This window comes from Bufo gargarizans, chromosome 10, assembly GCF_014858855.1.
Source record: "Bufo gargarizans isolate SCDJY-AF-19 chromosome 10, ASM1485885v1, whole genome shotgun sequence".
Taxonomy (NCBI): Eukaryota; Metazoa; Chordata; class Amphibia; order Anura; family Bufonidae; genus Bufo; species Bufo gargarizans.
In genome coordinates, this window is record NC_058089.1 from 83,875,197 (window position 1) to 83,947,285 (window position 72,089).

A 72,089-nucleotide genomic window follows, 5' to 3' on the forward strand; every position below is an offset into this window, starting at 1 on the left:
ACAAAAAAAAACACCAGTAAGCAAACACGTTAATGTTTAGTTCAAAAAGTTAAAGTTTACATGTTCTGTTCCAAAGTTAATAAAATTATTGCGTTGTGGCCTGGTTTTTTCTTTTTTTTACCTTTCAGGTGGACCAACCGATCTACTAGCTGCAGCACCGATGTGCATTCTGACAGAAGCATTGCGCTGCTGTCAGATTACACGCAAGTTGGTGTATGCGGCGCTGCAAGACGGGATTTTCTCCTCTGCAGTGACAGATACGTTTGCCAAGGCATACAAGCTGAGGAGGAGGCGGCGTTCCTATGCTTTGGCAAACACTTTGTATATATATAAAAAAAAAATAAAAAAAATCCCGGCAATGATTTATTCATCCACATCGATTGATGCGAATGGAGAAATCTGGTTTGCCAGGGCATACGAGCTAAGTGGGTATGGATGTAGTGCGGAGCTCCTATGTCCTGGCAGACGCCTTTCCCCTCCATTTTTTTTTTTTGGGCAGAGATTTTTTCATCCACATTGATCGATGCGAATGAAGAAATCTGTGCCGTTCATTTTTTTCTTTCAGCCCAGAGGCTGAACGGAAAAAAAAATCTCATTACCTGTATGCTCAATATAAGGAGAATAGCAGAAACTCCTAATGCTGACCATACATGTAATGATTGCGGAGACCCTTAAATGCCAGGGCAGTACAAACACCCCACAACTGACCCCATTTTGGAAAGAAGACACCCCAAGGTATTTGCTGAGGGGCATATTGAGTCCATGAAAGATTAAAATTTTTGTCCCAAGTTAGCGGAAAGTGAGACTTTGTGAGAAAAAACAAAAAAAAATCAATTTCCGCTAACTTATGCGGAAAAAAAAAAAATTCGATGAACTTGCCAGGCCCCTCATTGGATACCTTGGGGTGTCTTCTTTCCAAAGTGGAGTCACATGTGGGGTATTTATACTGCCCTGGCTTTTTAGGGGCCCTAAAGCGTGAGAAGAAGTCTGGGATCCAAATGTCTAAAAATGCCCTCCTAAAAGGAATTTGGGCACCTTTGCGCATCTAGGCTGCAAAAAAGTGTGACACATCTGGTATCGCCGTACTCAGGAGAAGTTGGGGAATGTGTTTTGGGGTGTCATTTTACATATACCCATGCTGGGTGAGAAAAATATCTTGGTCAAATGCCAACTTTGTATAAAAAAATGGGAAAAGTTGTCTTTTGCCAAGATATTTCTCTCACCCAGCATGGGTATATGTAAAATGACACCCCAAAACACATTCCCCAACTTCTCCTGAGTACGGCGATACCAGATGTGTGATACTTTTTTGATGCCAAGGTGGGCAAAGGGGCGCATATTCCAAAGTGCACCTTTCGGATTTCACCGGTTATTTTTTACAGATTTTGATCGCAAAGTACTTCTCACACATATGGGCCCCTAAATTGCCAGGGCAGTATAACTACGCCACAAGTGACCCCATTTTGGAAAGAAGACACCCCAAGGTATTCTGTGAGGGGCATGGCGAGTTCCTAGAATTTTTAATTTTTTGTCGCAAGTTAGTGGAATATGAGACTTTGTAAGGAAAAAAGAGAAAAAAAACAAAATCATTATTTTCCGCTAACTTGTGACAAAAAAAATTCTAGGAACTCGCAGTGCCCCTCACGGAATACCTTGGGGTGTCTTCTTTCCAAAATGGGGTCACTTGTGGCGTAGTTATACTGCCCTGGCAATTTAGGGGCCCATATGTGTGAGAAGAACCCCAAGGTATTCTGTGAGGGGCATGGTGAGTTCCTAGAATTTTTTATTTTTTGTCGCAAGTTAGTGGAATATGAGACTTTGTAAGAAAAAATAAAAAAATAAAAAATCATCATCATTTTCCGCTAACTTGTGACAAAAAATAAAAAGTTCTATGAACTCCCTATGCCCATCAGCGAATACCTTAGGGTGTCTACTTTCCGAAATGGGGTCATTTGTGGGGTTTTTCTACTGTTTGGGCATTGTAGAACCTCAGGAATCATGACAGGTGCTCAGAAAATCAGAGCTGTTTCAAAAAGCGGAAATTCACATTTTTGTACCATAGTTTGTAAACGCTATAACTTTTACCCAAACCATTTTTTTTTTTGCCCAAACATTTTTTTTTTTATCAAAGACATGTAGAACAATAAATTTGGTGAAAAATGTATATATGGATGTCGTTTTTTTTTGCAAAATTTTACAGCTGAAAGTGAAAAATGTCATTTTTTTGCAAAAAAATCGTTACATTTTGATTAATAACAAAAAAAGTTAAAATGTCAGCAGCAATAAAATACCACCAAATGAAAGCTCCATTAGTGAGAAGAAAAGGAGGTAAAATTCATTTGGGTGGTAAGTTGCATGACCGAGCGATAAACGGTGAAAGTAGTGTAGTGCCGAAGTGTAAAAAGTGCTCTGGTCATGAAGGGGGTTTCAGCTAGCGGGGCTGAAGTGGTTAAAGGGGTATTCCCATCACAAAAAATAGGAGCAATTGTCTGATAGGTGTGGGTCCCACCTCTGGGACTCGCATCTACAACGAGAACGGAGCGGGGGAGTTGTTGCTGGGGGACCCCCTGTTTCTCGGGGTCCAGCCACCACCAAGCGCTGCTCTTATACAAGTGAATGGGAGTGCACCGCGCATGCGTGGCCCCTGCTCCCATTCATTTCTATGGGGCAGACCGAAATAGCCGAGAAATGAATGGAGGGGGGCTGCTCATGCGCAGTGCGTCCTCCACTACTTTCACCGCTCCGTTCTCCGTGTAGGTGCAGATCCCAGAGGTGGTAACCGCACCTATCAGAAAATGGGGGCATATCCCAGCGATATGCCCCCATTGTCTGTTATGGCAAAACCCCTTTAACTGTGTGTAAAAGTTACAGTAAGATTTGTAGTTTTCATTGATACTATTTTTTATTGTATTATATTCTGTTTTTTAGTAGGAGAGATGAACAGAAAACAGCAATTGTTTTAAAATTTGTGTGTGCTTTCTGTGACCCATAAATAACGCATTATGTTTTAAGTTCAAGCCTCCTGTTAGCAGGTCCATTACTGTTTCCCCACCCAACCTTCCTTCATATTGGATGAGACCAATGCCAGCTGGAGGGGGACTGCTTTAACCTGAAATATCTCAGGCTACAACTGAGCTAGAGCCACCTTGGTCTTGTTTTAAAGCTGACAATATAAGTTTTAAAAGAAAACCAGGATTGCAGTGCTAGCTGCCATACAAACAGAGATACAGCCTTTAAAAAATGGGTCATGAGTGAGAGCTGCAGGTTTATATAGGTCTAATTGAGATATGTTTCTAACAACACATGTCAGTGCCGGCATAGTGTTCCTTCCCTGTGCTGGCACCAGCCTCAGGGAACGAATTGCGCATGCGCTAGCTTCGAGATTACGGTGCTCTAACTTTGTGACGTCAGGGAGCAAGGAGGAGATTCGGAGGATGCAGGCAGGATGGGCTCCTTCACGGTGGGCGTGGCTGGGCACCAGAAACGTTAGTAACAGCCCCTTGAGCACCTTACTTGCCTCATTTACATATATTTAAAATAGTTTTTTGACACAATAAAAGCACTGAGAGCTATGGGGAATGTATTTTGCGGACGTGCTAGCGGCGATCTAGCAGCGCATGTCCGCAGCTCTATAGGTAAAATCGCTTTAAGAATTTGAGAAGAGGGTTGGGAGGAGCTGGAGAAGTGAAGAGCAAAAACACCTGGGCAACAATCTCTGCTGAGAGGAACCGTGACCAGGAGGAGTCATCATGGTAGTCTGGGTCAGATGGAGAGAAAAAGGAAAAAAAAAAACTATAATCAGAGGGGACCTGTGAGACACTAAATAATGTAGCTGTACTGTATTCATCGCACTGGTTCATTGGTCTTTGTGGTACAGTCATTATATGTGGTCATACGGACAGTATCTGTATTTTGTCGTTTAGTGGTTGGAGGAGGATACGGTTGTGTGTATGAGGCTTAACTCACAGGTTCTAATGGAAGATATGGCTGGAGGCAGTTAAAAGATGGAACTGAGCATGTGTGACCACCTCATCTAGGTGTTATAAAGCGGTCATCACAAGCAAATCTAAATGAACCTGGTGCTCCCCATTTGCAAAAAGCATTGTATGTTTACAAACCACAGCACACACGAAGAAACGGAGCACAAACCATAATTGTGTTAATGTAATGATATATGATAATGTGCCTCCAAATATATGCAAATGAGCCTCTAGGAGCAGCGGGGACGTCGCCGTTACACCTAGAGGTTCTGCTCTGCTTGCAACTGCCTTGCCATCTGCACTTTGATTGACAGGGCCACACAGTGAAAACGTCATCCCACCTGGGCCTGTCAAAGAGGAGAGGGCATGGCTGTTACAGAGAAAACAAAGTCTAGGTGTAATGGAAACGCCCCTGTTGCTCCTAAAAGCTCATTTGCATATATTAAACCATCATTTTTCTCAGCAATGTGCACATATATGAGCATGGGACCAACACAGATGCCTACCTCCCAACTTTGAAAAAGCCCAAGGAGGGACATTATAAGGCGTGTACATAGTGCGCTGCCGCAAATGTTTTGGATACTAAGCCTCGCACTTGGAAGGAATGACGTCAGGGCAAGTGCAGTGAATAAATTAACTGGTAGGCGGTGCTGGGCTCCGGAACGATGGGCGCGGCCGGGCTCTAACGGATCGTGGGACAACCCCTTGGGCTCCTTATCAAGGTAATTTACATAGCAATAAAGTCACTTTTTTGACGAATAAAAGACACACAGAGCAGTAGGAGTGGGATCATTTAATACAAAACAAGGAGACAGATGGGCACATATGAATATCTCTGTAGGGTAAATCCTGGTGACAGAATCCCTTTAACAGATAAGTGGTGATTTTACAGGGTGTTATAGGGAGGTCACCCCACTGTATGTTCGGTGACTGCTGCGCTGTCATCTCTCTGCCCCTGCACCGCACACAGGTCACTGAGCCTGAGCACAGCGCGGTCCGGCGCACATAGTGCCGACCCCAGCCCTGTACGGAGAGCACTGCTGCTGTGAAGGAGAACAGGAGCGTATCATCTAGTGAAGAAAACATTCATTCAATTGCTCAGCGTGACGTGCTGACGCCAGCTGCAATGCACAGTGACCGGGCGTGTGGCCAAGCAGGACAAGGCTCAGCACATAGCGGACATTCAGCAGACTGCCCGGGACAGCGGGACACAGCCTGAAAGTTGGGACTCTCCCGCTGGATCCGGGACAGTTGGGAGCTATGCAGATGCCTTCAGCTGCCAAGCGCACAGATAACAGATCAGCCATTTTTATAAGTACAAATCTGCTAAAATACACAGAATTCATGAGCACCGTCAACTGATAAACCACAGCCCAAGCCCCTGATAAGGCAAAAATCAATATTTGAGGCTAAAGAATGAGTCAATAAAGCAGTAATACTGACAAAGTGCCTAATGTGTTTGTGTGGTTTCCTCTAGGTTCTCCGGTTTCCTCCCACACTCCAAGGACATACTGATGGGGACCTTAGATTGTGAGCTCCATTGGTGACAGCACGTGATGCTAATGTCTGTTAAGAATATGTCAGCGCTATATAAATGCATTAAATAATAATATTAAAATAGTGCAATATGTGCTGTCAAAACCGGATAATAATGTAACATCCTATGTCTTAGCTATACCTTTGGCGACTGCCTATCTCTGGGCCTTCCTGTAATTATACATGCTGATCAATCGGGCTTTATGCTTAGAAATGGTACCAGATATTAACATTGGCAGGCTCTATGCCAGTCTCTCCCTTTGGCACGTGCACTTTATTTTTTATGGATCTTTTGATTCGGTGGAGTGGCAGTATCCATGGGCAGTGATGAGTCATTTTGGGTTTGGCCAGACATTTCTTACAGGCATTCTCCGGGTTCAGAGCTGAACCCGGACATGTCCTCTTCTTCTCCCACCCAGCCCCACTGACATGAGCATCAGAACATTTCATGCTCCGATGCTCCCCCTTGTCCTGCGGTGTATCGCGCAATACAGGGGCTGTTTTGTTTATATATTTACACTGCTAGGCTGAGGCTTCCACCTAGCAGCGTTCCCAGTGACATCACCGGCACTGATGGGTGGGCTTTAGCCATTTACAGGCTTGGGCAGCGCTAAAGCCCGCCCATTAGTGCCGGTGATGTCACCAGGCGCACTGCTAGGTGGAAGCCTCAGCCTAGGTTAGGCTACTTTCACACTAGCGTTTTTACTGGATCTGGCAGGGTTCAGCAAAAACGCTTCCGTTACTGATCACCGCGCAACAATGATTTTTGTGGATTTAAGTGATTTATACTAAAATGAGCGTGCTGATTCTAAATATGAACTCGGTATATGCCTGACACGTCTAGATTTTAACCCCTTAAGGACCCTGGGATTTTCCATTTTTGCGTTTTCATTTTTCACTCCCCGACTTCCCATAGTCCTAACATTTTATTTTTCCATTCACATAGCCTTATGAGGGCTTAATTTTTACGGGTCAAGTTGTACTTTCTAATGGCACCATTTACGGTTGCATACCATGTAGTAGGGAGCGGTAAAAAAATTGTAAATGGGGTAGAATTGGGAAAAAACGCAATTCTGATAAAGGTTTTTATTTTTTAACAATGTACACTATGCGGTAAAATTGACCTGCTATCTTCATTCTCTAGGTCAGTACGGTTACAACGACACCACACTTGTATAATTTTTCTTGCGTTTTAATACTGAATTTTTTTATTTTGAACCTTTAAGCAAATTTTTTTTATTTTATAACCATATTCTGACCCCTATAACTTTTTTTTTTGTTATGTGTACGGGGCTGTGTGAGGGCTCATTTTTTGCGGGACGATCTGTTCTGTTCAGTGATACCAATTTGAAGTGTGTGCGACTTTTTGATCACTTTTTATAAAAAAAAATATTGGGTAGTTGAAGTGACTAAAAATAGCAAATTGTCTGTTTTTATTTTTTCCCGTTAAACCATTTCCCGTATGCCATTAATATTGTTATATTTTAATAGTATGGGCATTTTCGCACACGGCGATGCCCATGATGTTTATTTTGTTATTGTTTAAGTATTCTTATTTTTAGGAAAGGGGGGTGATTTGAACTTTTTATTTTCTCATATTTGCAAAAACTTTTATTTTATTTTTAAGTCACCTTGGGTGACAATAACTGGCAATCATTAGATTGCCTATTGTGTTTATTGATGTCTATATAGACACCATTGAACACTTAATTTGCACTATACCAATACAATGCTGCCACCTAGTGGCCTGTATTGGTATAGTCATCTAATAGGCACCGAAGCCTGCTTGAGGCTTCAGCCTATTAGATCAATGTAACAGGTTCCCTGATCTCAGCCGGGGAACGCTGTTACTGGAGCCGAAGTGCGCGACTTCCACTTCCTGACTGCGCAGATGCAGTGGTCAAATTTGACCACAGCATCTGAAAGGGAAAATGTATGCGATCAGCCTTATGGGCCGCGGGTCTGGAGGCTATGGCACCTGCTACACGTGTGAGCGGGCGCCATGTTTGGGGACGGCGGAGATCCTTAAAGGGTTAAGTTATACATGCAAATCCTATTCAGTTATAATATTAATGCATTATATTGGAAATATGGTAATGGACATGTCCAGACCTGTTCGGACGCACTCAGGCTGATGTCAGCAGTAAGTGTATAAGGCAAGCTGGACAGATTATGATAAAGTGATCTGTTATAGTGCTATCAGTTTTGAAACTTAAGATGAATAAATGTGTTAACGGTCCAGACAATTTCTGCTACATATGTGGCAAATACACTACTTATGAATCTGACAAAGCGAGTGCGTCTTGCAGCTTGGGATGCATTTGTGCTAGTAGTGCAGAACTTCCTTGGAAACAGACGAGCTGCAAAAACATGGAGACCGGTTCCATAAAGATATTTCTACAATAGAGAACAGGTATCAAGGCCGCTGGAATCCCAACATGATGGGGGACCACTGCTGGCTTTTGCAACAGGAAAATATGACCGTTCACAAACGCTAAAGCAGATGCCTGAGGCACTTAACAGTACTGGGCCTTGCTCAAGTAAGACTTTTAAACTGAAAAACTAGACTTTTTTGAAATTTTGTTATTCCATTACATTTTCATACTCTGTTTACTATGGAAACTTTGATGTAGATCAGGTAATTGTTGGAGTAAAACTCATTCTGTTCAAAATTATTCAATGCTTTCCAAGTGCTTAATTCATTTAGGTATAATTATGCATTGCAAAAGTTCGTCACATCACACTAGAGGCACACCCCCATACATCGCATTGCTAATGATTCTTTCCTTCCACCTTTCATGCGTGCCGCTTTGAACTTGGCAGATGAACGAGAGGTGCGACGTCATCAGAGTGCCCCTTCCTTTCCACCAATAAGACGCACTGCCTCGATTGTAGTGCGTCTTATTGGTGGAAAGGAAGGGGCACTCTGATGACGTCGCACCTCTCGTTCATCTGCCAAGTTCAAAGCGGCACGCATGAAAGGTGGAAGGAAAGAATCATTAGCAATGCGATGTATGGGGGTGTGCCTCTAGTGGGATGTGCCTCATTTGTGGAGAGGAAGCGGCATCCGAATGACGTTGCACCTTTCGTCCACCTGTCAATTTTTGTGCGGCTTACATAATAGGTGGATATATTTGTCAATCTTAGAGGCACATTTTCACTGGTGGAACCAATGAACTGGGAGGGGATAGATAGTTTATTTAGCTAGGCGATTCATAGCGTGTCACGCTATTCCCCCAACTCCCCTGACGAAGCCGCCTCGCGGAGAAACATGTCGGGTGGGGTAGTGATAGTTCATGCATTTTAGGCAGGTTACAGTATAGGGCTGAAATTATAGCTACTAGGGTCGCAAGTTCTGTCCAGCTTTATAGATACTGAGTGCATGTCCGGAGGCATAGGTGTCAGATGGTGTGAATGAATGATGGATAAACCTTATCCACGTACAACAGGAGCCCCTACATAAAGGGCCCTTAGGGACAGGAGCACACCACAGTGTATCACACCTATTAGGCCTCTTTCAGACGGGCGTTGCGGGAAAATGTGCGGGTGCGTTGCGGGAACACCCAGGATTTTTCCGCATGAGTGCAAAACATTGTAATGCGTTTTGCACTCGCGTGAGAAAAATCGTGCATGTTTGGTACCCAAACCCGAACTGTCTGGGATCGGTGTTCTGTAGATTGTATTATTTTCCCTTATAACATGGTTTAAGGGAAAATAATAACATTCTGAATACAGAATGCATAGTAAAATAGCGCTGGAGGGGTTAAAAAAAAATATCTAAAAAACTCACCTTTAACTCACCTTAGTCCACTTGCTCGCGTAGCCGGCATCTACTTCTGATTTCATCTTAGCTTTGTGTAGCAACAGGACCTGTGGTGACGTCACTCCGGTCATCACATGATCCATCGCCATGGTAAAAGATCATGTGATGACCGGAGTGATGTCACCACAGGTCCTTTTCCAGCACACAGCACAGAAGACAGACAGAAGAGATGCCGGCTGCACGAGCAAGTGGATTAAGGTGAGTTAAATTATTATTATTTTTAACCCCTCCAGCGCTATGTTACTATGCATTCTGTATTCAGAATGCTATTATTTTCCCTTATAACCATGTTATAAGGGAAAATAATAACGATCGGGTCTCCATCCCGATCGTCTCCTAGCAATCGTGCGTGAAAATCGCACCGCATCCGCACTTGCTTGTGATTTTCACGCAACCCTATTCACTTCTATGGGGCCTGCGTTACGTGAAAAATGCAGAATATAGAGCATGCTGCGATTTTCACCCATTGCACAAGTGATGCGTGAAAATCACTGCTCATGTGAACAGACCCATAGAAATGAATGGGTCGGTATTCAGTGCGGATGCAATGCGTTCAACTCACGCATCGCACTCGCCCGTGTGAAAGGGGCCTTACACTTCCATCACTCTCTCAGTGGAGTCACAGTATCATGCACTTGATATTCAACAGAGTGCTAGCAATGGCTACAGAGTATTTGTGAGGTAATTGACCTCCCAAATAGAGTGCACAGCGAGTGACAGCGACCACATTATAACATATATATAGCATCTCACTCAAGTCTGGTAGTTTTAAATCGCCTTTCAGTAATGTCCTCTCTGAGTAAAAATTTTAAAAAGTAAACAATAAAGTTTTAACACACATATAGGACCCCTAAAAGGACTGTTTGGTCAGCTGACCGTGTTTTGATTTTGCTATAGTATCCTGAGGGCCCTATAGGGACAAAACCTGGTGTTTGCATTACTGCAGAGACACATATTATAGATAGGGGTTCTCTCTGCTCTTTCCAATACTTTAGAATTATTACCAGCTGAAGAACGCTTTTAAAGAACGATTTGGAGGCTCAGCTCTTTTTTTAAACCCCCGCTTATTAAGGGCATGGTGCAAAATAGGAGCCTCATCAAGCCACTCTTTTACAGGTACACGACTTGGAGCTTCGCTCCGTTGCGAGATATAGTATGTACGAAGTGGTGTGGGGGGGGGCATTCCCGACTTGGATGACGATGACTGTAACAATCTTTTAGGTCCTTCAGGTCCCCCCTTTAATTAGTGCTAGAGACAAGCTAGTGCAGGTCAAATTTATTCCTGGAAAAACGTGACATCAATGACGAAGATGCTAGAGAAACCCAAATCTAATATATAATCCTGTAATATAAGAACATCACCGTGATGAGCAAAGCACGCTTCAGATCCAAGGTCCAAAGTCGATTTGTTCAAAACTGAATGCATTAATATGGACAGCAGCTGTGGTTCAATAGTTAAAATCAATCAGTGGCGCTACAAAAAGTCGCCCTGGCGTTAGTTTTGCTATAATTTACTTCTGGTGAGGTGGTGACCCCATATCCAGGGGCAGACTGAGAGCTTATAGGCATCTGTCTGCAGATCTGTACCTATGACACCGGCTGACTTGTTACATGTGCGCTCGGCAGCTAAAGGCATCTGTGTGGGGGCTCATTCATACCTGAGCTATGGACCGCTGTTTGAGAGGGCACCGGCTGTGTGAATCCCGTATTGCGGTGCAGACCCGCTGACACTTGAATGGGTCCACAGTCCGCAAAATAATTCAAAAGATAGGACATGTTTTACCTCATGTGGAGGCACGGACACGGAAGTTCTTCCGAGTTTTTCTGTGGGCTTCCGATCCATGTCTCCGCACCACAAGAGATATCCATTGAAGGCAATGGGTTACTATCCACAGCACTGAGTTCACACGGCCGATGCCTGTGTTTTATGGACCGCTATTGGTAATGCCGGTTTCAGGTTCTGATCCCCAGTTCGTGACTGTCGGGATCAGAACCCTGTACAATGTAAGAATGGTAGCCCCCCCCCCCATGCCTCCTATGTGGACCATGCTTGATCAGATCCCCAATAAACTTCAGGATGGCCAAGTCGCAGCACATAATGTCAGCTGTAACATATCTAGCTGACAATCTGCTGTTACGGCCGACATTGGTGCTGGTACCAATGGCAACCGTTTAACTCGTTCCACTGTACGTTGGCAGCAGCCTGATTGTAACCATGGCAACCAAACACACAGGCACCCAGGCTTGCCATGGTATCTAAGCCTGACAGGTCCTGCCTGAGGCAGGAGCCTGATCACGCTTAGTGTAAGTGACAACACACTGCAATACACTGTACAGTGTATTGTACAGCCATCAGACCCACTGGATCTTCAAGAACCAAGTGAGTCTGGGTACAAAAAGGGTAAAAAAAAAAAAATATATATAACTTTATAATTGGTTAAAAATGAAAAAAATAAAATAAATACACTACACATGTATAGTATCACGGCGTCCGTAAAGACCTAATCTATAAAAGGATCATTTTACTTTTCCTGCAAAAATAAATAAATGAAAAACTATGATGGAATTGCAATTTTGCCCACCTCACTTCCCCCCAAAAAAGGTATAAAAAGTGATCAACAAAGTCGGCTGTACCCCAAAATAGTAACCAAAATCAAACCGCTGCCTTATCCTGCAAAAAATGAGCCTCTACATGAGACAATCGGCCAAAAAATAAAAAAAATATGGCTTTCAGAAAATGGAGACACAAAAACATGATTTTGTTTTTTCAAAAATGCTTTTATTGTGTAAAACCAAAATAAATAAAAAGTAGCTATAATAGGAATCGCTGCGTCTGTAACGACCCGCTCTATAAAATATCACATGAGCCACCCCTAAGGTGAACGCCATAAAAAAAATGTATACAATTTTATACAATTTATGATGTAAGGTGACAAAAAATTGCTATTTTTTGTCACCTTACATCAGAAATTGTATAAAAATCAAGCGATCAAAAAGTCCAATATAGTACCAATCAGTCACCTCATCCTGCAAAAAAAATCTGACCCTACATAAGACAATTGCAAAAATTAAAAAAATATGGCTTGCAGAAAATAAAGACAAAAACATGACTTTGTTTTAAAAAAATGCTTTATTATGTAAACTGAAAAAAAAGGTAAGTAGACATATTTGAAATTGTTGTTTCTGTAACAACCTGCTCTATAAAAATAGCACATGATCTAACCTGTCAGATAAACATTGTAAAAAGCATAAAATAAAAAAGGTGCCAAAACCCGGTGTAAGCCAAAATAATAGCAAAAAGACAGGCACTTTATCCCATGGTTTCCAAAATGGGGTAACTTTTTGATTGTTTCTACTGTAGGGTGCCATCAGGGGGGCTTCAACTGGAACATGGTGTCTAAAAACCAGTCCTGCAAAATCTGCCTTCCAAAAACCATACGGCGCTCCTTTTCTTCTGCGCCCTGCCGTGTGCCCGTACAGTAGTGTACGACCACATATGGGGTGTTTCTGTAGACCGCAGAATCAGGGTAATAGATATTGTTTTTTTTTAAATTAAAATGGAAAATCTGCCCAAAAAATAAAATTATGAAATTTCAAGGCACATTTAGCAAACTGGTGTAAAGTAGAACTGGCTTAATGACTGATCCTCCGGCCACCGTCTTCCCCGCTCCGTTCTCGGTGTAGGTGCGGATCCCAGAGGTGGGACCCGCACCTATCCTAGCAATATGCCCCCATTGTCTCAGATGGAAATACCCCTTTAAGGTGAAAAATTGCAATGATCTTAACCACCTCCGGACCGCCTAACGCAGATGTGCGGTCCGGAGGTGGCGGCCCTGCGCAGAGTCACGCATATACGCGTCATCTCGCGAGGGCCGGGATTTCCTGTGAACGCGCGCACACAGGCGCGCGCGCTCACAGGAACGGAAGGTAAGCGAGTGGATCTCCAGCCTGCCAGCAGCGATCGCTCGCTGGCAGGCTGGAGATCCGAATTTTTTAACCCCTAACAGGTATATTAGACGCTGTTTTCATAACAGCGTCTAATATACCTCCTACCTGGTCCTCTGGTGGTCCCTTTTGTTAGGATCGACCACCAGAGGACTCAGGTAGGTCAGTACAGTCCCACCAAACACCACACTACACTACACCCCCCCCCCCCGTCACTTATTAACCCCTTATAAACCCCTGATCACCCCATATAAACTCCCTGATCACCCCCCTGTCATTGATCACCGCCCTGTCATTGATCACCCCCCTGTCATTGATCACCCCCCTGTCAGGCTCCGTTCAGACGTCTGCATGATTTTTACGGATCCGATCCATGTATCCATGGATCCGTAAAAATCATGCGGACGTCTGAATGGAGCCTTACAGGGGGGTGATCAATGACAGGCGGGTGATCACCCATATACACTCCCTGATCACCCCCTGTCATTGATCACCCCCCTGTCAGGCTCCGTTCAGACGTCTGCATGATTTTTACGGATCCGATCCATGTATCCATGGATCCGTAAAAATCATGCGGACGTCTGAATGGAGCCTTACAGGGGGGGTGATCAGTGACAGGGGGGTGATCACCCTGATTACCCCCTGTCATTGATAACCCCCCTGTAAGGCTCCATTCAGACGTCCGCATGCGTTCTGTGGATCCGATCCATGTATCCATGGATCCGTAAAAAATCATGCGGATGTCTGAATGGAGCCTTACAGGGGGGGTGATCAGTGACAGGGGGGTGATCACCCTGATCACCCCCTGTCATTGATAACCCCCCTGTAAGGCTCCATTCAGACGTCCGCATGCGTTCTGTGGATCCGATCCATGGATCCGTAAAAAATCATGCGGACGTCTGAATGGAGCCTTACAGGGGGGGTGATCAGTGACAGGGGGGTGATCACCCTGATTACCCTGATCACCCCCTGTCATTGATAACCCCCCTGTAAGGCTCCATTCAGACGTCCGCATGCGTTCTGTGGATCCGATCCATGTATCCATGGATCCGTAAAAAATCATGCGGACGTCTGAATGGAGCCTTACAGGGGGGGTGATCAGTGACAGGGGGGTGATCACCCTGATTACCCTGATCACCCCCTGTCATTGATAACCCCTTTGTAAGGCTCCATTCAGACGTCCGCATGCGTTCTGTGGATCCGATCCATGTATCCATGGATCCGTAAAAAATCATGCGGATGTCTGAATGGAGCCTTACAGGGGGGGTGATCAGTGACAGGGGGGTGATCACCCTGATCACCCCCTGTCATTGATAACCCCCCTGTAAGGCTCCATTCAGACGTCCGCATGCGTTCTGTGGATCCGATCCATGTATCCATGGATCCGTAAAAAATCATGCGGACGTCTGAATGGAGCCTTACAGGGGGGGTGATCAGTGACAGGGGGGTGATCACCCTGATCACCCCCTGTCATTGATAACCCCCCTGTAAGGCTCCATTCAGACGTCCGCATGCGTTCTGTGGATCCGATCCATGGATCCGTAAAAAATCATGCGGACGTCTGAATGGAGCCTTACAGGGGGGGTGATCACCCTGATTACCCCCTGTCATTGATAACCCCCCTGTAAGGCTCCATTCAGACGTCCGCATGCGTTCTGTGGATCCGATCCATGTATCCATGGATCCGTAAAAAATCATGCGGATGTCTGAATGGAGCCTTACAGGGGGGGTGATCAGTGACAGGGGGGTGATCACCCTGATTACCCTGATCACCCCCTGTCATTGATAACCCCCCTGTAAGGCTCCATTCAGACGTCCGCATGCGTTCTGTGGATCCGATCCATGTATCCATGGATCCGTAAAAAATCATGCGGACGTCTGAATGGAGCCTTACAGGGGGGGTGATCAGTGACAGGGGGTGATCACCCTGATTACCCTGATCACCCCCTGTCATTGATAACCCCCCTGTAAGGCTCCATTCAGACGTCCGCATGCGTTCTGTGGATCCGATCCATGGATCCGTAAAAATCATGCGGACGTCTGAATGGAGCCTTACAGGGGGGGTGATCAATGACAGGGGGGTGATCAGGGAGTCTATATGGGTGATCACCCCCCTGTCATTGATCACTCCCCTGTCATTGATCACCCCCCTGTCATTGATCACCCCCCTGTCATTGATCACCCCCCTGTCATTGATCACCCCCCTGTCATTGATCACTCCCCCCCTGGTAAGGCTCCATTCAGCCATTTTTTTGGGCACAAGTTAGCGGACATTTTTTGTTTGTTTTTGTTTTTTCTTACAAAGTCTCATATTCCACTAACTTGTGTCAAAAAATAAAATCTCACATGGACGCACCATACCCCTCACGGAATCCAAATGCGTAAAATTTTTTAGACATTTATATTCCAGACTTCTTCTCACGCTTTAGGGCCCCTAAAAAGCCAGGGCAGTATAAATACCCCACATGTGACCCCATTTCGGAAAGAAGACACCCCAAGGTATTCCGTGAGGGGCATATTGAGTCCATGAAAGATTGAAATTTTTGTCCTAAGTTAGCGGAAAGTGAGACTTTGTGAGAAAAAAAAAATAAAAAATCAATATCCGCTAACTTATGCAAAAAAAAAAAAAAATTCTAGGAACTCGCCATGCCCCTCATTGAATACCTCGGGGTGTCTTCTTTCCAAAGTGGGGTCACATGTGGGGTATTTATACTGCCCTGGCTTTTTAGGGGCCCGAAAGTGTGAGAAGAAGTCTGGGATCCAAATGTCTAAAAATGCCCTCCTAAAAGGAATTTGGGGCCCTTTGCGCATCTAGGCTGCAAAAAAGTGTCACACATGTGGTATCGCCGTACTCAGGAGAAGTTGGGGAATGTGTTTTGGGGTGTCTTTCTACATATACCCATGCTGGGTGAGAGAAATATCTTGGTCAAATGCCAACTTTGTATAAAAAAATGGGAAAAGTTGTCTTTTGCCAAGATATTTCTCTCACCCAGCATGGGTATATGTAAAATGACACCCCAAAACACATTGCCCAACTTCTCCTGAGTACGGCGATACCAGATGTGTGACACTTTTTTGCAGCCAAGGTGGGCAAAGGGGCACCTTTCGGATTTCGCAGGCCATTTTTTACACATTTTGATTTCAAGGTACTTCTTACACATTTGGGCCCCTAAATTGCCAGGGCAGTATAACTACGCCACAAGTGACCCCATTTTGGAAAGAAGACACCCCAAGGTATTCCGTGGGGGGCACGGCGAGTTCCTAGAATTTTTTATTTTTTGTCACAATTTAGCGGAAAATGATGATTTTTCTTTTTTTTTCTTTTTTCCTTACAAAGTCTCATATTCCACTAACTTGCGACAAAAAATAAAAAATTCTAGGAACTCGCCATGCCCCTCACGGAATACCTTGGGGTGTCTTCTTTCCAAAATGGGGTCACTTGTGGCGTAGTTATACTGCCCTGGCAATTTAGGGGCCCAAATGTGTAAGAAGTACCTTGAAATCAAAATGTGTAAAAAATGGCCTGCGAAATCCGAAAGGTGCACTTTGGAATATGTGCCCCTTTGCCCACCTTGGCAGCAAAAAAGTGTGACACATCTGGTATCGCCGTACTCAGGAGAAGTTGGGCAATGTGTTTTGGGGTGTCATTTTACATATACCCATGCTGGGTGAGAAAAATATCTTGGTCAAATGCCAACTTTGTATAAAAAAATTGGAAAAGTTGTCTTTTGCCAAGATATTTCTCTCACCCAGCATGGGTATATGTAAAATGACAGCCCAAAACACATTCCCCAACTTCTCCTGAGTACGGCGATACCAGATGTGTCACACTTTTTTGATGCCAAGGTGGGCAAAGGGGCACATATTCCAAAGTGCACCTTTCGGATTTCACCGGTCATTTTTTACAGATTTTGATTGCAAAGTACTTCTCACACATTTGGGCCCCTAAATTGCCAGGGCAGTATAACTACGCCACAAGTGACCCCATTTTGGAAAGAAGACACCCCAAGGTATTCCGTGAGGGGCATGGCGAGTTCCTAGAATTTTTTATTTTTTGTCGCAAGTTAGTGGAATATGAGACTTTGTAAGGAAAAAAGAGAAAAAAAAAAAAATCATCATTTTCCGCTAACTTGTGACAAAAAATAAAAAATTCTAGGAACTCGCAGTGCCCCTCACGGAATACCTTAGGGTGTCTTCTTTCCAAAATGGGGTCACTTGTGGCGTAGTTATACTGCCCTGGCAATTTAGGGGCCCAAATGTGTGAGAAGAACTTTGCAATCAAAATGTGTAAAAAATGCCCTGCAAAATCCGAAAGGTGCACTTTGGAATATGTGCCCCTTTGCCCACCTTGGCTGCAAAAGTGTCACACATCTGGTATCGCCGTACTCAGGAGAAGTTGGGGAATGTGTTTTGGGGTGTCATTTTACATATACCCATGCTGGGTGAGAGAAATATCTTGGCAAAAGACAACTTTTCCCATTTTTTTATACAAAGTTGGCATTTGACCAAGATATTTTTCTCACCCAGCATGGGTATATGTAAAATGACACCCCAAAACACATTCCCCAACTTCTCCTGAGTACGGCGATACCAGATGTGTGACACTTTTTTGCTGCCAAGGTGGGCAAAGGGGCGCATATTCCAAAGTGCACCTTTCGGATTTCACCGGTCATTTCTTACACATTTTGATTGCAAAGTTCTTCTCACACATTTGGGCCCCTAAATTGCCAGGGCAGTATAACTACGCCACAAGTGACCCCATTTTGGAAAGAAGACACCCCAAGGTATTCTGTGAGGGGCATGGTGAGTTCCTAGAATTTTTTATTTTTTGTCGCAAGTTAGTGGAATATGAGACTTTGTAAGAAAAAAAAAAAAAAGAAAAAAACATCATCATTTTCCGCTAACTTGTGACAAAAAATAAAAAGTTCTATGAACTCACTATGCCCATCAGCGAATACCTTAGGGTGTCTACTTTCCGAAATGGGGTCATTTGTGGGGTTTTCTACTGTTTGGGCATTGTAGAACCTCAGGAAACATGACAGGTGCTCAGAAAATCAGAGCCGTTTCAAAAAGCGGAAATTCACATTTTTGTACCATAGTTTGTAAATGCTATAACTTTTACCAAACCATTTTTTTTTTTGCCCAAACATTTTTTTTTTATCAAAGACATGTAGAACAATAAATTTAGCGAAAAATTTATATATGGATGTCGTTTTTTTTGCAAAATTTCACAGCTGAAAGTGAAAAATGTCATTTTTTTGCAAAAAAATCGTTACATTTTGATTAATAACAAAAAAAGTAAAAATGTCAGCAGCAATAAAATACCACCAAATGAAAGCTCTATTAGTGAGAAGAAAAGGAGGTAAAATTCATTTGGGTGGTAAGTTGCATGACCGAGCGATAAACGGTGAAAGGAGTGTAGTGCCGAAGTGTAAAAAGTGGCCTGGTCATGAAGGGGGTTTCACCTAGCGGGGCTGAAGTGGTTAAAGGGGCTGTCTCATGTATCACTAGGATATGCCCCCATTGTCTTATAGGTGAGGGTCCCACCGCAAGTGCCCTCCATTCATTTTCTATGGGGCCGGTGAAAATAGTTGAGCCCTTAGAAGTGAATGGGAGTGGTGGCCGGTCATGCGCGATGCGCTCCCATTCACTTCTATGGGGAGACGGCTTGGTGGCCTCTGAGGAACCAAATACCACAGTGCAGCACAAAATACCACCCCCTTGTTGCAGTAGTCCACTGGATCACTGTCCTGAGGATGGCGATGCAGCCAGATCTGTAGCTGGCAGTGAGGAAATACCCCTGTAGGCTCTATGCTCAATTGTAATAAAATAAAGGGATGCGGTCCTGCCCCTCTGGCCATCACTGTGAGGTCAGCAGATGGGCCGCGTCCTCTCACAACAGCAACACGAGCGACGAAAACAACTCGTGACCGCTCACTGCCGTCTTCCAGAGTCCAGGGCCTAGGTACAGGCATGACTAATCGTGCGCCTGGCGGGCTTCAAAAAGGATGCGGCCGGCGATCGATTGCTTCTGCCTGCAGCCTGGAGCGAGGGTTATATGACAGGCGGCGGGCAGTAGGTTCAGGAGACTGACAGTGCGGACTCCTAGAAGGAAGCGGCTCCTCCGCCGGCACACAGCACGCTTCTCCGTTACCGGGCACTATGCGGAGGCCGACATGTCTGTTGGAGTAGGGTTGTCGAGCCTCGCTGTTGTCTTCTTGCTATGGTTACCTGCCGCTTCCAGCGCTCCATCCTGCTCCAGCCATGGGTGCACCCCGGGGCCACCTGTGGTGCTCGGTAAGTACGTCGTGCGGCGACCTACCGGCAACTCTGCTAGGGCCCCTTGTTTATGCCAGGACATGTGTATTTTTGTGTGTTTTAGGAGTAAAGATAGTATAAAAGGGGCGGGCATTGCCCATAGGGTGCAATATGAAAGGTGCGGGCATTGCCCATAGGGTGCAGTATGAAAGGGGCGGGCATTGCCCATAGGGTGAAATACAAGAGTACAGATAGTATAAAAGGGGCGGGCATTGCCCATAGGGTGCAATATAAGAGTACAGATGGTATAAAAGGGGCGGGCATTGCCCATAGGGTGCAATATAAGAGTACAGATGGTATAAAAGGGGCGGGCATTGCCCATAGGGTGCAATATAAGAGTACAGATGGTATAAAAGGGGCGGGCATTGCCCATAGGGTGCAATATAAGAGTACAGATGGTATAAAAGGGGCGGGCATTGCCCATAGGGTGCAATACAAGAGTACAGATGGTATAAAAGGGGCGGGCATTGCCCATAGGGTGCAATACAAGAGGAAAGATGGTATAAAAGGGGCGGGCATTGCCCATAGGGTGCAATATAAGAGTACAGATGGTATAAAAGGGGCGGGCATTGCCCATAGGGTGCAATACAAGAGGAAAGATGGTATAAAAGGGGCGGGCATTGCCCATAGGGTGCAATACAAGAGGAAAGATGGTATAAAAGGGGCGGGCATTGCCCATAGGGTGCAATACAAGAGGAAAGATGGTATAAAAGGTGCAGGCATTGCCCATAGGGTGCAATACAAGAGGAAAGATGGTATAAAAGGTGCAGGCATTGCCCATAGTGTGCAATACAAGAGGAAAGATGGTATAAAAGGTGCAGGCATTGCCCATAGGGTGCAATACAAGAGGAAAGATGGTATAAAAGGTGCAGGCATTGCCCATAGGGTGCAATACAAGAGGAAAGATGGTATAAAAGGTGCAGGCATTACCCATAGGGTGCAATACAAGAGTAAAGATAGTATAAAAGGGGCGGGCATTGCCCATAGGGTGCAGTATAAAAGGGGCGGGCATTGCCCATAGGGTGCAATATACAGTCCCGGTAAGCCTGCTCCCCATATGACATGAAGGTCCAGTTTATGGAAATTTCTAGAAAAGAACACAACCTTCCTCTTCAGTCCTCAAAACCTGTCATTGGTCTGTGGACTGAGGTCCTATTTTTCTATGAACACTTCTCCCTGATAATTGTGGACCACCCTGCGGTGCGGTGGGTACGGTGTAGAGGTCGCGGCAGGCTGTGATTAAACTAATAGGGATCGCCCTGTTTAGTAGATTTGCCGCATGGTATTGCCGATGCCGCGTGGCCATTATAATACCGACTGCTCGGTCCTAATTGGTTTAATTAGACCCTTTGCGGCCGTGTGGTCCTCGCCACAGCATGGGCGCAGTACAGCTCTGCGCGGTTGTGTCACAGATAATTGGCAGCTGCCCACTTGTTGGCTGATTTCTATATATTTCATCTAGAAGATGCCCGATTATTGGCAGCACATCTTCCTGTGTAATCGGCAGAACTGAACACTGTGGAAATGATTCCTCCTCCATTCAGTTTGCATTGGCCTGTGTGATAGACCAAGGCAAACGAGCACTGATCAGCGCATGATCGGGGGCCCCAGAGATGACTAGAATGGGGTCTTGTGTCCCCCCCCCCCCCCCCCCCCCCCCCCCTTGAACGGCGCAGCTCACACACAGCCTTGTCCTCCGCTCCATCTCCATTCAGCTCCATAGGATGCCGGAGACGGCTGAGCGCTTGTGGTCACCCCTGTACAGCCACCACGTCTGATGGACACTATGGGCCCCCCTTCTAGTGATCAGCTGTGGCCCCAGTGGTTGGACCTCCGCTGCACAACAGCTCCTGCAGACCGCTGATCAGATATTGATGACCTGTGTTAATAGGGTATCCGTATGACACCAAGAAAACCCCTTTAAATCTACCTAAAAAGTTTCTTTCGATTTCATCCTGTACTCTGGCTGTTCAGACTGCTGGATTCCAGAGAGCAGTGCATTGTGGGAACTGATGTCACATGGGTCACTGTAGGTCACATGTCAGAGGCTGAATAGAGCTCAACCCCGTCTGTTCCTAGAGAGACCGGCAGAACTGGGAGCTCTTGTGTTAGTAGAGGACATCAGCCGGAAATACAGTAAAGCACGATACTTAAAGGGGTTGTCTCACTTCAGTAAGTTGCATTTATCATGTAGAGAAAGTGAATACAAGGCACTTACTTGTGATTGTCCATATTGTCTCCTTTGCTGGCTGGATTCATTTTTTCCATCACATTATACACTGCTCGTTTCCATGGTTACAGACCACCCTGCAATCTATCAGTGGTGGTTGTGCTTGCACAGTATAGGAAAACGCATCAGCCTCTCTGGCCGGAACCATGGGAGCGCACATAGGCTAGTGCTTTTTTCCATATTGTACAAGCACGACCACCACCGATGGATTGCAGGGTGGTCTGAAACCATGGAAACGAGCAATGTATAATATGATAAAAAAGAATCCAGCCAGCAAAGGAAGCAATATAGACAATCACAATACATTAGTAAGTGCCTTGTATTAACTTTCTCTACATGATAAATGCCACTTACTGAAGTGACACAACCCTTTTAAGAAGCCCGGCGTTTGTGAACGTAGAATCTGACGTCTATAGTCTCTCCTGGCGTGTGCCGCATGGTGCTCGTATAAAGCAGAGGAGGCCAAAGCCCATGCTGTCTGCTGTATACCGAGGGGGGGGGGATTTATCATAGTCCAGTGTTTTATGCCGGTCTGTGATACCCGACAAGGCGCATCCTCCGGCAGTCCATGCGCCTGAACAGGAATGTATGCCAGCTCAGAGTTGCCGTAGATTTGTGTCTTTGACGCCAGAAAAAGGGCATACATGAGATAAGTGCCTGGCCTGACCGCACTTTTCCGGAGATTTAAGCGCAATAACCTTTTAAAAGTTGCAAACGCCAGTCTCACTAGCGCCACCTTCTGGAAGTGCCTGCCTGTGAGTCAAAGTCCAGTTTGCCTTGTAGATGACGAGGGTCATTGGGGCAGGCCCTGACTTTCTGGTCAGTGAGACTCCACTGCAGGGGCTGCCGCAGTGATTCAGCTCTCTGCCACCTTCCATGCACAACACTGCCGGGCCGCCTGCTGTGGCACCGTTCCTTTCTGTGCCAAGTGACAGCAGTTTATGTGAGTGGAGTAGCCCTCTAAATGTATCACAGCTGTGACTCGCAGATGGTGAACACAACATTAAAGGGATAGTTCCATCTAGGACATTTATCACATCAGTAGGATATGTCCCCTCTGGGACCTGCTCCTATCTCAAGGACAAGGTCCTGCTGTGAACAGAGACCACACCGGGCACGCAGTGTCTTCTCCAGTCACTGCTATGGGACTGTTTGAACATAAACAAGTGAGTGCGCTCAGCTATTTTTGCAGGTCCCATAGCAGTGACTGGAGAGGACACTGCACATGTGCAGCCACCCCTCCATTCACCGCACTGGGACTTCTGAGAGTGGTCAATCCAGTGCTCGGCTCTTTTCAGGATCCCTATAGTATGAATGGAAGGGACTGTTCCAGCTAAGGTGTCCAATGCCCCAGACGAGCTTGAAAAAGGGGCATCAAACTATGACCCCCACTCACATTGAGGTAGGTTCATGTCCCATCTCTGGGACCCACTTCTATCAGACATTTATGGCCTATCCTATCCTCTCCCTGATGGGAATACTGATTTAAACTCTCTTAAAGGGCATCTGTCAGCAGATCTGTCCCTATGACACTGGCTGACCTGTTACATGTGCGCTTGGCAGCTGAAGGCATCCGTGTTGATCCCATGTTCATATGTGTCCGCATTGCTGAGAAAAATTATGTTTTAGTATATGCAAATGAGCCTCTAAGAGCAAAGGAGGCGTAGCCATTACACCTAGAGGCCCTGCTATCTACAACTGCTGCACCCTCTCTGCTCTAATGGACAGGGCCGGGCAGGGGTGACATTTGCACTGCCTAGCCAAGTCAAAGTGGAGAGGGCGCGGCAGTTGCAGAGAGCTGACCCTCTAGGTGTAATGACAACGCCCCCGTTGCTCCTAGAGGCTCATTTGCATGTACTAAAACAGCAATTTTCTCCGCAATGCGGGCACATATGCACTAGTGTTTAAATTATGCTTAAATGGTGCTGAAGCAAATGTAAGTGCGGCTAGTTAGGGGGGCTTGTGGGTACCTGCACAATGCGTGGACTAGACATATGGATTGAAGGTGTGTAAGCGCACATCTAACAGGGCAGCCTATTTTCATGGGTACAGATCTGCTGACAGATGCCCTTTAGAGCACCCATGCCCGTAGATTTAGTCTGATGCGTGATGAAACCTATGGAGAGGATGTGACTGGCGGTTCTGGCAGGCTGCAGTTCTAAGCAAGTCAGTGACGGCATACATTACGGAAGTGCCACAGAAGGTGATCTTGCGTAAAGCTTCCTATTTTGACTTTAGACTTTTAGATGTAAATCCTTGACGCTGGGATTGCACTGCGGTCGTCCATATGACTGTCAATGAGAGGCACGTGCCACTGTATCTAACGCTTCCTGAGGTGGGGTCTGCAGTGACCTGCGGTTCACGTTCACCTCGTGTCCCTTCACCTACAATATGCTGACTGCTGGTCCGTATGGTGAGATTACTTCCAATGCACTGAGCATGTGACCAACCTAAGGCCGAACCGTTTTTTTTTTTTTGTTTTTTTTTTTAATGATTGCACATGGACACACTCATTTTTGTAGGTCCACAAAAAAAGAAAAAAAAAGAGCACACAGAATTTATCTATATGCTGTCCGCATCCGCAAACTACAGAACTTGTCCCATATTTCAGACAAGAATAGTAATGAGTGAGAAAAATTGAAGGCGTCCATATTTTGCGGATCCGTGGTTCGAAGACCGTAATACATACACAGTTGTGCACATGAGCCCTATAAAAGGAGTCGGCGATCATTCAAACTGGCTGCTGATGCGAAAGCCACAAGAAGTGACGGATTTGCAGTAATAACACACGGGATGGTTTCGTTTCAAGTAAATAGTTGTCAGCTGGCACAGAGTAAAGCTCCAAGGCTGATGCCCGTTCTTCCCCTGCCTGATATGTGACATGTGCTGCGGGAGTGCGTGTGAACACAGAGTCCCTTGAGTGTCATTAGATCCGTGTGTCTGTGGCGTGCTTGGCTTTTTACATGCCAGTTGATATCAAAGCCCCTTTTCAGGGGGTTATCCAGGACTTATTAACTTAAGAACCCAGCCTGAATGGACCCCCTGAATGGACCTCCTGCACAGAAGCTTAGTAACTACCCAACGGCATTTCGCGCTGGACAGTCGGGGGCTCTAAAGTGTTTGTCCCTTGGCACCCCTTTTGAAAAACATAGGGAGGGGTCTGACTTGTGGTTCCCACCAAGTCTCTGTTCTCTGCAGCAAATAAAGCTGAGCGAACGAGGGCATGGCAGATGGCTCAAGTAGCTGAACCTACAGCTCAGACCCTCACTGATATATTTCTGATTTGCAAATGATCAAAGTGTGTGTGTGTGTGTGTAAAATATATATTTTCAAGATAACCACTTTAATTGAGTGTGGATGGTGTGTGCTGCGATTGTTCTCTGTGGTGATCCCTGAGGAAAATCGCTCATTAATTAAATCCTTTTTTTTATTTTTATTTTTTTTTTCTTCTTAAACCTTGTGGTCAGAAAGTCTTGTGTCTTTGTACCATAGCAGTAACTTGATTTGAAAGACACATACAACAATAGGAAAGGCATTTTAAAGGGCATCTGTCAGCAGATTTGTATGACACTGGCTGACCTGTTACATGTCCGCTTGGCAGCTGAACACATATATGTTGATTCCATGTTCATATGTGTCCGTGTTGCTGAGAAAAATGGTGTTTTAATATATGCAAATGAGCCTCTAGGAGCAACGGGGGCGTAGCCATTACACCTAGAGGCTCCGCTCTGTCTCTGCAACTACCACACGCTCTCTCTTTGACAGGACCAGGCTGTGAAAACATAATCATGTCTGGTCCTGTCAAAGGGCTGAGGGCATGGTAGTTGCAGAGAAATTTTATTATTATTATTATTATTATTATTATTATTTTCTTGTATTTCTAGTCCCGGGTGACTTGGGAAACCAGCTGGAAGTCAAACTGGATAAACCATCAGTTGTACATTACATGTGCTCTAAGAAGACCGATTACTACTTCACTCTGTGGCTGAACCTGGAGCTTCTGCTGCCCATAGTCATTGACTGCTGGATAGACAATATAAGGTGGGAACAAAGAAGTAACTGTTCCGGGATTGCAATGTGTTTTCTTCCTGGATCGGAGTGCACATTACAGTATAAAGGCTAATGAATTATCTACAAGTTTCCAATATGCTTCCATTAGCAAAATCGCTCCTTCTGCAAGTTAGAGCAGTAAGTTGTTTAGGGAAAGGTAGGTGCAGGGGACTTTATGATATCATGAGGAATTGCTGCATATACAGTTCCCCACTATAGTCATTAGGGGTTCTCTCACTTTAGTAAATGACATTTATCATGTAGAGAAAATGAAGGCACTTACTAATGTATTTGCCCATATTGCCTCCTTTGCTGGCAATTTGGACAATCACAATACATTAGTAAGTGCCTTGTATTCACTTTATCTACATGATAAATGCCATTTGCTGAAGAGAGAACCCCCTTTAAAGGCTTATTCCCACCTGCACCCGTGTCTAGAACAACGTCTCTTCATTCATATACTGTATATTGGAGTTAAATAAACCACTGACTACTCCCTGCCTGCACGTGGCACTGTTCAGTGGACAGCAGAGGTGGATACCATACCTAGCAAGCATTTTTGTGGATATGCTGTCTTATCAAGACGACTCTAGTCTGTCCTATTAGTGACCCACCCCTCCATAGGGACAGAGGAGCTGCAGTTAAGCCTGTATTTTACCGGGTAGATAATCGCTAACAAGTGTTTGTATGAACGCTCGTTAGCAATGATCTGGCAGTTTAATACTGCCGCCGATTACTCGCATGCTTAAAAAACATAATTTGCTTGCGGCAGATCGTGCTGGCTAATCATGATTTGCTGCCAGTAAACAACCAGTCAGTATGGAGATGAGTGATGGCATTAGTGATTGCTCCTGCCCATACTGTAGAGCAGATCGCTGCATGTAAGCATCACTCTCCTCCACTTCCCTCCCGACAGTCATCTGCCTGATCACCTGAGTCACTACTAGCCTTACACACAGGCACAGGCAAACTACACCAAACTTCTCCTGGATGCTCGTAGGATAAAGGACCTGTGATGACATCATCATTATCATGTGACCAGTAATATATGGATATTACTGGTCACATGGCCATGGCGCCATGCCAGATCCTTTATTCTACGAGCATCCAGCACGTGAGTCCAATTAGGCCACAGTGAACGTGAGCAGGCAGCATGGGCCCTGGCACTTCTGTTCTCCTCCGACACACCCCCTCCCCCCACCTAAGGCTGCTCAGTGCTTTCACTGGTGGCCGGCCACGTCGCAGTGAGGAGTGAGGGACGGTCTCCTTTCTTCTCCTCTGACACAGACAGTGTGCAATTGAAAAACTGACACTGTCGGTATTGAACTGAACCTGGCATCAAAGTATAAAAATTTCAATACCCGGTGCAACCCTAATAGTAACAGGGAGTGTCATTCGGCTGTATGTTATCGGACACAATAACTCATTACTGATCTGGTAATGTCATACTGGTATATTTTATGCATTAAGAGTAACTTGACAATTCCCCCTCCTTTTTCTTAGGTTGGTTTTCAACACGACCACCAGAAGAACTGCTTCTCCTGAAGGAGTCGACGTAAGGGTCCCAGGCTTTGGCCAGACGTACTCGTTGGAGTTTCTGGATCCTAGCAAAAGGAGTGTAGGTAAATAATGATGATCCCTGCTTTATGTTTTAACACATACCTTTGGACCCCTCAAGAGCTGACCTCCTAACTGTGTGTTCTGCATGATTGAGAACAATGTGGACTTTTCACCCATTTATGGCAACCTGTAGACCTTTTCATGGCCACCACACTGCAGCTGTTTGCTCTTCATTTTGTGGCTAAGCTGTTTGACTTACTAAAGGTCATCTCTACAGGAGCAACCCTATTAAAGCAGCCATAATGCTTGGCAGGTCTGACCCTGCTGATCAAAAACAAACCTTTCCAGGACGTCCTCCATGACAGCACATGGGAGGATGTCTAATCCAATCACTGTTGGGACAGGAAGTGAAACAGATTAAAAGCCCCCCCCCATCCCTCCAATCTCCAGTGTCTTCCTGTCCCTACTGGGATGAGGGTGAAGCAGGTTATCGTTTTAAGAATCGGGTGCTTACCTAGGCACCAGGGGGCCAGGTCGGGTCGGGGGTTCCGGTACTCCCCTCTCAGGCCAGGTCGGGCGGCGTCCCGTACGGCCCCGCTAGCTCCCCCTCCGGGGGTTCTCTAGCTTGTCCCGACCTGCCTGGGACGGCGGCAGGCGGGACGCTGATGCCGCTTCTCCTCCGGGAGCTCTCGGCTCAGCGGCGCGCTCCCAACGGCGTCGTCGTCGCATCATGACGTCACTTCCGGGTCAGCCGGAAACAAGATGGCGGCGCCCAGCACAAGCGCTGGAGGCCTGGAAGCCCGGCCTCGCGCTCAGGGGTTGACTCCCTCCCCCCGGGGGGGTTGAGTTCCCCTTATAAGAACGGAGCAGCGCGGCAGCAGAGGTGGAGGTAAGCCCCAGTGGGGAAGTTGTGAGCGGCTGTGTGTTTGCTTAGCCACCATGGAGCCCCAAGCGTCAGCCAAATCTGAGATTGCGTCTGACCCCTCTGCTGCAGCTCATGTAAGTGTCTTTGTCCTTATACCCTGGTGTACTCTCCCCAGTCATTGAGCGCGGTTTCTCGGATTTTTTCTAGGATAAAAAGAGTTCTGGGCAGTCGTCTTCTCAGGACCCCAGAAGGAAACCGAGAAAGTGTGCAACTTGTGGGGAAAAGATGCATATATCTTACAAGAAGCAGCTATGTGCCGATTGCATTGCCAGGTTAATGAAGGAGGAGCAGCCGTCCTTTCTCACAGAACTTAGGAATATCGTTCGTGAAGAAGTACAGGCTACGGTTTCTTCCCTAAACCCTCCGCCACCTCCTTCTCAACCTGACTCCCCTCCCCCAAAAAGAAGGAGGACTCAGGAGGACTCTGATTCTGATAATCAGGAAGTCTCGGACGGAGAGATTGAAGACGACACCATCTCTGCTTCCGGCTCTTCAGACCACCCTAAAAGATTTTTATTTTCTACTGAGGACTTAGACGCCCTCCTCCATGCGGTTAGAGATACCATGCAAGTAGAGGAAGCTAGCCCTCCCATATCCGTTCAGGACGAGATGTTTGGGGGGTTAGGGGCAAAAAAGACTCGCCTATTCCCAGTAAACTCCCATCTGAAGGAGATAATTCTGGAGGAATGGAAGGAGGCCGAAAAGAAGCTAGTTATGCCTAGGGAATTTAAAAATCGGCTGATTTTTAATCCTGAGGATACTAAACTATGGGACGAAGTTCCCAGGATAGACATTCAGGTGGCGAAGGTCACAAAGAAGACCACCATCCCCTTCGAAGATTCCTCAAACTTAAAAGACCCTATGGATAGGAAGGCGGAGGGGCTACTTAAGAAGGCCTGGGAGTGTTCATCTGCTCTTATTAACGCCAACATTACTGCCACCTCGGTAGCCAGGTCTATGGGGTTATGGCTGAATCAGCTAGAGAACCACCTTAGACTAAAAACCCCAAGGGAAGACATTCTAGAATCTATTCCCCTTCTTAAGATGGCTACGGCCTACCTGGCGGACTCCTCGGCCGAATCCATCAGGATTTCAGCTAGAAACAGCACCCTGGCGAATTCGGCTAGAAGGGCCCTTTGGCTAAGAAGTTGGTCAGGGGATGTAGCGTCAAAGAATAAACTTTGTTCAATCCCTTTCTCAGGTTCACATGTGTTTGGCCCTGTCCTAGATACAATCCTTGAGAGTGCCGCGGACAGAAAAAAGGGCTTTCCGGAAGAGAGGTCTAAGAAGACTCAGTCCTTTCGGAGGGATTCAGGCCAGGGTCAGTCACAGAATTTTCCAGGTAGAGGGAAAGGCAAATCGGGCAGGTGGAGCTACCCCAAAGGTGGGAAGGGGAGGGGGTTCCTTCTCAAACCCAACACTTCCTCTTACCAGAGTAAATGACGCCAGACCTGTGGGGGGGAGACTTCGGTTCTTCAGTCATCAGTGGCCTTTAGTAACTCAGAACCCCTGGGTACTTCAGACGGTTCGAGAGGGGTACAAGATAGAGTTCCGTCGTCCTCCCCCTCAGAGATTCTGTGTTACCACTCCCCAGTCTCCGTCTCTAAAGAACCAGATGGTTCAGGACTTGGAGAAACTTTGCGCAATGGAAGCAATAGTTCCTGTTCCAAGACCCCAACAGGGCAGAGGCCACTACTCCAAACTGTTCTGGGTAAAAAAACCAGACGGTTCACTAAGAACTATCATAAACCTGAAGTTCCTGAACAATTGGATCCAATATTTCAGATTCAAGATGGAGTCAATACGTTCAACGGTTCCACTGATTCCAGCAGGGGCATTGATGTGCACCATCGATCTCAAAGATGCCTACTATCATGTCCCCATTCATCCAAGCCATCATCAGTTCCTCAGGTTCGCGGTGACGTTAGATGGCATAGTGCATCACTTCCAGTTCCAATGTCTTCCATTTGGGATTTCAAGTGCCCCACGCATCTTTACGAAACTAATAGTAGAGATAATGGCGTTCCTGAGACAACAGGGAATAACAATAGTCCCGTACTTAGACGACTTCCTCCTGACAGCATCCTCAGAGGTCCTTCTGCGGAACCATCTGCAGACGACGTTACGGGTTCTACAGGACTTAGGCTGGATTATCAACCTAGAGAAATCAGATCTTTGCATGAGCGAAAGGAAGATCTTTCTAGGCACCCTTCTGGACTCCCAGAGACAGATGTCCTTCCTTCCAGGTTCAAAACGCGACGCTTTCATAGAAGAAATATCCTCCTTCCAAAGGAAAAACCTCTGCTCCATCAGAGAGGCTATGCGGATACTAGGCCTGATGACATCCTGTATACAGATGGTCCAGTGGGCCCAGATCCACTCAAGGCCACTTCAGGGTCTAGTCCTCACCAAGTGGGACAAAGACCAGAGGTCTCTAGACAGGAAGATCAGGATCCCAATGTCCATAAAGGAGTCCTTGAACTGGTGGATAACTCCCGACAACCTACAGAGAGGGGTTCACTGGTTGAGAAGACCTTGTTTGACGGTGGTGACCGATGCCAGCATGACCGGCTGGGGTTCACACATAGAAGATCATCTCTTTCAGGGTTCATGGTCCCTGGCAGAGAGTCAGCGCTCCTCAAACGTAAGAGAATTAATGGCGGTACTAAGGTCTCTCCAAGCAGCAGAACTTCTCTTAAAAGGGAACCACGTTCAAGTTCTGTCAGACAATATAACTACAGTCTGCTATATAAGGCATCAAGGGGGAACTCAGAACCCAGGCCTTCAGGAGGTCGCAGAAAAAATCTTCCTTTGGGCACAGGAAAATATCCTATCTATCTCAGCCCTCCATATCAGAGGGAAGGACAATGTTACAGCAGACTACCTGAGCAGAAGAAGATTCCATCCGGGAGAATGGATGCTGAACAGGCAAGTCTTTCACCAGATCTGCAGGAAATGGGGGTACCCCCAGGTGGATCTCCTAGCCTCCAAGGAAAACGCCCAGGCGTCTCAGTTCTTTTCCCTAGATCCCAGCGGGGATCCTCTGGGGATAGATGCCATGTCAAAATCATGGGACATGGATCTAGCTTACGCCTTCCCGCCAATCCCGCTTATCCCGGCCACCTTGAGGAAGATCAGCGAGAGCTCGGGGAAGTTCATTTTCATAGGCCCAGCCTGGCCGAAGAGGAGCTGGTATCCCCTGTTAGACAGGCTAAAGGTAGAAGAACCAATATCCCTCCCTCTGCAGCCGGACCTTCTCACTCAGGGGTCCCTTCTCCACCCGGATCTGGAAAAGTGGAATCTGAAAGCCTGGATCCTGAAAGGAGAATGCTGAGCAGGCAGGGCTTGTCACATGCTGTAATCTCCACACTACAAAAAAGTAGGAAACCAGTTACAAATGCTATATATAGGAAGATCTGGAACAGATTTAATTCCTGGTTGGCTGATATACATCCATCCAGATCAACTCCTTCCATCGCGCAGATTCTTGACTTCCTACAGAGAGGCTTTGACCTAGGGCTACGCCCTAGCACGATCAAGGTGCAGATATCTGCCTTATCATCCTTCCTGGACTACCCACTAGCAGAACATCGTTGGATAAAGAGGTTCGTAAAGGCTATATCCAGACTAAAACCCACTCTGAGACAGACTGTTCCTCCTTGGGACTTATCTATAGTTCTAGATGCCCTCTGTAAGATGCCCTTTGAACCCTTGGACACCATTCCATTAAAATTGCTCTCCTGGAAGACGGCCTTCTTGGTAGCCATCACTTCAGCACGCAGAATTGGTGAACTTCAGGCCTTATCCATGAAGGAACCTTTCTTAAGAGTCTGCCCGGATCGAATAATTCTTCAGTTAGACCCAGCGTTCCTCCCTAAAGTCGTCTCTACTTTCCATAGGGAACAAGAAATATTCTTACCTTCTTTTTACGCCTCTCCTAGAGATCCGGAAGAGGAGAAATTCCATTGCCTGGACGTCCGTCGGGCAGTCCTTGAATACCTTCGCCGAACAGATCCTGATAGGAAGGACTCAAACCTCTTTGTACAATTTGGTAGAGCAGGAAGAGGGAAGAAAGTGACTAGAAGGACTCTGACACAGTGGATCAAGTCAACAATTGTGGAAGCATATCGTCTTCAGGATAGTCCCTGTCCTATCTCTATCAGAGCACATTCTACTAGGGCAGTCGCAGCTTCCTGGGCGGAGAAGGCGAACACCTCTATAGATCAGATTTGTCAGGCAGCCACCTGGACAAGTTATAACACCTTTTGTAAACATTACAGGTTGAACCTACCGTCCAATCGTCAGCTTTCCTTTGGGCGTAAGGTTCTACAGGCTGTGGTCCCTCCCTGATGGCTAAGTTGGTAACTCTCCCATGTGCTGTCATGGAGGACGTCCTGGAAATCGGTAGTTAGTCTTACCGGTAACGTTCTTTCCAGGAGTCCAACATGACAGCACTACTAATTCCCTCCCTATTATGTGATTCAGTGTGATGTTAACATTGCTTATCATATTAGTAATAAAATTGTGTTGCATCCATCCGGTGTAGTAATTTAGAAGACACTGGAGATTGGAGGGATGGGGGGGGCTTTTAATCTGTTTCACTTCCTGTCCCAACAGTGATTGGATTAGACATCCTCCCATGTGCTGTCATGTTGGACTCCTGGAAAGAACGTTACCGGTAAGACTAACTACCGATTTCTTCCCCCGAATCATTGCTGCATTTAAGAGAAATAAGCGTTGGCCTGGCCTTGTCCGTCAAGTGTAGGGAGGAGGGTCCATTGAAGCAGAGGAGCTAGGCTGTACAGATTTGCCCTCAGGGCACTTCAGTGCTAATTTTAGAACACTGATTTCTCAAAGTCAGCAACAGAGCAGAAAGGTAGATATTTTTTTTAGTATCCGTCATTCTACTATTGTTTCATATAACCAGCTACTCATGAGGATCCACGCAGGCAAGCACTCGTATGGCAGATACACTTACGTTTTAGACTCCGGTCTTAATAAAGACCCTAAGCTGGCGGTGGATCTGCCAAAGTTTATGAAGAGGCGCCGGCCTCTCCATAACTTTGGCACATCCAGCAACAGTTCCAAATGTAAGACAGCTTCGTTGCTGTCTTACATTTAGACTTTTTTTTTTTTTTTTTTTTTTCTGAACCTGAAACAGGCGTAGAAAATGGTAAATGAGGCTAGCCCGTCCCCTTCCACACCCACAATTTTAGACCTGGCATCAGCAGTATGAAGTTACAGATGGCGGCGCAACTAGTGCATCTGTGCCTGAAATACGCCTAATTTAGGCATATTTCTGCATAGTAAATGACCCCCTTTGTGATTCTATAGTTATAGGGGCACTTTTATTAAGACCAGCGTTTTAGATGCTGGTCTTAAAGAGGACCTCGTCGCCTCTCCTGACATGTCTGTTTTAATAGCTTCATGCATTCTCCGTGTAATAACAATTCTGGAGCATCTGTTCTTATGTCTGTATGTTGTGCAATTCCTTTATTTCTACTAGAAGTTATGAATGAATTGCTATTATCCTTCAGTAAGGGTACAGAGGGGGGGTAACCAGTTGGGGGTGTGAACCTGCACAGTCTGAAAATGGCAGCACTGATTGGATAGTGTGTGTCTAGGCACAGACCCCCTCCCCTCTGTACCCTTACTGCAGACTGCTAGCAATTCATTCATAACTTCTAGTAGAAATAATAAAGGAACGGCACAACATACAGACATAAGAATAGATGCTCCAGAATTATTACTTGGGGAGTGCATGAAGCTATTAAAACGGACATGTCAGCAATGATGACAGCTCCTCTTTAATAAAGGCCCATACTGTAGCTGGCGGTGGATCTGCCGGAGTTGTGAAGCAGCACCGACCTCTACATATCTTCAGCGGATCCTGCACCATTTCTAAATGTAAGACGGCTTCCGAGGTTTCTTACATTAAGACCTTTTTCTACGTCGGAAACTGGGTGTAGAATATGGTAAATGAGATGGGCCTACCAGTTCTTCCGCACCCACTTATTTAGACATGGCTTAAGCAGGGCGAGGTCACAGATTGCGGCGCGACTTACAGTTGCGCTGCAATCTGTGTCTGAAATATGCCTAATATAGGCGTATTTCAGCTTAATAAATCACCGCCATAGTGACTGTGATCCTATATAGATATAGTGGTTATATATAGCTTTGAGCCTATATAGAAATGGGGCATTGTGCGCTGCCTACCTGATTTTTCCAGATCTACTTAAAGTATATTGATCCTTTAAAGTTCTATACGCTTGTAATTTGCATACAGCCTACTATGGAGGTTTATATGGACAGTCAGGTGAGTCCAGATCATTAGTGGTTGTGCAGCACTATGTAGTCAGCAATAGTCACTGTTAATTGATTGATCACTGAAGATGACTGCAGGTTGAGGACTGCCTCCAACGTAACACTTGTGTTTGAGGCGCTGAACGTCCTGCACCCATGATGGCTCTAGTAACATGTCTGACATCCAGCGGCTTCTCCTGCCTGTGGCCTTGTGGTTTAGTCGAATATATTAGTGATGTCTACAAGCTACCTCCCATGGGCTGCTCAGGGTTACAGTATCCTGTTCGAGTAGTGTAGCGCGTGTCGCCCTGTTTGTCTGCTGCGGAGCCTAGGAGCTGTATGTTTTCTGCCACCGACGAGTAGTGACCAGCATTGTGGATGCCAGCGTTTGGTGCCTTTTAAATGAGATCATCTGTATGCCTCTGGCTGGGTTAATTAGTATAGTAGCCAACCTTAAATATGCTAGGGATCTGGCTGATAAGCGGAGCATCGCTGCTAGAGACTCGTTATAGGCCCCTGTCCGATCAAAAGATTCTATAACAAGGAACCGGGTTAGGCCCCATGCACACGGCCGTGTTTTACGGCCGTGTGCGGGCCGTGGAACCGCGGCCTGGATCCCTCCTGAGAGCAGGAGCGCACGGCGTCATTGGTTGCTATGACGCCGTGCGCTCCCTGCTGCCGCCGCAATACAGTAATACACTGGTATGATCTATACCAGTGTATTACTGTACTGTGCCGGCAGCAGGGAGCGCACGGCGTCATAGCAACTAGTGACGCCGTGCGCTCCTGCTCTCAGGAGGGATCCAGGCCGCGTGCATGGGGCCTTACCCAGTTGAAGCTGTTTAAACCCCCATCTAACTTCAGGGGCATATCTATGGGGGTGCAGAGGTAGCAGATGAACCCACTTCTTCCAGAGCCCCTTCTTCCACATAAATTACCAGTATTAGAAATCAAATGTCAATGTTAAATCTGTTACAGATTTAACATTGGGGTCCAAAATCGTATTCCCTTTCATGGGTCCAGACATTATGAAATAACTAGCAGGTTATGCAGGGCACTGTGCACAGATGTAATATCGCTTACTAGTTTGTCTGGACACGGCCCCGTTCCTCCGCTGTGCCCCCCGTTCACTTTGCCCACCTGGTATGCTAATGAATAGCATCAGTACAGGGAGGAGGAGACTGTCCTGTTTCTCAATGGGCGTCTCCTTCTTCCTGGCTGTAGCGCCGTCCAATCACAGCGGAGAGCGTCAGGGAGTAGGTGAGTTTGTTTTTCTCCCTGGCTGTGCAATGCACTATAGCACTATACCTGAGGCTCTCCAGCTGTTGCAAAACTACAACTCCCATCATGCCCAGACTGCCAACAACTATCAGCTTACAGCAGGGCATTGTGGGAGTTGTAGTTTTACAACAGCTGGAGAGCTGCAGGTTGGCAATGCCTGCACTATAGTGATAGTGCATTGCATTTTAAAAGCAATCAAAAAGCTGCCTGTTGTAGTCCCCTTGTGGGACTATTAAGTGGTAAAAAAAACAAAAACGTATTTTCAATGAAAGAAAATTGCTAAAAATCTTCCGAATATGTTTGGTATTGCCGCGTCCGTAATGACCCGGACTACGTAAATATCATGTAAATTATCCCCTACGGTGAACACTGTAATTAAAAAGATAGAATTGCTCATTTTTATTCTTAGTTGCCCCCCCCCCCCAAAAAAAAACCTTAATAACAAGCAATCAAAAAGCTCCATTTGCTCCAAAATTATACCAATGAAAAATACAAGTCGGCCCGCAAAAATCAAGCCCTCACACAACTCCATAGAAAGAAAAAATTGTAAAGTTATGGGTCTTGGGAAGCGGCAATACAAAAACTTTTTTATTTTATTTTTTTCTTAAAAAAATAATATTTTTTTTTATAAATTTTATTGCAAAAATGTAGTAAAATGTAAAAAAAAAACAGTGTTTGGTATCACTGTAATCATACTGACCCAGAGAATAAAGATATTATGTTATTTAAACCGAAAAATGAACACCGTAAAATTTATAACGTAAAAACGCAGTGGCAGTATTGCTGTTTTTCCCCATCTCCATCCCAGAAAGAGTTAATAAAAGTTAATCAGAAAGTTGTGTGCCCCAGAATGGCGCCATTAAAAACTGCAACTCGTTCTGCAAAAAACAAGCCCCCATAAAGCTATATAGACAGAAAAATAAAAAAGTTATAACTCTTGGAACGTGACAATGAAAAAGGAAGAAAAACGCTTGGTCAGTAAGACCCAAAACAGGCTTGTCACTAAGGGGTTAACATGGGCTGATATTCTGCCCGGTAACAAGCTCTGACCTACAAAGAACAGATTGATCGGTGCTTGTTACCTGCATTTACATTTGGCAATTATTTTTATTCCTCCACATACAGGACTCGTTAGTCGGCAGCACATCACATTAAATGGATTCATGATTTTTAGCACCACATAAGGCTACTTTCACACTTGCGGCAGAGTGATTCGGCAAGCAGTTCCTTCCGTCTTACAAATACATTGCAAGAACGGATCCGTTATATATTTCGTTCACGTTTTTACTGGTCTGCGCATGCGCAGACCGGAAAGACTGGTCCGGCATTGCAGTATTTTTAATTCCGGATCCTGCAGTAATACATTTCAATGTAAATTAATGCTGGATCCGGCTTTCCGGCAACTGATCCGGAATTTTGGACGGAGATAATACCGCAGCATGCTGCGGTATTTCCTCCGTCCAGAACGCCGTTCAGTGACTGAACTGAAGACATCCTGATGCATCCTGAACAGATTTCTCTCCATTCAGAATGCATTAGGATAAAACTGATCAGTTTTTTTTTCGGTATTGAGCCCCTAGGACGGCACTCTGCCGGAAAAGAAAAATGCTAGTGTGAAAGTACCCCAAGATATGATGTGATCCTCTGACAAGTGTCTGCTTGTTTGTCAGATGATCGACAGCATGCTTACACAGGGCAATAATTGGGATCCTAAGCTGAAGAGGAGCGACAACTTTGACCAGTACCACCTACAGGTTGGAATCAAGATCTCTTTAAAGGGTTAAATATTAAACTGTTTTTCCAAGATTTTTGCTCTGGATAGGTCAACAGTATCAGATTGGTGGGGCCGTTTCAGAAGGCAGTGACGCTCACAGTAGCGCCGCAGTCTTTTCTCGGCTTTCCTGTGGCCATGTGACTGCACATTAATCGGTCACATGGCCTAGGCGCAGCTCCATAGCAGTGAATAGGGCTGAGCGCGATACCAAGCACAGCCGCTATCAAATGTATGTCGGTGAGCTGCGAGAAGGTCACAGGAGTGTCACTGCCTTCTCAAAACAGCTGATCAGATACTGATGAATGATCCAGAGGATAGGTCATCAGCATAAGTCTCTGAAAAACCTTTTAACCTGGAGAGAAATCGCCTATAGGTGGCGCTTGGAAGCATTTTTGTTTTCTGTGAAAAGAGCTATCTTCTATATCATGGCAAAGAAAGAAAACCTTGCATGATACGGGTGTTTTACACCGGCTATAGACCTGTATAGTGACTAACCATCTCCCAACAGCTGAAGGGGGGAGTGATTACTAAGGTTGTATTTCATCACACTTTCTTCTGTTGTGTCTTAAGAAGAGCTTAAGAAATGTTGTCTGACACACACTTACATCATCGTGCTTCAAGGGCGTAGCTATAGGGAGTGCACTTGCATTGAGGTCCTGATGCCTGAGAGGGTTAAAAGTCCTCTCTTCCACATAAGAAGACACCGGTATTATGAAAAACACAACATAGATGGGGCCCCTGGTACATATTTAGCATTGGGGCCCAAGAGCTTAGTTAAGCCTCTGACTTGATGTTTGTTTGTGGATAAAGCCTTCCTTAAAGAGTAACTAATCTTTTATACAAGTTGCCTTAAACTCTTCTAAATAGCCCCAAAATAGTTTTTGTAATATACTTTATTAATGAGTTATGTTGTTTTGTAACGTAAAAAGGTGCCCAAGGTTCATGATGGTACTGCTTCTTAAAATCATCATTCCCGTGCAGCGCTGGCGTGTACGGATTTCTGCTGCTTTGGAGAATTCTGCACAGGAGGGAGCACAGATCGGTGTGCTGCCCTCCCCAACTGGCACAGCACATCGGTACCCTGTACTTCTGTGAATAGGAGATAACTTTTACATAACCGGAATACCCCTTTAACTGGTATGTCTTGACAAACTCGCGTTGAGGGTTTCAAAATCTCTAAATGTTGTTTTGCAGGTACGTATTTACGCTCTTGTTCAGAGCATGGTGGACTGGGGGTACACGCGTGATGGAAACGTGAAAGGAGCACCTTATGATTGGCGCAAAGCTCCTAGTAAGTATCTTGATATTTTGGAAAAAGGAATGGCAGTGTGCAAAAATGGAAAGTCAAGTATACAATATATATTTTTTGCTCAAATGCTTAAAACTTTTTATGGTTGGACAAGAAAAATATAACCTCTCAAAACTGTTTTAGTAACTATGTGCATTCCTCTTGTAATAATATATAGGAGTTATAAATGAATTACTAGCAGTTTGCAATGATGGTACAGCTGGGTGTTACCAGTTGGGGGTGTGCCTTAGTGAATGGGACTGAGCTCTGATACCACACAAACTGAGGACAGGTATGAGGCTGTTTGTGGAAGAAAGCTTTTTCTAGTCTTAGAGAACACCTTTTAATGTACTATTTGTTTTTGTTTTTTATTATTTTAGTGTACAAAATGTCAGAGGGGTTCTCCAGTTTTATAATTTTATTTGCCCAGGGTACCCCAAACGCTGCATATTTTGCTCCATATTTAGCTGAGTACAATGCAATAATAAAAAAAAAAAATTGCCACTAAAGCTGTACATAAGATAAGATTAGAATAGTGGTTTTCACAGATGCGTTGCCTGTTAAGTTAGGGCACACAAAGCGTTGTTACTGACAAATCTGAGTGGTTGCTGTGAATCGTGCCTTCATGCAAACAACTTTAAGAAGATGTAATAATGTCCCTGCAATGTGGGTGTTAACACATTGTGCTCAATACGACATGACAAGTGTTTTGTGATATTAGTAACATTGTGTTTGTCTAGAATTGTGACTTAGCAACCGGACCACACCTTATTACTAATCGGTGCAGAAATTCAGACTTGCATACCTTTTTATTACCACTGTACACGGGCTTGTCTTTTTGGTTGTACTGAATAGTGACGCCCCCATTGACAAGTTTGAATGGTAACTAGGGATGAGCGAATCGACTTTGTTCCAAGTGGTACCTTGGTACCGAACCAAAGTTTGGAAAATGTGTTTTTTTTTTTAACAGTATAAATCTATTTATGAAGTTATTACCCGAAGTCGCGCGAGACTTTGCAAAGTAATAACTTTGGTTCATCGGAGCCAATACATTCGAATACTGTGCTCACTCCATACAGTATTCTAAGTTTTATGCGAATCGACTTTGGATGTTTCATCCAAAGTCGATTCGCTCATCCCTAATGGTAACCTTCAGTTGAAAGAATAGCAGAGGAACAACATGACGGGAGCTCTAAGAATGCTGCAGTATTGTTTTAATCTTGGCAAAAGTACTTAGTAAAACAGACCTGTCCTGAGAGGGGATGGGATTTAACTTTGTGTTTTAACCCACTGAACTGTGAATCAACTCTACTTGGGGGGGCCCCCCCTTCCTCACCTATGCAGTGTACACTGAGGGTATGTTCACAAATAAATTCACTGAGGATTTCGTGGCAGAAATCGTCCATTTTTTCCACTGTGAAATCCGCCATGAATAGCTTTTCATTGACTTCAATGGAATTTTTTTTTTTTTTTGTGGTGAAGATTTTTCCGCTTAAATTGAGATTTGATTCTGACGTGGCACTTCTTAGAAATGGATTTAGAGAGGATTTTGTTTTCAAGTCGGGGGCGGAGATAGAGATTTTTTTATTTTTAACAAAGATGTTTATTAGTATTGCGTCATGATCACAAAAAAGATAACAATACGATATCATTCAATGAAAACATATACCAGGTGATACATCTTAGTTCAGAACTGACAACACAATACTATGCATTTTTTACATTTTATTTCCCCCCTCCCCTGTAATCCAACAAATAATAATACCAGATCAAAGCAAACCTATCAAGGGCATACACAACTCTCTGGGCGGTAAATTGGTCGTCGTCGCCAGTAATATTCCTTTCCCAAAACCCCTTTGTCTCCTCTAGCTTGTCCCGTCTTATATCTCTACCGGTCACAGACCTTAAGCCTACCTAGCCGCCCTTTAATGTCCTCCTGCAGATAGAGATTTTTAACTGCGTTATCCCAACCAAGGCCTCTGTAAGAAAAACACTTGCAAAACCTCTTCTAAATACTCTTAGGCCTCATGCACACGACTGTTTTTTCGCAGTCCGCAAACCGCTTACTCTGATACCGGACATGGTCCCGTAGTTCTGCCTTGGTCCGGGTGTTCTTGGTACTCCCTTATGTTTTCTGATTAGTTGTGCTACATGACAAAAGGGCCGTTCCCTTGGGCCTGGCCGTTGTCTGCATCTGTCAGTTCTTTCCCCCTTCCCTGGGGGTTTCATTGCACTCTGCCGGTAGCTGGTTTTCTACAGGTCATTGTAGTCTCTCCCGACCTCCCCTGCCGACTTCTGCATCCTTCTGACATATGGAGTAATAAAAAATGAAATAAAAAATATAATTTTATAATTTAATAAAAAATAAAATAAATTATATATATATATAATGTGAATTAGATTTAGACACGTCTCATGATCACTTTGTGGTTATTTTTTTTCCATGTGTAAATTGACCTGCTGTGTAGAGTAGTCGGCAGCAAAGTCCATGCAGTTTCTGAACGTGCACCCATGTTCAGGCACCCTAAGTATGTTCCAGTCTGCAGGGGCGTAGCGTGGGGGGGGCCGGAGGGGCCGTTGCCCCGGGCGCCAAATTGCAGGGGGCGCCAGGCATCCGAAATTTCAATGAGGGCTACGGGAGCCTATGGCTCCCGTCCCCTCTGTTATGCCCCATAGGCTTCAGGCCTAGTGGCCTGAAGCCTATAAGGCAGTAGAGCGACGCAGGACTCAGTCACGATAACCTCACTGTGACCTCCTGCGTCGGGTCTCGCGAGATGACGCGATGACGCGGAGCAGGAAGGCACAGTGAGGCGTTCGTGACCGCCTGCGGCGGGAACAAGCGGGGATGGAGATAGGTAAGTATTTTTTTTTTATGTTACCTTACCTAATTGCAGAGGCTCTGGCGGCAGTATGGGGGGTGGGAGAGGAGAGGAGAGGACTGGAGCAGAAAGGCTATATTCAATGGCATTGGCATTGGGGACATTATATAAGCAAAGAGGGGGGCCAGTACATTAATAACAAAGAGGGGGACATTATATTAGCAAAGAGGGGGCCAGTTCATTATTATTATTAATGTAATGACCCCCTCTTCATTATTAATGTAATGCCCCCTCTTCATTATTAATGTAATGTCCCCTCTTTATTATTAATGTAATGCCCCCTCTTTATTATTAATGTATTGGCCCCCTCTTTATTATTAATGTATTGGCCCCCTCTTTATTATTAATGTAATGGCCCCCTCTTTATTATTAATGTAATGGCCCCCTCTTTATTATTAATGTATTGGCCCCCTCTTTATTATTAATGTATTGGCCCCCTCTTTATTATTAATGTAATGACCCCCTCTTTATTATTAATGTATTGGCCCCCTCTTTATTATTAATGTAATGGCCCCTCTTTATTATTAATGTATTGGCCCCCTCTTTATTATTAATGTAATGGCCCCTCTTTATTATTAATGTAATGGCCCCCTCTGCATTATTAATATAATGACCCCATCTTTGTTATGAATGTAATGACCCCCTCTTTATTATTAATGTAATGACCCCCTCTTTGCTAATATAATGGCCCCCTCTCTGTTATTAAAGAGGGGGCCAGTACATTAATAATAAAGAGGGGGCCATTATAATATACAGGGGGAATGAAAGCTATCTGTCTGGCTCTAGCTCAGTATTGGGGGGCAGCAGGATGACAGTGTTGAAGGAAGGAGAGCATGATAGTAAAGTGAGGAACCTAAATTTTTTCCGGTGAAACTCTGCAGAGACGAGAAGCGGCTGAAAGAAGTTATCATGGTGGTCTTATCTCTGAATGAAGACGTCGAGGAGAGTCTACATCACAGGAGACGTCACTGGATGTAACAGGTATGGTGCGGTATTCTACTGTAATAATAATGTCCATCCACATATCTGTTTCATGGTAGGGTTGGGGGAGAAGATTGAGAATTTGGCCCATACTGCCGCATTCTGGCCCCAGACTTCAGGTCACACTGTACGTGTTCAGAATTCTGGGGCCTCACACCCATCTACTACATTATCTGTACTCAGAGAGTTATCTCTGTGTTATCTGAGGTGTTACATAGGACTGCTAGTGATCTACTACAGTATCTGTTAAAAGTGGCGTGCCTGGGGTAGGCGCGGGGGGGGCGCAATTTTTGGCTTGCCCCGGGTGCTGGCAACCCACGCTACGCCACTGGTTCCAGTGCAGTGTAAAAGTATAAAATCTGAGCCTCATTTATGAATACGATCATTTCTCATGCCAAAAGTTTGGAACGTAAAGTCGGTTATTTGTTAAGACCTAAATGTTGTGCACTTTGTTTTCTAGACGAGAACTCAGAATATTTTGAAGCTTTACAGAAGCTGATAGAGACTATGTATGAAGAATATAAGAGCCCAGTGGTGCTCATTGCTCACAGTATGGGCAACCTGTACACCCTTTATTTCCTCAATCACCAGACGCAGCGCTGGAAGGACCGGTATATTCACTCTTTTGTGGCTATTGGTGCTCCTTAAAAAATATTGGGGAATGTATAAAAAAAAAAAAATTCCCACAAATTAATGCAACATGGATACAGAACAAATTGGACATGGGCTACACAGTCCAAAAAAATAAGGGGAATAACATGATGGTATAAGAAAAGCACAATATTTGTGGACTGGAGCCTTAACCTCAGCTCACATTTCCTGCTTCGTCAGGAGGATGGATGAAGCGGTAAACACGAAATGCGTGTTGAGGTTGGAGCTCCAGCCCAAAGGTAAGGTTACATTTGTTTTACAGGCCATTACCTTTGTTTCTTACTAGTTTGTCATTTCTTTATAGGCTTGGTCAGCAGTCTGCCTTTTTCTATAGATTTTACTATTTGTGTTACAGCGGGGTCATTTCAGTACAGTGTTTAAAGTGACTTGGGTTCACTTAAAGGGGTTGTCCTATAAAAAATATTCTACAGTTTTCCATCCAGCCCCTGGATCTGAATACTTTTGTAATTGCATGTAACTGAAAATTTTGTATAGCCAGTGAGTTATTAAATAAAATGTATCTGTATAGCGCCACCTGCTGTTAGTTATTTTTCTTATTTCTTTGTCCTGCTCACTGAGAAGGCCGCACATGCTCAGTTTCATCCTTCAACTGCTTCCTGAGCTGTGATAGGGAGAGCATGGACACGCCCCCTGAGCTGTGATAGGGAGAGCATGGACACTCCTCCTGAGCTGTGATGGGGAGAGGGCTCCAGCAGGATGGACGCGCCTCCTGAGCTGTGATGGGGAGAGGGCTCCAGCATAATGGACACTCCTCCTGAGCTGCAGCAGAAAAAAACACTACCCTTGAGCTGCCAGATATAAATCTAGTAGAGCAATGAATGGGGAGATCTCTGGATCCACGTGAGGTCAGGGTTGGTTCTAGCCAGGGGCGGATCAAGTGAATGATCGCCCAGGGCTGTCTACCCAACTCGGGCCCCTCCCTCCATTTTAGTTTAATTTTATTTGTTTTTTTTCTGTATGAAGAGGCTGCGGTGCTTCATGAGCGCCATAGTCTCTTCCTAGGCCATATGACATCACATTCCTCGTTCACGTGGCCTAGGTGCAGCTTGGTCCCATCTGAGTGACTGGGGCTGAGCTGCAATACCAAGCACAGTTCTATCAAATGGACAGCGCTGTGCTTGGTAAGGAGTAAAGAGGCTGCAGCGCTCACTGGTAAATCCCTGTCTCCTAAAACAGCGGATTGGCGGGGGTGCCGGGAGTCTGACCCCCACCATCTCATAACTCTGAGTACAGATGTTATCTGCAGTCCTATGTAACACCCCACATAACACAGTGAACTATTGTAGGACTGCATGGAACATCTACTACATTATCTGCACAAAGAAAGTTTATCACTGTTATCTGGGCTGTTACATAGGACTGCAGGTGACAAACTGAAATTTTAGTTGCCAAATTTAAAATACATATGATTATGATAAAAAAGACTTGGAGAAGATGAGACGCAGGTCACAGTAGTGAGCCAGCTCTAGATATAGGGGAATACAGCACCACATACCTCTTACATACAGTGACATATCCTGTCGTGTAGACCTTCTCTTTCCTCTTCTCATCCGTTTGACCCAGAACGCCATGACAAATTCTTTCAGCCGCATCTCGTCTCTACAGATTTTGTTGCACAGACACGTTAGATTTCTCATAATTGGGGTCATTTATCGAACTGGTGTAAAGTGGAACTAGCTTAGATGTCCATAGAAACCAATCAGATTCCACCTTTCATTTTCCAAAGGAGCTGTAAAAAATGAAAGGTGGGCTACTAAGCCAGTGCTACTTTACACCACTTTGATAAATTATCCCAAAGGTCCCTATAGTGTCTACAGCAGTTAGAATGTCCCCTAGAGTGCCCCCAGTAATAACACCCTATATTTTGCTCCAGGTAATACCTGTATAGTGTACCCAAAAATAATGTCCCCTAATAGCAACGCCCCCACATAATGATTTCCTCCACACTACCCCCTTGAAGTAATTTGCCCCCATGTAGTAATCTGCTCCCAATGAAATGATTTGCCCCATGTAGTAATCTCACCCCACACTGCCCCTATGTCCTACTCTGCCCCCCAAAGTTGTCATCGCGCATGCCTGCGCCGGTATTATACTACCAACATAGGCCTGAAGCCTATGTTGTTGTTCGGCGGCGGGGCAGGGAACTGTGCCTCCCTTGCCCCACCACAGTATGTGGGCGTTTCGGGTGTTGTTGGGGGCCCCATTTCCCCAGCTATGCCAGGCACAGGGCTGCCGACCCGAACGCCCCTATGTTAATCCGCCTCTGCCAGGGGCGGATTGGGAACTGAAAGTGGCCCTGAAAAAAAAAAAAAACTGAAAGTAGCCCTGTGTTGTAGGATTGTCTAAATTGACAGAAGGTGGGGCAACATAAGTAGGAGAGGTCAGCAATACCATATACCACAGTGCAGCACAATATATTGCCCTAAAAGCTTTCCCTCTGTGTTGGCCATCAATAGATGCCATTTTCTGTCCTCCTCCTCCAGTTGTGTCAGATTAAGATATGGAGCAGGGGCTTAGGAGGTGAGATGCAGGCCATAGTTGAATTCAGGAGGACACTGGCTGGGTACACGAGTACTTGATTCTTACAGCGTTAATTACCGCTGAGAGCTCATTATGTTTCCGGCCAGCGGCAGAGATGGGGGCTTGAGCGGCCCCCTGGGCATCGGCCAACCTGAAAATTTCCCTGTAATTTCTATGGCCAATCCACCCCTGGTTCTAGTTTGGTTAGAAAGAGATTGTCTTGTACTATATGTCTGAATTATTTTTATTTTTATTTTTTACATTAGTCATGGGATAATCCCTTTTAATGTACCTTTTACATGTGACCTTGATGGTTTATCATTATGCTTCTTTAAATCAACATTGTGTGCCTTAACTTATTGAATTAGAACTGTCGTTGCTGTTTCCCTTTCAAAGGGACTTTGTTCCATTTTAGGGTATTGACTTTTCTTATACCATCATGTTGCCCCCTCCTGCAGAATATAAAACTGGCTAAACTAAGAGATGAGATCAGTTTGAACGCTTGAGTACTTACACTAGAGATGATTCAAATGTATGCAAGAGTTTGTGGCTTAATTTGCTTCATATTTCTTCTGTAATTTCTTATAGAGGGGGGGGGGGGGGGGGGGGTAATTGGAAGCATTTGGTGCAGAGAGCCCAAGGCACTAAACATGAGGGATCCTCCTCCTGGGCACTTACTGTGACAGTTCCGGAAGATTAAATCTTCTAATTTCTCTGTCATGCAGCCTGTACGGCCATCACATGAGGGGAGTCCACCTCGCTCTCCCCATCAGGGACTGTTCACATCTCGTTTTTGTTGTACGTCAAGCGGATACATTTGCAAACAGGGCAGCTCCCTGTCAGAGGTCGGGTGCCGGGAATGTTTCTACAATGTTTGCATTGGTGGGCAGTGCGCGCCCCCCCCCCCCCCTCCCCAGTATTAAAATCATTGGTGGGCACTGTACTGCCTACCAATGCAAACATTGTAGAAACATTCCCGACCTCTGACAGGGAGCTGCCGCCGCACAATTAGCCCCTCAGGTGCTGCGGATGTTAGAATATACCATTGGATCAGAGTTTTCTCCAATCCGATGGTATATTTTAAGTTCAAGCGTCCCCATCATCATGGTAACGCCTCTGTATTAGAATAAAATAACCCGGACTTCAGTGAAAAAGTTCGGGTCCGTGTACTAAAAAACGTAAAGTTCAGGTTCGGTCAACTCTAAAAATGAGCCATTATAACTAATGAAAGGTGTTTGGGAATATATTTAGAATAAAGTAATATTTAAATATTTTTAATTTACTTAATTCCCGTGGAACCCTTTTAAGGATGACTGTACCAGTCAATTCAGTTAAAATTTACCGTTTTCAGCATTGTCCTTTTCGCCCCATTCACATGCTCGTGGGGCCGCCGCGCCTGTGTATTGGACCGCAAAACACTGACACCAACCGTGTGTACTCCACATCGCGATGCAGACCCATTAATTCCAATGGGTCCTCCATCCGCAAGACGCAGCAAAATATAGGGCATGTTCTATCTTTTGCAGTGCGGAGGCACAGACCTGGAGGCCCAAAGAGAGGCTTCCAGGTCAAAGGGTACACAACGTGATGTGGAGTGCACGTAGCCGGTGTTTCGTGGTGTATCGTGGGCAGTGGTTTGCAACACGGTCACAGCCATCCCACAGTCATGTGAATGGAACAATTTTCTTGATTTAAACTAGCACAAGTGGAGGATTTCAGGGTTCTACAAACTCCACAGGCCAGTAATGATGATCCTTCATGCCCTGTGCTTTATAGGCATGTAGAAGGGAGGGATCGGGGAGTGCATTGTGTGTCTGCATACATATCCCCACTGCTTGTGTCAGCAGCTCTTATTCTCTAGACACCAAATTAGTGAAGACCTTCCCGGGCAGAGGTAAGTAAAGTGGACCTCTTTTTAATCTTGGTGCATGGTTTCTGATCAGATGACAGTATTTTTATTTTTTTTATGTGAAGAACTGAACCACATTACATATCTGAACCAATTAGCAAATTAGTATTTAAAAAAAAAAAATTTTTCCCTCCTTCGGATATGTACGTTACAGGAGACAATAATCGAATTCCAGTAATCAGCTCCCTGCGGATTCGTGACCAGCAACGCTCAGCTGTCTCCACCAGTTGGCTACTTCCATATGAGAACGCGTGGCCATCCGATAAAGTCTTTGTAATGACACCAACTGCGAACTACACCCTGAAGGACTATGAGAAGTTTTACAGAGACATTGGTTTTCAGGAAGGTTGGATGATGAGGAAAGAAACTGAAAGTCTTGTGTCTTCCCTTACCCCTCCTGGGGTTGCAGTACATTGCCTTTATGGAACGGGGGTTGACACCTCTGAATCATTTCACTATGATTCTTTCCCAGACAAGGAACCAATTATCACTAATGGACCCGGAGATGGAACGGTGAACATAGAAAGTGCCTTACAATGCCGTAAGTGGTTAGGTCTCCAGAAACAGCCAGTGTCTCTGGTAGAGCTGCCTGGTAATGAACACATTGCCATGTTGTCAAATGTTACCACTCTAGCCTACATCAAGAAGGTCCTTCTTGGTGTATAGCTTTCATCTCTAAGGTGTGTTGTCAGCTGCCTTCTGTGCACTGTGGTTTTTGACATTTACCATATGGTTTGTCGCACAAGAACAGATAATCGCTGCTAGACGTGGGAAATGAAGTGATAGGATGTATATACAGTACTGTAGTGTATTTATAGTGACCACACATTTCTGGAAGACCTTTCCCAGATTAATACAATTCTCTACACGTTGTGGATTGTAGTAATGTTTAAAGGCTATGGACACCTTCGGGGCAATTATTATTTTTTTTTTTTATTTATTTTTTTTTTATTGCTAAATCTTACTCATTTTGTGCAAAAAATAAATAAATAATAATTTCAACTGGTCTTTTAAAAATGTTTACCCATTTTTTGAGATACAGGGGTTAACAATCTGTAGAGTATCACTTCTCAGTCCCATCAGCTCTGATCTCTTGACATCATAAACACTCATTTAAAGGTGCATTTGCACGCACCAGGGAGGAAGTGTTCCTTCCCGACGGTCGGCTGCTCGTTAAGTGGAGGTGAAGAACTGAATTTACATGCAGCAATCTCCTCCACAGTATGAGAACGAGCGACGTCTACTGTGATCGCTCATCCTCATAAGGCTGCACTGTTTCTGGGTGGCAGATCTCTGTTTAGACGGCACGATCTGCTAACCAGAAATAGAGATGAGTGAATTTCATATTTTGAAATTCGTTCACACTTCGTTTGGTGGTAAGTGAATTGCGTTATGGATTCTGTTACCACAGACCATAACGCAATTCTATGACGGAATGCCTTTAGAGACATTCCGTTATTCATTCCGTTATAATAGAAGTCTATGGGCTGCAAAAAGGGTCCGTCCCACTTCCGTTATGCAGGGGAGTGTAAACGAATTTCATAAGTAGAAATGTGCTAATTTCTACACAGAAATGATAATTTAGGTGCCTACATGAACGACCGTCCCCCCCACCCCCCGATGAATGAGTGTTTTGCCTGTTCATCGGTCAATTGACTGCACCTTTACACATTAAGTCATATTCTTATCAGTTTGAGGTCAGGCGATTAGACATAAGGCTGCACATAAGCCGTCAGTTGACGGGACTGAGGAGGGATACTTTTTTTTAAAATAAACTCTGATTAGAAGAAATGATTTTAGCCCAAAATGAGTAAAATACAATCATTTTAATAAATTTGCCCGAAGGTGTCCAAAACCACACATTTCTACTGTTGTATTAATGAAAAAAACATTTTGTAAATGGTTTAATTGGACATTGTACGCAGTGACATTTTGAATATAAATCTGAAAATGCTTAAATCCGCATTAAAGTGTTTTTTTTCAAATCCCTGATTTACAGTAGTTGAATTGTGATCACACTGCACAGATGGTTTACAGCACAGGCGTGAAAGCATTTCATGTCATACAGGAACAAATGTCGCAAGTTTACAGAAATGGCATTCAGAAATGTTGGATCTTTGACACTGCACCTCAGTGATACTAATGTTAAATATGTAATTTTGAGAATAAATTCGTATTCCAGAATATTGCACATGAATGGTATTCACCCATAACTATTGTAATGTATTGTATATTGCCTCAAAGTCTTAAAGGGGTTGACCACTTTCTGGTTACGGCCAATGTTACGGCCACATTTACTAATATGCGCTGTTTTCTATATTTCATATGGAACGCCCTCTTCTTTGCCAGACTTTTTTGTGCTGTCCACACAGAGGTCCTGTCCATAAAATGGCTGCTGATAGAGGGTCATGTGACCTGACAAATCACCTCCATTTAAATGCACTGCTGGGAATTTGGAGCAGGTGCAGTGTTAGAATGGAGGAGGGTGAGTGATGTGTCTGGTCACATGACCCTCCATCAGCGGCCATCTTGTGCACAGCACAGAAGGTTTACTCAACAAGGGGACGTGGCTTATGAAATATAGCAAACTGCGCAGAATATCAACAAAGACTATATTAGTAAGTGCCATGTAGTCATCTTACTGTACATAGACATTGGGCACAAGCAGCCAGAGAGTGGCCAACCCCTTTAAGGATATTAAGCAGAGATCGCAGATATGCCATTCCCCATTTGGTGCAGATCATGGTGCGATGGCGAAGGTGTACTCTGCAGTGTCTGCGCCAGATGTTTGAGAAATGTTAGTTAGAAATCAGGTCCTCTGTCGAGCTTTTACTGCCAAATTTATATGCATGTGATATGTTTTCCTATTTTTGGTATGTGATTGATTTATATTTTTTCCTGTCTTTCTAAACTTTTGTGCCTCAGAACTGTAATAAATATGTTTAAAAAAAAAAAGACAATTTGTTGGTTACTACAAATAACTTTTTATTTTTTTATTTTCAAATACACAAGGGTGTCTCAAAAGTAAGTAAACATCCATGTAAAATGAAAACCGTTTGGCAGGTGGGGATCCAATTTTAGGTAAAAGTTGTGGAGGAGATAAACCATCGTGGATTCAACTTCAGCATTTCAAATGGGAGGCTTAAAGTGTGACCTGTCACTTGAAAAACAATGGTGTTCTTCATTGTAACTTTTTTTTTTTTTGGACCTGCGCCATAAATGTACGACAGAAGCTCTCCTTTCAAGATGGTGCCTGCCCTGAATCAAAACAGCCGCCATAGCCACTGGGTGCCTGCTGTGTAAAACCGCAGACACCTAGAGCTAATGTCTAGGATCTGCAATACCAATCATGGGCATTTAATTCCTCAGATGCCATGGTCAATAGTGACCACTCCATCTGGCACTGTGCTCCCGGTGCTTGAACGGCTACCCCGCGTGGAGAGCCGTTAATTTCCTGTGGTAGCCTTGAGCCTTCTAAAGGCTCTGAGGTTACTACAGCAATAGTTCCTATGGATCCCTTCATGTGGGGCTCCATATGAACGTATTGAATCTTCCATAGACTGTAATTCATTGCAGTCTCTATGAGAAGTGATCTAACGATTCCTTGTTCATGTCCCCTAGGGGGACTGAAAAAAAAAATAAACCAAAAATAAATAAACAATAAAAAAATGTGATTATTTGCATTGCAAAAGCCCATACTATTAAAATATAAACTTGTGCCGTATGGTGAACGCCGTAATGGAAAATTGAAATGGCCCGATTTTTTTTTTTTTTTTTTTTGGACAGATCACCTCCCCCCAAAAATTTGAAATAAAAGTGATCAGTCATATTCCCTCCTAAATAATGTATATTCTAATAAGAACTACAGATTGCCTGCAAAAAATGAGCCTTCACACAACTCCATAGTCTGAAATATAAAAAAGTTATGAGGGTCAGAATATAGTAATGCAAAGAAAAAAAATCATATAAAAAATGTGGTATCTCTGTAATCCTACTGACCGAGAGAATGAAGGGAACATGGCAGTTTTACCGTATAGGGAACGGCGCAAAAACTAAACACTTAAAACTGGCAGAATTTTTTTATTTTTTTTTCTTCCCTTCAGCTTCCCTCTACATCGTATACAATATTATATGATGCCATTAGAAAGTACAGCTTGTCCCACAAAACACGAGCCCTCATACTGCCATGTGAACAGGAAGGAAAAAAAAAATATGGTTATGGCATCGAAAATGTTGAGAGTAAAAGATCAAAAACAAAGTTAATGTGCCATTATATGTTCTCATTTTTTTTTTCTTTTGTACAAGTGACTTCAAGAATGGCATTATCCCAAGCTGAACATGTTGATCATTCTTATTTCTGGTGAATGATGCACACGTGTCACTGCAGAAGATTTCGACCAGCTCCACCCACACAAGCCTGCCGTTACCCACAGTGCAGTTGCCAAACCTCTTCAGTTCTGCATTGACATGTGGGCTTAGTTCACCGGATATGAGGACGATTTCAACACGTTCTGCTTGGGGCAATGCCATCACTCATATCGTCTGTACAGAAAAAATAAAATTGTTTTAATGTGAACCACGCCATTGTTTTGTCTTGTGAAAATCTCTATCCATTTGAGGTGTATCACACCTACCTTCCCATCTGAAAGACTGAAGTTGATTTAAAGATGGAGATGTTCAAGATGGCCACCAAGTTAGTGAAATGGCCTAACAGGTTCCCCTTCTCCCCTACCAGTTGAGTCTAAAATTGGATCACAGTCTGACAAACCATTTTCAGTTAATGTTTCCTTACTTTTGTTTTAATAGTTATACTTAATTTCCCACAGAATTACATGTAATCTTCTCAGCACCTTCTTCTCTATAACATGATTCCTGTGGATTGGATTGCATTTTCCTTGTGACAGACTCCCTTTATCTTGTGTGTAACCAAATGCTGTACATGTATGGTGCAAGGGATGTACTTGTTTTGATGGGAAAACATCAACCCATCCTTCTTCAACTATGAGAAGAGCCTTAGAGGGTAGGTTAGTAGTAGGGATAGGCAAAAACCTATTGATTCCATAGGTTCTGCTTATTTTATAGTCCCCAATGTGTAATATGATATGCCACAACTACTGAAGATTGAGCCTTTGAATTAATGCAAGAATATAAATTGCCAAAATATATCTACCATATCTTTGTCGTTCCAACACCCACATCAGCAACTTGGAAGGACACTTTGGTCCTGTTCTAAAGAAAATGTGTCATCAGAAAATGTTCAAATCCTGTTTTTATGTAAAATATTTTTTTGTTAGGTCCCCAAGTGGACCACAACTTGCAGTCATCAGATTGCAGCTTGTACAGAATAGTGGAATTTGCTCCATTATTCTGTACAGAAATTGCTATATCCCAGTTCAGTTCCGTCAGTTCTCCCCATTTTCCAATGGTCCAGAAAAAGGCCACTTCACCCTGTACTGCCGAGACCTGCATCCTAGCTACAGCTAATGGGATACCAATATGAGGTGCTGCATATCTACAGAGAAACATCTCATTATGACCCCATGGTAAGAATCTTAATCGCTTTTTCACCCTTTGCTGCCATGTCACTCTGATTGCCCCTTTTTGCATTTGCCAATAACTGAACCAAGTCCTCATTTATTTATTTGACTTTGATTTCCAGTGACTGGGAACTCATTTGTATCCTTTTAGTTTGAGTTCCTGCTAGGCTCATAGTAGGTACTGGTTTGTAATTGTCAACAACGGGGCCTACAGAGGCACTTCTGATCCCTGCATCTTCCATACTTCCAGAATTTTGTATTCCTGGGTGTCGCAGAAACGTGGCTGACACCAACACTGACACAGCCTCTCCTGCATTATCCTATGGGAACCTTCCGTTTACTCCCCCCCCCCCCCCGGACCGACATGATGATGATGATGGCCTCCTTATCAGGGAACTGCTCCTTTTAACTTATTTCCATCCTTTCACAACCTCCCCTCTTTCAAAATCCACTTAGTCTGCATCTTCTCTCCCTGCAACCTTCAAATAGCCGTCATCTACCGTCTACCAGGCCCTGCTTCTGCCCTTCACGATTTCAATACCTGGCTTCTTCACTTCCTCTCTGACATCCCCTCCATTAGAAATGGGCTTGCCGTTCGCTGCGAACTTTGCGCATTCGCCGAACATATGGCAATGTCTGCCGGCGCCATATTCTTTTGCATTGCGCCGAACTTTGACCTATGACACATCCATCAGGTGGGACAGGACAGCCAATTGAGACGTTTCAGCACATGGATACACCCCCTACCCTACAATTTTACATTGTACAGAGAGGTTGCTTTGTGGAGCAGAGTCAGGCTGTTAGGGACACCAAATGCTAGCTAATAGGCCCACAAACATCCTTTTTAAGGAATGGTATAGGTGTGATATACTTATACTTTCTAAAATAGAAAGTATATTATATGCATTTGTATTGTGCAGCAGTTGTGTGCGGTTCTGCTGCGATACCAGCTATATAGAGGGACAAGCACTATTGGAGCAACTATTTGCAATGGGTGTGACATACCTGTTGCGCCCCCCCCCCCCCCCCAAAAAAAAAAAAAAACTGATTGAGGGGTGTGATATACCTGCTTCCACAAAGTACTGATTAAGGGTTTTGATATACCTGCTTCCACAAAATATTGATTGAGGCCTGCGATATACCTGCTTCCACAAATACTGCTCTTCTCTAGGGACTTAGGCACAGGATAATTTTGAGAACAAGTGGCAGGCCGTTCCACAGGGGTGGTAGGGGTTGGGCAGGTGCACCAGGCCGGAGCCTAAGTGGGAAGTTGGAGAAGGCGCGTGCGATTACTTGAAAGGATGCACCAGGGTTGGTTGAGTGGCTCATTCAGTCTTCTGCTTCTGCACCCTCCTCATTCTCTGCTGTGTGCACCCCCAAAGACCACCACCACCATAGCCCCTCCACTTGCGTCAGAGGAATTATTTTCCCATCCATTCCCAGACCTTACCGATGCACAGCCATTCTTGACATCGGATGAGGAAGAGGTCTGACAAAAGTACCCAGATCGGCTCAAGGAGGAAGGTCCCTGCTGTTGCTGCCTACTCTGAGATCTCAAATGTCAGTGGTGGTGAAGGTGACGATGATGACGTGTCTATGGATGTCACAAGGGTGCCCACAAGAGAAGAGGAGGGAGAGACGGAGCAGCAGAGAGGGAGGAGAAGTATGAGAAGCAGGCAGAGCTCGCAGGGCACAGGAGGCAAAAAGCAGACTGCAAATGTATCTGGAGCGAGCCATGCACGGTCACTTCTGTCGCTCCCAGGACGCTGGCACATGGCTCCGCAGTGTGGGCTTTTTTTTTTTTATGTGTCAGCTGCTGACAATAGTGTTGCCATCTGCAGCCTGTGCTGTCAACGCATAAGTTGCGGTAAGCCCGAAACTCACCCAGGGACGATCGCCTTAAGAAGGCACCTGGCCTTGGAAGCAACGCCGTCAGAACCCACAAAGCCACACTCCCGGCGCTCCACGTCCTGCCTCTTCTCCTCTCTCCTCCCATTTGTCCTCCACCTTCCACCGAGCCATCGTTGCGTTCATCTGGCAGAAGGCAGGCTCCCGTGGCCCAGTTGATGACTCCAGATAACCCCCTTGCCCAACGGCTGACCGCTGTCTTTTCGGAAACTACTAGCCCGCCAACTACTGCCATATAAACTGGTGGACTCGGAGGCCTTTAGAAAATTTGTGGCCATTGGCACACTGCAATGGAAGGTCCCCGGAAGGAAATATTTCTCCCAGAAGGGCATCCCAGACCTATATGGCCACGTTTAGCAACAAGTGAATATATCTCTGGCACACATGTCGGTGCCAAGATGCATCTGACCACAGACACGTGGTCTAGCAAACACTGGCAGGGAAGGTACATAACTTTTACTGCCCACTGGGTGAACCTTCTGACGGCCGTCAAGCATGTAACCTGTTGCTCCCATGTGGATTTGGTGTTACTGCCACTGATTGCATGCAGGCCTGCCTCTTCTTCTCCTCCTTGGCTGACTCCTCCGTTTCCACTGCTACCGCCTCTTCCGCTGCGCTCCCCAGAACCTATTCGATGTGCTAGGTGAGACGTTGCCATACTGTGCTGCGGCTGTTGTGCCTGGAAGCCAAGAGCCACACCAGTCCTGCACTGCTTTCAGCTCTGCGGTCACAGGCCAAACAGTGGCTAACCCCGCTCAATTTGACAGTTTGTAAAGTGGTGTGCGACAACAGTGCCAATCTGCTGAGCGCGCTGAAACAGGGCAAAATGCCAAATGTGCCGTGCATGGCACACATCCTGAACTTAGTCATGCAGTCGATTAGTTGCCAAATACCCCGGGGTACAGGATGTCTTGCGGCAGGCCAGGGAAATCTGGCCATTTTCGAAGATCTTACATGGCCATGGCTCGTCTTGCTGATGTTCAACGGCGACACCACCTGCCCATCAGATGTCTGATTTGTGACTGCCCGACGCGCTGGAACTCCACCTTGTATATGCTTGATAGGCTGCTCCAGAAGAAATGTGCCATTAAAGGGAACCTGTCACCGGGATTTTGTGTATAGAGCTGAGGACATGGGTTGATAGATGGCTGCTAGCACATCCACAATATCCAGTCCCCATAGCTCTGTGTGCTTTTATTGTGTAAAAAAAACGATTTGATACATATGCAAATTAACCTGAGATGTCAGGGACAGGACTCATCTCAGGTTAATTTGCATATGTATAAAATCGTTTTTCTTACACAATAAAAGCACACAGAGCTATGGGGACTGGATATTGCGGATGTGCTAGCTGCCATCTAGCAACCCATGTCCTCAGCTCTATACACAAAATCCCGGTGGCAGGTTCCCTTTAACTACTACCTGTATGAACTCTGCGGCCGGACAGGTTCTGGGGAGCTTGGTTACTTTTCACCGCGCCAGTGGATACTCATGCGCAACACATGCAGGCTTCTGCGGCCATTTGATGACCAAGGGCGCCATCAGTGACATCGTACCTTACACCTTCTTTCTGGAGCGTGCATTGCGTTGTGTTATTGATCAAGCCGTTGAGGAGCAGGAGCAAGAAGATGAGGAAGTCACAATGCTGAATGAATTCCCAGGGGGGGGCTACTCCATCTGAGACAAGTCAGCAGGAATCTGAAGAGGAATCAGAGGAGGATGGTGGCTGGGGGAGGAGGAGGAGCAAGAAGAGCAGGCTTTGAAGGGGACTTTAAACTTTTTGGGGATCACTAGTGTTGTCTGTGGCTGGGGGGAGGAGACAGAGGATGACCTTCTTCTGGGCGATGATCAGGAGCCAGGGCGCTCCACCACTTCCAATTTAGTGAAAATTGGGGCCTTCATGCTCCAGTGTTTGAAGAGCGACCCCCGTATTAAAAGCATAAAGGGCAAGTACTGGGTGGCAACGTACTTAGGCCCCCAATACAAACACAAAATGGCGGACATGTTACCAGCATCACAGAGGGTTGTCAGAATGCAGCATTTCCAGGCCTTGCTGTGAGAGATGCTGCATTCTGCTGTTGCACCCATGCCCTGGAAAAAGTCTATGGTGTACTAATATGCCTTTTCCTGACATTCATCAGCAAAGGGCGCACTTTGAACGGCACAGGCAGCGCACTGAATGTAGGCAGGCGATTATAGCTAAATTATAAACTACATAGAAGATATACTATATTGGACTGTAGTATTCAGGTTTAATTGCCGTGTTGGCACTTTGCGATAAATAAGTGGGTTTTGGGTTGCAGTTTGGGCACTCGGTCTCTAAAAGGTTTTTCCTTCACTGCAGTAGGTTGACAGTCCTACTCACCTTTTTGAAGATTTACCTAGTAGAGCCTCTGTGATCCCAGGCATTCTTAGAGGTTTTCACAAAACACCATTTCCCTCTGGCTATAGATCCACACTGCCATCTAGTGGCCATCTATCTCATTTTCTTTCATAAACCTTAAAGTATATATTTTTTGGAGTATTGGATTGTGGTGATTAATATCTCCTTGGTGGCCCTATTTCAACTTTTCACTGTGTATTCAATTACCCCTTAATTCCACAGTTTTGTTCCCTGTACTGCCTACTTTTACCTGTGCTTAAAGGGAACCTGTCATGTGGATATTTGATTATAATCTAACTAATTATATATAATCATTAACTACTAAAAAGTGCCTTAGATGTATTCACTTACTGGTGTGACAGATGGTTACCTCATAATATACACACAAAGATGCTGCATGCTAATGAGCTGATTTGAGTCCAGCGTGATGTCATTGAGTCCAGCGTATATATTTAATTCAGAGCTATAGCCACTCCCCTGCTGCTGATTCATATGGAAAATAACTGTCATTCAGCAGCAGGTGGGCGGGGAGAGTCAGGAGCTCATGAATATTCATGACTCATCATTATTAGCTGGAATTTTCAATACAAGATGTTGGCAGATTGACTGGGTCAATTAAAGAAAGAGACCCAGCATTTTGCTAAGAGAATCAGTCACTTATTTATGTTGCCCTTAGTTAGGACACCATAAAACTGGTGACAGGTTCCCTTTAACCCCTTAGGGACACAGCCTTTTTACACCTTAGGACCAGGCCATTTTTTGCAAATCTGACAAGTGTCACTTTAAGTGATGATAACTTTAAAACGCTTTGACTTATCCAGGCCATTCTGAGATTGTTTTTTCGTCACATATTGTACTTCATGACACTGGTAAAAAAAAGTTAAAAAAATTTTTTTTTTTTGCATAAAAAAATGTCAAATTTACCAAAAATTGGGAAAAATTAGCCAATTTCAAAGTTTCAGTTTCTCTACTTCTGTAATACATAGTAATACCCCTAAAAATTGTGATGACTTTACATTCCCCATATGTCTACTTCATGTTTGAATTATTTTGGGAATGATATTTTATTTTTTGGGGATGTTACAAGGCTTAGAAGTTTAGAAGCAAATCTTGAAATTTTTCAGAAATTTACAAAAACCCAATTTTTAGGGACCACTACAGCTCTGAAGTCACTTTGCGAGGCTTACATAATAGAAACCACCCAAAAATGACCCCATTCTATAAACTACACCCCTCAAGGTATTCAAAACTGATTTTACAAACTTTGTTAACCCTTTAGGTGTTGCACAAGAGTTATTGGCAAATGGGGATGAAATTTGAGAATTTCATTTTATTGCCTAATTTTCCATTTTAACCCATTTTTTCCACTAACAAAGCAAGGGTTAACAGCCAAACAAGACTGTATCTTTATTGCCCTGACTCTGCCATTTACAGAAACACCGCATATGTGGCCGTAAACTACTGTACGGCCACACAGAGGGGCGTAGAGTGAAAGGTGCGCCGTTTGGTTTTTGGAAGGCATGTTTTGCTGGACTGGTTTTTTGACACCATGTCCCATTTGAAGCCCCCCTGATGCACCCCTAGAGTAGAAACTCCATAAAAGTTACCCCATCTAAGAAACTACACCCCTCAAGGTATACAAAACTGATTTAATAAACTTTGTTAACCCTTTAGGTGTTGCACAAGATTTAATGGAAAATAGAGATACAATTTCAAAATTTCACTTTTTTGACAGATTTTCCATTTTAATATTTTTTTTCCAGTTACAAAGCAAGGGTTAACAGCCAAACAAAACTCATTATTTATGGCCCTGATTCTGTAGTTTACAGAAACATCCCATATGTGGTCGTAAACCGCTGTACGGTCACACGGCAGGGCGCAGAAGGAAAGGAATGCCATACGGTTTTTGGAAGGCAGATTTTGCTGGACTGGTTTTTTTGACACCATGTCCCATTTGAAGCCCCCCTGATGCACCCCTAGAGTAGAAACTCCAAAAAAGTGACCCCATTTTAGAAACTACGGGATAGGGTGGCAGTTTTGTTGGTACAAGTTTAGGGTACATATGATTTTTGGTTGCTCTATATTACACTTTTTGTGCGGCAAGGTAACAAGAAATTGCTTTTTTGGCACCGTTTTTTTTGTTATTTACACCATTCATCTGACAGGTTAGATCATGTGGTAATTTTATAGAGCAGGTTGTCACGGACGCGGTGATACCCAATATGTATACAATTTTTTTTATTTATGTACGTTTTACACAATAATTTCATTTTTAAAACAAAAAAAATGTTTTAGTGTCTCCATAGTCTAAGAGCCATAGTTTTTTCAATTTTTGGGCAATTATCTTAAGTAGGGTCTCATTTTTTGTGGGATGAGATGACGGTTTGATTGGCACTATTTTGGGGTGCACATGACTTTTTGATTGCTTGCTATTACACTTTTTGTGACGGAAGATGACAAAAAATGGCATTTTTTACACCGTTTTTATTTTTATTTTTTTACGGTGGTCATCTGAGGGGTTAGGTCATGTGATATTTTTATAGAGCCGGTCAATACGGACGCGGCGATACCTAATATGTATACTTTTTTTTATTTATGTAAGTTTTACACAATGATTTCATTTTTGAAACAAAAGAAATCATGTTTTAGTGTTTCCATAGTCTAAGAGCCATAACTTTTTCAGTTTTTGGGCGATTATCTTGGGTAGGGTATGATTTTTGCGGGATGAGATAACAGTTTGATTGTTACAATTTTGGCGTAGATGCGACTTTTTTGATCACTTTTATTACCTTTTTTGGGAAGTAAGGTGGGCAAAATTCCAATTTCATCATAGTTTTTAATTTTTTATTTTTATGGCGTTCACCGTTCGGGTAAAGTAACATTACCGTTTTATAGATCAGGTCGTTACGGACGCGGCGATACCAAACATGTGTAGGGAATTTTATTTTTTTCATTTTTAAGTGTTTTTTGATTTTTACTTTATTTTTGGCCCAGACCCACTTGGTTCTTGAAGATCCAGTGGGTCTGATGTCTGCATAATACAGTACAGTACAATATATATTGTACTGTACTGTATTTTACTTACACTTTGTCTGAACAGATCTATGCTTTCAGCACAGATCTGTTCAGAACCATGGACAGTAGGACGCCTGAGAAGGCATCCTGTTGCCATGGGAACCTTCCCCGTCTGCTCAGTAGTGTTCAGAACTGCGCAGACGGGGAAGGGTAAGGACGGGGCTTGGGGGGCTGCCTGAAAGCTCTCTCCCTCTCCATTCGGGGGACTGCAAAGGCACAGCAGCCCCCCGATGGGAGAGGGAGGGAGCTCCCTGAGCTGTTAACCTTTTCCATACAGCGGTCCGTACAGACCGCTGTATGGAAAGGGTTAAACGGCTGACATCGCATCACCGATGTCAGCCGTTTATACCAGGGTGCCAGCAATGTGCTGGCACCCTGGTATACCCACTAGACGCCAACGATTACGCAATGGGAGGCGGGCGGGGGATCGCGATCCCGCCTCCCGCACCGCCCGCCTCCCACACCCCTCCCCCTGCACCTCCCACCGTGCCCAAATAACTCAGGGGTGCAGGGGGGAGGGATACTGGACAAAGTTTTGAATCCTAAAGTTTCTGATCCCCGCGGTCAGGGACCGCGGGGATCATAAACTGCAGAAATCGCAGCAAACCGCAGGCCTGAATTGACCTGCGGTTTGCCGCGATCGCTGACATGGGGGGGGTCACGGGACCCCCCCGCGCATTTAGCCTAGGTGCCTGCTCAATGATTTGAGCAGGCACCGGGTCCTGATCACTGCCAGCCGCACGGCAGTGATCGAAAATGCACAGGGCGTACATGTACGCCCTGTGTCCTTAAGTACCAGGGCACAAGGGCGTACCTGTACGCCCTGTGTCCTTAAGGGGTTAAAATCAGGTTGCTATGCAGGTCCGTCTATCTGTTGAAGGACCGAGGACACAGAAGCAGGCTGCGTGCAAGGTCAGATTACAGACAGCCAGGGACTGTAAGTAAATGATTAAAGCCAGGACCTCCCCAGCAGCTGATAACAGTGCCTGGGCTGTGTGCACTTCTCCCTGTCCCTACACTTGGCAGACGCTCCCTCACTCAGCAGACTGGGACAATGCAGGGTCGAAGCAGCGCAGACCAGGGACGGGAGATCTGCCATCTGCTCAGTGTATAAATGAAAGCAACATGTGGTAAGAGGACCCCTTTGTGCTGCAGAAGATTAACCCTTTAGGGGGAGGGCTCTGGTTACTGACACTTTTGGGGGGCTATTGTTACTGGCTAGTAAGGGCAGGCGGGATTAGCCTCAGGGTGAGGGCAGTGGTGGCCATCTTAACTGAATAGTGAAATTGCAGTTTTATGCAGACTGGTTGCTAAGGGCTGAATCTTATTAAATATGGGGTAATTCAGTCTAATAGGAACTGATTCTGGAATATCATGTTACTAGTAACTACATATATGAAAATTGAAATTGGGGTCTAAGTGTGACAGTTATCCTTTAATGAAAGCTCTTTAGAACACCTTTTTTTTTTTTTTAACACCTTAGTGCTTCACTAATCTGATATTTTTGTATTCATTATGGGGTAAATACCCATGTGACCTCAGCTTTTTATCCCAAACCAACTAGCTATCAATCACCAACACCAATTGACAAGATGGTCAAGTACGTAAAAGATGCGATTTGAGAGGGTGGTCAACCCCAAAGATCAACCCCTGTTAAAGGAGACATTGAGAAGTTCATGAAAAAAAAATCCAGGAGCGGCGCTCCCTTCCGCTCCCAAAATGTCATGCCCCCAGGAAATACAGCGCCCTCGTGAAGAATCTGAGGTGGAACATAGTGACGTGGATGACACCTTCACAATTTCTGCATTGCCTATTTATTGTTCCTTTTTGCAAAAATCTCTAGCCAAAGGCTTAGAACCCCTAGCCAAAGATCTCGGTGACATTAAACAAGACAAGAGGCAAATTGGGACGAGAGTGGACACTTTGGAAAACACTCAAAAAGCTATTTGTGAGCACACAGAGGAAGTCGCTAATCACTTTAAATCTTGCCAGAAATACCTCAATGCTGCAATTGATCACTTAGAAGACCAAGAAAACAGAGGCTGCAGAAACAACTTGAGAATTAAAGCCCTACCTGAAACAATCCCACCAGAATCAATATCGGTTACTGTGAAACGCCTCTTCATGTCTCTACTGGAAGACGACTATCCGGAAAAAATCATTATTGAAAGAGCTCCTAGGGCTCTACGCCCGAGACCTAAACCTACAGAACCCCCGCGAGCCGTCATCTGTAGATTACTGGACTTTAGAGTCAAAGGAGCTATTCTCCAATGTGCAAGGGATCTTTTGAAGGCAGTGACATATCTCTTTTTCAGGATCTAGCTTCCAGTTCTCTCAACAAAAGAAGGACTCTCAAACCATTGACAGATTTGCTACATGACAGAAGAATTCCTTATAGATGGCTGTTCCCGTTTGGTTTCACTTTGTCATTAGATGGTAAAAGATTCACTATCCAAGAACACGCAGAACTACCGCTGCTTCTTGATGCTTTAGAAGCTTATCTCCGCATACTGGACTGGGCCATGGGTCAAGACCTCCTCAGAATCACTTCGGTTCCTCCTCCCACCCCATCAGAAGTAGTTGATCATGCCACAAGATCGAAGAAGAAAACTTGAACTCTTGGGAAGAAGCACCTTCTTGATCCTGATATCCTTTTTTTTTTTTTTTAAGTGATTCTATTAGCCACAATATGTTTTTCCCCCTTTTGTAGATTTGTGTGCAGCATAGTTTATTCTTTAGGAGTTACTCTTCTGTTTTGTAGAATGTTGGTAACAGATTTATCAACTTTCTCTAGCATTACTCTATAGAACTACTAGTTGGCCAGGGTTAGCCCTCTTTAGTGACCATAGTAATGATTACTTAATTCCAGTTATTTTTTAATGCTTTCTTTTTCATCTACCATTTGTCAATGCTGGCCCTCAATTGACCTTGATGCTGCTGTTGACACAACTGTCTTGGTGTTGCAGCTCTTTCTTACCCTCCCATATTGACCTACCCATACAATTGCTTTGCATTGGTTCTTACACGATGTTGGGCTTACTCTTGTTTCCTACTATGGCGTAATTCAAGGTAATGTAATTTAATGTTAAAGGACTTAATATCCCGCAAAAAAAGAAGTCAAAATTTCCACTATCTGCGAACCCATAAAGTGTCTATTGCGCTGTTACAGGAAACACACTTTAAAGGGTTTCTACCACCAGAAATACTGTTATGTAGCTGACTAACATTAGCGATGCGCTAATGTCAGCACTACATAACAGTATGTTTCTAACATTAGTCCCTGCAGCCGTTTTTGTAAAAAAAGCACTTTTATTATATGCTAATGAGCCTCTAGGTGCTATGTGGGCGTAAAATCAGCACCTATAGGCTCCGTCCACTCACGCTTTATCCCGCCCAGGTCTCCTGTTCGGCCCACCCCGCTCCTCTTGATTGATGCCACTGTTCCCTGCATCGTTGGCAAAATCCCGCGCCTGCGCCATTCACTTCTGTCTTCGGCGCAGTGCGTGAATGATGCGATCCTGGTGCCGACTATGTCACAGTGAGGAATCCGGCACCAGGATAGCGGCCTTCACTCACTGCGCCGAAAACGTGAACGGCGCAGGCGCGGGATTTCGCCAACGATGCAGGGAACAGGGGCATCAATCAAGAGGAGCGGGGTGGGCCGAACAGGAGACCTGGGCGGGATAAAGTGTGAGTGGAAAGCACCTCTAGGTGCTGATTTTACGCCCACATAGCACCTAGAGGCTCATTAGCATATAATAAAAGTGCTTTTTTTTACAAAAACGGCTGCAGGGACTAATGTTAGAAACATACTGTTATGTAGTGCTGACATTAGCGCATCGCTATATCAGTCAGCTACATAACAGTATTTCTGGTGGTAGAAACCCTTTAAGACATCTAAAATCACTACTCTTCCCCATAAGCACTTCTCCAAATGGTAACATAGTATGTGAGATAGGGAAACTGCTCTTATTGTTTGAACACGGTTTGTGTGGATTAAGTTAAGTTATGTTCTGGACTGACGTTCTGCTGTTTGGCCACAAGATGCAGCTGTTTCCTAGGCACAGCTGACTGGCTGCATATATACACTCACCTAAAGAATTATTAGGAACACCTGTTCTAGTTCTCATTAATGCAATTATCTAGTCAACCAATCACATGGCAGTTGCTTCAATGCATGTAGGGTTGTGGTCCTGGTCAAGACAATCTCCTGAACTCCAAACTGAATGTCAGAATGGGAAAGAAAGGTGATTTAAGCAATTTTGAGCGTGGCATGGTTGTTGGTGCCAGACGGGCCCGTCTGAGTATTTCACAATCTGCTCAGTTACTGGGATTTTCACGCACAACCATTTCTAGGGTTTACAAAGAATGGTGTGAAAAGGGAAAAACATCCAGTATGCGGCAGTCCTGTGGGCGAAAATGCCTTGTTGATGCTAGAGGTCAGAGGAGAATGGGCCGACTGATTCAAGCTGATAGAAGAGCAATGTTGACTGAAATAACCATTCGTTACAACCGAGGTATGCAGCAAAGCATTTGTGAAGCCACAACACGCACAACCTTGAGGCGGGTGGGCTACAACAGCAGAAGACCTCACCGGGTACCACTCATCTCCACTACAAATAGGAAAAAGAGGCTACAATTTGCACAAGCTCACCAAAATTGGACTGTTGAAGACTGGAAAAATGTTGCCTGGTCTGATGAGTCTCGATTTCTGTTGAGACATTTAAATGGTAGAGTCCGAATTTGGCGTAAACAGAATGAGAACATGTATCCATCATGCCTTGTTGCCACTGTTCAGGCTGCTGGTGGTGGTGTAATGGTGTGGGGGATATTTTCTGGGCACACTTTAGGCCCCTTAGTGCCAATTGGCCATTGTTTAAATGCCACGGGCTACCTGAGCATTGTTTCTGACCATGTCCATCCCTTCATGACCACCATGTACCCATCCTCTGATGGAGACTTCCAGCAGGATAATGCACCATGTCACAAAGCTCGAATCATTTCAAATTGGTTTCTTGAACATGACAATGAGTTCACTGTACTAAAATGGCCCCCACAGTCACCAGATCTCAACCCAATAGAGCATCTTTGGGATGTGGTGGAACGGGAGCTTTGTGCCCTGGATGTGCATCCCTCAAATCTCCATCAACTGCCAGATGCTATCCTATCAATATGGGCCAACATTTCTAAAGAATGCTATTAGCAACTTGTTGAATCAATGCCACATAGAATAAAAGGCTGTTCTGAAGGCAAAAGGGGGCCCAACACCGTATTAGTATGGTGTTCCTAATAATTCTTTAGGTGAGTGTATTTCCATATTCATGAGAGGTGTGGTTTTGAGAGCATGGAGAAGAAGAGGAAGCAGCCATCTTAAGGAGCAGAGACTGAAGAGCTGTGTGAGCAGAGAAGCGGATGGCATCCAGGTGTGAGAACATCCTTCAGTGACCAGAGCTGCAGCTAAGTGAAGCTGATCGTGTCCAAGACCCTGATCCTGTCCAGAAAAAGGAAGATCGCTGCCAGGAACGCTGATGAGAGCATAGGAATAAAGCAACATACACTGCGGTACCGCATGCTTGTCGAAGAGACATTTGTTCTGTTCAGTCACCAGCGGATGCAAAGCAGACCCGAGTCGGTAAGATCGTGCACACATCTCATTACAGTGTTGGTGCCTAGAGACTGAGACCAGGCCTGTAGTTAGCTAGTTAGGGTCTCTGTTTGTGACAGGCCACAAGTGTTAATATTGTTAATTGCAAGGGCTCCATAGCTTAAATGGACATTTACCTTGGAGAGCTGATAAATCCCCACAAACTCAAGCCAGGCTGACGTTTTGCTCAGAAGGAATATTCAGGCACGTGCTACAGGACCAGTTATTGGAGGGGGAATACTGTAGATCTGTGTAAGATTGGAAACTGTTGTGCTGCACTGCAGGCGCGCCCGTACTGCACACCCATCCAGTGATTCTTGTTCTTTTAGGGTAATAACAGGTAAGGTGTGGCAGTTTAGTTGTGCCTGCCAGTAGGTAAATTACAGCATTTTCCAGCTGCATCCATCATTTATATGGGGCTGTGCACGAGCGGTAATTTTCACGCATCACTTGTGCGTTGCGTGAAAATCGCAGCATGCTCTATATTGTGTGTTATTCCTTCATGAAATAATGATTTGTTTTTTTATTATGTAGAATAAGGCTGTATATGTAGAATTTTTTGGGGGTAAATAAATTCCATCAATCCATTCACAATGTCATGCTCTTCCAGAGGTTTTTGTAGGATTATTGGGCAGTTTCTCTGCCTACAAGATATTATCACAGATGCTTGGTTTACTTTTACAGTTCTCAAAACTGAATTTGACTCAGCAGAGATCACATGCCTCTTCTTCACAGCAAAAATTTTATAACATGAACAGAGTTGAGAAAAAAACCTTAATCCTAACTTCTACAAACCTATGAATGCAGAATCAACCTAATCAAACTAATATGAAAAGTTGTTATTCTAAAAATCTTCCTCTACTTGCATATTATAAGTTATACCAGCAAGAATTAGTCTTTATGTAGAAAACTATGATTTAAATTAAGCCTTGCTGACTAGTGATTTAAATCTATATACTGTGTATATATATATATATATATATATATATATATATATATTTGTGGTCATGGCTACGGCCAAGAGGTATCCGAAGAACCCTAGGGAGAAAACAACGGGAACAACCTAACCCAGCTAGGCGTGTCTTAGCTGACCTGACTAAACGGCTTGTTGTGTGCCCTAAGCCATGATCGTGGGTAGGCCTATAAGTGGGCATACCCTGTGGAAATGAGAAGATAAGGGAGGGAGGGTGGGGCACCTGAAAACACACACCTGTGAGTGAGGGTGTGGCTCGTATATGAAGAGCCTCCGCCCCTCCCACAAATGCAGGCTGACTAATCAGCCTTACCAACTTGTGGTCATGGCTACGGCCAAGAGGTATCCGAAGAACCCTAGGGAGAAAACAACGGGAACAACCTAACCCAGCTAGGCGTGTCTTAGCTGACCTGACTAAACGGCTTGTTGTGTGCCCTAAGCCATGATCGTGGGTAGGCCTATAAGTGGGCAAAAACCAAGCCAAGTAGGGTAGAAAAGGAATTTGAATGGCATGTACAAACTAATCCCCAAGCCAACTGCAAGGCATCCGGAATCTAGAGCGAAAATTCGGGGTATGTGAGGCAAGACCAGTAGGAAACCTACAACCCATCTTGTGGATGACAAGGCCAGAGACATGATGCTCAATATTGCGGATACTGCACCAAAGCGGAATGGAGGACCGAGAATAAGTTGTGAAATGGATCATAAAAACCAACTGAAACTTGTAAAGTTTGGTTCTAGTGCGAGTACTGGCAATGCCCTAGCGTCAGGAGATCGTGGGACCAAAGCCTAACTGCCTAGACTATGCAGGAATGAGGGCCAAAAAGAACCATGTAGATAGGAAGAGAATCCTTGAATAGTTACCCAGACAACAGCTATCCGCGCTTTGTTCTACTGTGCGCCCCTGAGAATTGTTTTTACGCTTGAGACGTGAAGACCGACCTACTATCTGAATCTTCCGTGAGAAAATGCTGGACCTTGTCCAAAATCCGATTCAACGTGGTTGTAGGGAGTCGGAGGTTAGTGGGGCACCTGAAAACACACACCTGTGAGTGAGGGTGTGGCTCGTATATGAAGAGCCTCCGCCCCTCCCACAAATGCAGGCTGACTAATCAGCCTTACCAACATATATACTCACCTAAAGAATTATTAGGAACACCATACTAATACGGTGTTGGACCCCCTTTTGCCTTCAGAACTGCCTTAATTCTACGTGGCATTGATTCAACAAGGTGCTGATAGCATTCTTTAGAAATATTGGCCCATATTGATAGGATAGCATCTTGCAGTTGATGGAGATTTGAGGGATGCACATCCAGGACACGAAGCTCCCGTTCCACCACATCCCAAAGATACTCTATTGGGTTGAGATCTGGTGACTGTGGTTTAATATTTCTGGTGTAAATAGCTAGTTTTGTTAAAATTTTCAGTGATCACTGGCCTTTATATGTCACTTTAGACCACCCTGTCAGGACTGTCACCTGACTAGGTTTCTAGGTTGATACACACTTTTGCCAACAGGCTGCGCGCTTGCCTGTATATTATATATGCTCAATGCGATTCATTTTTATTACACTACTATGGCACAGTGATTTACTGCCATAAAATTCAGAGCCTCACGCTGCCTCCCGACATGTTTCGCCGTATCACGGCGTCTTCAGGGGTTAGGGCAGAGTGTGAGCGTGTCCTCCTCACGGCTAGCTTATAAAATCTTTGTTTGTGACGTGATTACTGGGGGCCTCACTAGGGGGCGTGGTGGAGTGTTTTATTCAAGTGCTGGTTGGATGTATTGTACGGTTCGGCCTGCTTTCGTCATGACTGCCGCCCCTCGACATCAGCTACCTCCTATCTTCCTCCTTCTAATTGGTCCACGTCATCGGGAGGCGCCTGCTTGCGTCATGGCTCTGCCCGCCCGACGTCTGCTGCCTCCTATTTGCCTCCTTCTAATTGGTCCTCGTCATCAGGTAATTCCACGCATGTCCAGTAGGCATGGTTGTTCTCCGGTGCCTAAGTCTGTGCGCATGCCCTCCGACTTAGTCCGCAGCCTCTGGTGACTGTGGGGGCCATTTTAGTACAGTGAACTCATTGTCATGTTCAAGAAACCAATTTGAAATGATTCGAGCTTTGTGACATGGTGCATTATCCTGCTGGAAGTAGCCATCAGAGGATGGGTACATGGTTGTCATGAAGGGATGGACATGGTCAGAAACAATGCTCAGGTAGCCCGTGGCATTTAAACGATGGCCAATTGGCACTAAGGGGCCTAAAGTGTGCCCAGAAAACATCCCCCACACCATTACACCACCAGCCTGCACAGTGGTAACAAGGCATGATGGATACATGTTCTCACTGTGTTTACGCCAAATTCCGACTCTACCATTTGAATGTCTCAACAGAAATCGAGACTCATCAGACCAGGCAACATTTTTCCAGTCTTCAACAGTCCAATTTTGGTGAGCTCGTGCAAATTGTAGCCTCTTTTTCCTATTTGTAGTGGAGATGAGTGGTACCCGGTGGGGTCTTCTGCTGTTGTAGCCCATCCGCCTCAAGGTTGTGCGTGTTGTGGCTTCACAAATGCTTTGCTGCATACCTCGGTTGTAATGAGTGGTTATTTCAGTCAACGTTGCTCTTCTATCAGCTTGAATTAGTCGGCCCATTCTCCTCTGACCTTTAGCATCAACAAGGCATTTTCGCCCACAGGACTGCCGCATACTGGATGTTTTTCCCTTTTCACACCATTCTTTGTAAAACCTAGAAATGGTTGTGCGTGAAAGTCCCAGTAACTGAGCAGATTGTGAAATACTCAGACCGGCCTGTCTGGCACCAACAACCATGCCACACTCAAAATTGCTTAAATCACCTTTCTTTTCCATTCTGACATTCAGTTTGGAGTTCAGGAGATTGTCTTGACCAGGACCACAACCCTACATGCATTGAAGAAACTGCCATGTGATTGGTTGACTAGATAATGATGAGAAATAGAACAGTTGTTCCTAATAATTCTTTAGGTGAGTGTGTATATGTATATATATATATATATATATATATATATATGTTAAAAGTATATCCACGCAGGCTCTTATTGATTCAGGCAGTGTATATCCTCCCTCACAAGTTCCTCTACATGTACAATCGTGTCGCTTCCTACCTTACAGTGTAGCGATTCCTTATTCTTCTATATGGGCATGCGCCGGGAGCTTGTTGCGGGCTGTTTCAATCTTCAGCTCAACAATATAGAGGGGTCCATAATAATAATAATACCAATTGTGACAGAGTGTCTGGAGAAGTAGTGGACGGGGTCTATGTGTGCCCAAGATTTCTCACTTCTGTCATTTAAAAGCAACCAGGGAAATGTTCAGGAGAGGTCTCTGCAATTCGGGTTTGCATAAAACCTGTTCTTAGGGCCTGTGTTGCTGGAGTGGGGAGAGAAGGGTGGGCCCCACTCCATCCGGACAGTCCGGGTTTTGTGCTGTCAGGTAATTACTCCTCAGGTGTGCTGGCCTGATATAAGGCTGAGAATGCAGACACAGCTCTCTCAGCCTGGGAACAGGTTACCTGCATGGAGCCTGTGAGAGCACTTCAAGAGGTACGGACTTTGCTATTTTGTTTGGGTGCTTGGTATTAGGCCGGCACTTGGTCAGGGAGGTTTCATGCTGTATAGTTAGAGCCGGACAGGCTTAGGATTTTTGTTTGTTATATTTTATGTTCTGTACCTCAACCTGACAATAAAACTGGCTGAGGTCAGTTAAACGAAGTTCCTGCCGTGTGGACTGTAACTTCTTCGGTGTGCCTGCTAAACTGTGCCTGTCTACCCAGGAGACGACAGCCCCGCTACCTAATCCCTTACATGTGGTGGAGGATGCGCGCACACCAAATTCTGGCATAAGAAAAAAAAAAAAAAAAAAGAACATTTAAAGGGACAGAGTCCATTTTTGTGCGGTGCACCAAAGACTGTTTTCTGCCTCTTGGAAAATGGAGGATGTGGTTAAAGCTATGTTGCAAGCTGTTGCATCTCAACAGGAGGCTACCCGAGTGCAGCGGGAGGCTACCCTAGTACAGCAAAAGGCGCTTGAGGAAACCAGCCGCAGGCTGACGGCCCAACTGGAGGCTGCACAAGAGGCGCAAAGAAAAGACCGGGAGACCTTAGCAGTTGTGGTGCAGCAACTGACCAGTGTCGCTGGACGGGTCCCAGGGATGGCAGAGGCCCCTCATGCCGCCATAAGGGCTAGTCACTTTCTGCAAAAGATGACAACCGCAGATGACGTGGAGGCCTACCTGACCACCTTCGAAAGGACTGCCGAGCGAGAGGGTTGGCCAAAGCCACAGTGGGCCGGACTGTTGGCCCCCTTCCTTTCAGGAGAACCCCAAAAGGCATATTTTGACCTGGAGAATCATGATGCTATGGACTATGTTATGCTAAAAAAGGAGATCCTTACACGCCTTGGTGTTACTCTTTCGGTCCGTGCACAGCGTGTGCACAACTGAGACTACAGTATGGATAAACCTCCACGTTCCCAAATGCACGACCTCATACACCTGACCAAGAAGTGGTTGCAGCCGGAGTTCCTGACAGGCCCTCAGATGGTGGAACGAGT

The 72,089-nt window shown here is 44.9% G+C and overlaps 1 protein-coding gene and 1 long non-coding RNA gene across 4 annotated transcripts; one reads left to right on the forward strand and one right to left on the reverse strand.

The window, feature by feature from the left end:
• The first annotated feature begins 18,910 nt into the window (after positions 1–18,910).
• Positions 18,911–43,513, forward strand: PLA2G15 (phospholipase A2 group XV). Of its 3 annotated transcripts, XM_044269512.1 has the most exons (5): positions 18,911–19,581; positions 25,717–25,873; positions 27,386–27,504; positions 38,920–39,016; positions 43,334–43,513. In XM_044269512.1, exons 1-4 carry the CDS (start codon positions 19,461–19,463, stop codon positions 38,970–38,972), a joined length of 450 nt encoding a protein of 149 aa, XP_044125447.1. In that variant the 5' UTR covers positions 18,911–19,460; the 3' UTR covers positions 38,973–39,016; positions 43,334–43,513. The 3 variants fall into 2 exon arrangements, 1 of the variants encoding a protein (XP_044125447.1); XR_006386891.1 differs by lacking the exons at positions 18,911–19,581; positions 25,717–25,873; positions 27,386–27,504 and adding an exon at positions 27,915–33,045.
• Positions 40,613–45,101, reverse strand: LOC122920214. Its single transcript, XR_006386893.1, has 2 exons — positions 45,041–45,101; positions 40,613–41,318 (listed from the first exon to the last, which is right to left on the reverse strand). It is a non-coding gene; the product is annotated as an uncharacterized LOC122920214 (long non-coding RNA).
• Positions 45,102–72,089: the final 26,988 nt, after the last annotated feature.

Coding starts and splice junctions, on each gene's coding strand:
- PLA2G15 (XM_044269512.1), top strand. CDS start 19,461: ATGTCTGTTGGAGTAGGGTTGTCGAGCCTCGCTGTTGTCTTCTTGCTA. Junction 19,582..25,716: donor GGGGCCACCTGTGGTGCTCG/GTAAGTACGTCG, acceptor TTGTATTTCTAG/TCCCGGGTGACTTGGGAAAC. Junction 27,505..38,919: donor TCCTAGCAAAAGGAGTGTAG/GTAAATAATGAT, acceptor GTTGTTTTGCAG/GTACGTATTTACGCTCTTGT.